The 72,089-nt window shown below is 37.7% G+C and overlaps 2 protein-coding genes across 7 annotated transcripts in view; both read left to right on the top strand.

Annotated features, from left to right (window-relative positions):
- Positions 1 to 14,028: 14,028 nt before the first annotated feature.
- ING3 (inhibitor of growth family member 3) lies at positions 14,029 to 43,019 on the top strand. Of its 3 annotated transcripts, XM_035020993.1 has the most exons (13): positions 14,029 to 14,267; positions 14,706 to 15,907; positions 16,149 to 16,220; positions 19,555 to 19,655; positions 21,456 to 21,521; positions 31,896 to 31,992; positions 33,579 to 33,650; positions 34,711 to 34,830; positions 35,108 to 35,265; positions 35,826 to 36,019; positions 37,353 to 37,545; positions 40,675 to 40,713; positions 42,467 to 43,019. In XM_035020993.1, exons 2-13 carry the CDS (start codon positions 15,880 to 15,882, stop codon positions 42,581 to 42,583), a joined length of 1,257 nt encoding a protein of 418 aa, XP_034876884.1. In that variant the 5' UTR covers positions 14,029 to 14,267; positions 14,706 to 15,879; the 3' UTR covers positions 42,584 to 43,019. The 3 variants fall into 3 exon arrangements, 2 of the variants coding, with proteins under 2 accessions (XP_034876884.1, XP_034876886.1); XR_004682083.1 differs by lacking the exons at positions 14,029 to 14,267; positions 31,896 to 31,992; positions 35,108 to 35,265; ... (2 more) ...; positions 40,675 to 40,713; positions 42,467 to 43,019 and having other exon boundaries at positions 15,752 to 15,907; positions 34,711 to 34,798; XM_035020995.1 differs by lacking the exons at positions 14,029 to 14,267; positions 31,896 to 31,992; positions 33,579 to 33,650; ... (4 more) ...; positions 40,675 to 40,713; positions 42,467 to 43,019 and adding an exon at positions 24,925 to 26,148 and having other exon boundaries at positions 15,752 to 15,907.
- Positions 43,020 to 51,610: 8,591 nt separating this feature from the next.
- The window catches only part of CPED1 (cadherin like and PC-esterase domain containing 1), a 269,600-nt gene continuing 249,121 nt past the window's right edge, over positions 51,611 to 72,089 (top strand). For 2 of the 4 annotated variants that reach the window (XR_004682084.1, XM_035020996.1), the window contains exon 1: positions 51,612 to 52,775. Coding sequence is in view for 2 of the 4 variants with exons in the window: in XM_035020996.1 (XP_034876887.1) it covers positions 52,527 to 52,775 (249 nt within the window). In the remaining 2 variants the exon portion in view is untranslated. Of the gene's footprint in view, positions 52,776 to 72,089 lie in introns of all 4 variants that reach the window. The other 2 variants (XM_035020998.1, XM_035020999.1) reach the window with 2 other exon arrangements.

A 72,089-nucleotide genomic window follows, 5' to 3' on the forward strand; every position in this document is an offset into this window, starting at 1 on the left:
CCTTTGGCAATGTTTCTAGGAAGAAGTTGCTGCAGCTGAGGTCGAAGAGGTTGCTGCCTGCGTTCTCCTCTAGGATTTTGATGGATTCCTGTCTCACATTGAGGTCTTTCATCCATTTTGAGTCTATTTTTGTGTGTGGTGTAAGGAAATGGTCCAGTTTCATTCTTCTGCATGTGGCTGTCCAATTTTCGCAACACAATTTGTTGAAGATACTCTCTTTTTCCCATTGGACGTTCTTTCCTGCTTTGTCAAAGATTAGTTGACCATAGAGTTGAGGGTTCATTTCTGGGCTCTCTATTCTGTTCCATTGATCTATGCATCTGTTTTTGTGCCAGTGCCATACTGTTTTGATGATGACAGCTTTGTAATAGAGCTTGAAGTCTGGAATTGTGATGCCACCAACTTTGCTTTTCTTTTTCAACATTCCCCTGGCTATTCGGGGTCCTTTCTGGTTCCATACAAATTTTAAGATTATTTGTTCCATTTCTTTGAAAAAAGTGGATGGTATTTTGATAGGGACTGCATTAAATGTGTAGATTGCTCTAGGTAGCATTGACATTTTCACAATATTTGTTCTTCTAATCCATGGGCATGAAAGCTTTTTCCATTTCTTTGTATCTTCCTCAATTTCTTTCATGAGTATTCTATAGTTTTCTGAGTACAGATTCTTTGTCTCTTTGGTTAGATTTATTCCTAGGTATCTCATGGTTTGGGGTGCAATTATAAATGAGATTGACTCCTTAATTTCTCTTTCTTCTGTCTTGTTGTTGGTATATAGGAACGCGACTGATTTTTGTGCATTGATTTTATATCCTCCCTCTTTACTGAATAATTGTATGAGTTCTAGCAGTTTTGGGGTGGAGTCTTTTGGGTTTTCCACATAAAGTATCATATCATCTGCAAAGAATGAGAGTTTGACTTCTTCTTTGACGATTCGGAAGCTTTTTATTTCTTTTTGTTGTCTGATTGCTGTGGCTAGGACTTCTAGTACTATGTTGAATAGCAGTGTAAAATTATAGTATTATCTTAACTCATATAAAACAATTGTAAAGATGGGTGTTCAGAGCTTCTAGTTTTTACTGCACATCCAAATAAAATGTTAAGTTGAAGTAGATTTTTAAAAAATTTACATTTGTCGGGGCGCCTGGGTGGCTCAGTCGTTGGGTGTCTGCCTTCGGCTCAGGTCATGATCCCAGGGTCCTGGGATCAAGTCCCACATAGGGCTCCCTGCTCGGCAGGAAGCCTGCTTCTCCCTCTCCCACTCCCCCTACTTGTGTTCCTGCTCTCGCTATCTCTCTCTCTGTCAAATAAATAAATAAAAATCTTTAAAAATATATAAAAAAATAAAAATTTAAAAAAATTAAAAAAAATAAAAAATTTACATTTGTCTAAGAATTAATCACTTTTAAAGATGTGAGATCTTTGTGCTAACAGGAGTAGATCATGAAGACAACACATTTTTGATAAAATGGAAATAAAATGGTTAATAGCTGCTGATGTTTTTGCAGACTGTGAGGAAACTATGACTAATTCAGCTGTAAATGAAATGAACTAAAAAGAGAAGGTGTGTATTTGTCCAAATCTGGGCTAAAAGTCAAGTTTGAAGATATACGGAAATTCCATTTTCCTGTTGATGAATCAAGTAATTAATCATCTTGATCTTGAAATAGATAAGTTACCACCCCAAATTTATTTCTTCAGTTGAAAATATACACATGGTTTAAAGTAAATTTTTTTTCCTAAAAATGACATATTCATGGCAAAGCACTATTTATTCAATATTTATCATCATCAAATTGCATTTACTGACATTGCTATCTCTAAGAGTTTACAGTGAAGATGGATAACACTCATGCTTACTATTGAGAAAAGAATGTATGATTGCATAATCCTAAAAACCAAGTTGTGTGTGAGTGTGTGTTTATCATGTAGACTGGAAAGGGAATGTGGGGGGGAGAAAGGAGTCACAGTCCCTATTAGAGGTAAGTTTATGTAAGTGGCAAGATTTAAGAGAAGTGAAGATTTTCCTAAATAATTCAATAAACCTTGACTTTAAGGCTCTGAGCTTTAAAGGAATGGGAGGAAAGATCCATTTGAGCAAATAACTCTTAAAAATAAACTAGGAATAGATAGCTCTAAAAATTAGGGACACACATAGATCATCATGAACTCCTTTTCTACCAAATCACACTACATGGTTTTAAAGTAGAAAACATTGCAAGCGAGAGAGAAAAGAAAGCAGTTTCTTCCATGCAGGAGAGTTAGTTTGGAACACTCACAAGGAACATTAGGCTTTATATGTGATGTGTCAGCAGAAAAATACCTAAAATGCTAACTCAAAAGCTAGAGCTGGGAAGCCAGGGAGATTGTACATAACTGGAGATTTGACACTAAGAAAGACTCATGGTTACTGTCTTCCTTAATGTAGAAGAGAAAGCCAGAGTTAAGTAATAATCATTGCAACTGATGGCTAGGGAGAGAACAGTTTTTCACAATTTTAATCTTTTAAATTATGTTCTAAATCATTCTTTCTTGGCAAATCATAGAAAACAAAGGAAACAATAAAAACAAAGCAATATACTATTAGAACTAGATCTCAATATATTTGTCATATTGTAAGTGTAACAGAATACATTAATCTATTAGATTGACTGTAAAATAATAACCAACCAAATGTGAGAGACTTATTTAAAATAAAGTGAGGTTGAAAGCAAAAGAGCAAACAAATACTAATCATGTTGGAAAAAGCAGGATTTGCAATATTAGTATTAGGCAATTATTAAGGCAAAGCAAAAGGCATTAAAAAATTGAACACTTTTAAACAACAAAGAATGCAATCCATAGTAAGTATCTCTCAAGGATTTTTATGCACCAAATAACAGTTTCAAAATTCAAAAAACCAAAACTGCAGAAAACACAAGTAGACATAGAAGGACAACAACAGTACGTAGCTCAGCACATGATAGGTCAAGTAGATAGAAAACCAAGTAAGGCTAGAAAGGCCCTAAATAACAATACCGTAGAACTTATAGGCAGATATTGCATTCAATATCTTCAAAACAAAAACAACTTTTCAAAAATCCCCTTTAAGCATTTACAAAAATTTACCATATATTAAGCCACAAAAATTCAATAAATTCTAAAATATGGAAACAACACAGAACACATTATCTGATCACAAGGAAGTCAAGTAAGAAGTCAACAAAAGTACAAAATGACATTAAAAAAGTCAGAGAGTTTGGGATAAGCCTTTTTTTTTAATATTCAGTGCTATTATCCTTCCCTCTGGTAATAATAATAATAATACTGTTATTAATCACATTGATAATAATAACAAAAGTCATGACAAGTAATCTAGGCAAAGACTGCTCTAAACATTGTGGACATGTGTAGATCAACATGAACTCTTTCTACCTGATGACACTACATGGCTTTGAAGTAGAAAGCATTGTGAATGGGAGAGAAAATCCTCACAGCCACCTAGAAAGCAGTTTCTTCTATGCAGAAAAGTTAGTTGGGAGCACTCATAGGGAACATTATGTCTTATATTTGCTATGTCAGCAGAAAAATATCCCAAATGCTAAATCAAAACCTAGAGCTATTGCCTAAGCCCCTTGGTCTGTGGAGCTCTATTATAACAGCCCTAGCAAACTGATATGGACAATTTTACTGTTTCTTTTCCATTTTGTATCCAATTACACTGCGTAGAACCTCTACAATAACGTCATGGTTTCTATATCTCTGGAAGTTATATTTTAAAATTTTTAGTACATCTTTGCATAAAATGTGGTGATTTTTTTTCTCAAAAAAGATACGAAATTGGGGCGCCTGGGTGGCTCAGTCGTTAAGCGTCTGCCTTCAGCTCAGGTCATGATCCCAGGGTCCTGGGATCGAGCCCCGCATCGGGCTCCCTGCTCCGCGGGAAGCCTGCTTCTCCCTCTCCCATTCCACCTGCTTGTATTCCCCCTCTCTCTGTGTCTCTCTCTGTCAAATAAATAAATAAAATCTTAAAAAAAAAGATATGAAATTATCTTCTTTGGCTTTATTCTGCTTCTATTATTACTTTTGGGGATTAGAGAAGCAGAAAAAAGAAGAAAACTATTGGAGGACCAGTCATAATATAACATAAAAATTTGTTTATCACTGCCCTCTGCTGTACAATTTTCTTAAGCCAACACTACTTGGTTAAGGGGGCAATGTCACTAACAGGTGTGGAATGCTGACCCAAGAATGTTGCCGTACTTTTCAACTACGATGTCTGTCTGCAGCAGGTGTTCTCGACCTTCGCATTATTGGGACTTTGGGCCCAATAACTTTGTTGCAGGGGTTCTGTCCTGTGTATTTCAGGATGTTTAGCAGCCACCGTGGCTTCACCCACCAGATGCCTGTAGTACTTCCTCAACTCGTGACAACTAAAAATGTCTCCAAACATTTCCAAATGTCCCTTAGGGGGGCAAAATCACTCCTAGTTGAGAACTCTAGGTTAGCAGTTATATCTGTAACGTGGTCTTATTAGGAATCAAGGCCCTAGGTATCAAATGATGAATGTTACCTGTTTCCAAGAACCCACTTAAAATCTGTGTCTGGATGACATACAGACTTACGTGTTTACCCCATTATTTCAGTCCTAAAAACACACTGAGCTAGATGAGAAAGCAACTCAAGTGATACTGTGATGCTGATGGTACTTCTCTTCTCAGTATCATCCCTTCCAGCCATCAGCACAGCGTGAACAGGTGCAGAAGCAGGACTTAAGCTATACCATTCAGAAGACTCTTTTCTCTATTATTAGTTTCAAAACATGAATTATGTTGTTTCTACTGCCTCAGCTGACCTCAACTTAGCATTTTGCATGTTTCTTGTGTTCCGGGATTTAACTTGGCAAATAATTCTCTCCTCCTTGTATTCTTGACCTCATTTCCTATTTGTGTATCTGCTTCCCCCAGATCCTGACCTTTATGTGTCTGACCCAGGGCCGGTAATGGGACTGGTAATGAGACTGGTAATGAGACTCCAAATCCTGAATGCTTCTTTTGCTTAATTACTTGGCTTGGTATTTTGAAACTTGAACACCGCTTTGATCCTGATAGCAGTATTAACTCAGCATGAGTTAACTCAGAACAAAATTGATTATTCTAAGAAGAGTTAAGAGAGATTTGTTCAGTGTTACAGAACTTGGAAAAATTTTTGGGCACAGACACAACTCACTACCTAAGTTACCAATCTGATTGCTTTCATTTCTCATCCTCTCTCTTTCTCTCCCTATATATATTTCTGATTATAAAATAATTTTAAAGCTTGGGAAAAATAGAAATTTGTAAAGAAAATATAGCCACCTATAAGCCTACTACTGCTCAGAAATAACTATTTTTAACTTTCTAATATAGAGAGGAGAGATGTTATCTGTATGTATCTACCCACATACACATTTTTTAAAGATTTTATTTATTTATTTGACAGAGAGAGAGGCAGCAAGAGAGGGAGCACAAGCAAGGGCAGTGGGAGAGGGAGAAGCAGGGAGCCCGATGTGGGACTCGATCCCAGAACCCTGGGATCATGACCTGAGCCGAAGGCAGACGCTTAACGACTGAGCCACCCAGGTGCCCCTCCACATACACATTTTTTAACAAAATACTATCATATTTCACACACTATTTGTAACCCATTTTTTTTACTTTATAATGTATCCAGGAGTGATATCTAATAATTAATACCCCAGAGCAGAGGCTGATGTTACTGGAGCAGAATCCTGGTGCCATGTGTCAACTCTATAGTAACTGCATGAGAGAGCCCCAGAGAGTCCCATAGAAAGGGCCAAGGAAGCCAGGGTGGTATGGGACTCTCTAGTTCCTCAGAGAAGCTACCATGCACCAACCAGTAGAAGTATCTCAGTTTTTTGTTTTATTTATTTTTTATCAAAACTTTATTTTTTAGAGCAGTTTTAAGTTCACAGAAAAACTGAGAGGAAGGTCAGAGATTGCCCATGAACCCATGCACAGCCTCTCACATTATCAATACCCTCTACCCACAGGGACTTTTGTCACAGTAGATGAACCCACATTGACACATCATAATCGCCCAAAGTCCATAGTTAAAATATGGTTCATTTTCGGTGTTGTACATTCTGTGGGTTTGGGCAAATACATAATGACATGTATCCACCATTATAACATCATACAGAGTATTTTCATGCTCCAAAATACCTCCAGTCCCTCTCCCTACCCCTGGCAACCACTGATCTTTTTACTGTTCCATAGTTTTGCCTTTCCCAGAATGTCATATAGTTGGAATTAACTATGCAGCCTTTTCAGATTGGCTTCTTTCACTTAGTAATAGGCATTTAAAGTTCCTCCATGTCTTTTTATGCCTTCATAGCTCATTTCTTTTTAGCACTGAATAATATTCCCCTGTCCAAAGTGGCTGTACTTTTTTGCATTACCACCAACAATGAATGAAAGTTCTTATTGCACATCCTTGTCAGCATTTGGTGTTCTCAGAGTTCCAGATTGTGGCCATTCAAATAGGCGTGTAATGGTATCGCCTTTCAATTTGCGTTTTCCTGATTACATATGATGTATAACATCTTATCTAAATGTTTTAACAACTGGTTAGAGTTATATCAGTGTAAATCAGCTGATTAGCATTCCTGAATATATTGTGTTTTAATATCTAGTTAAATAGTAATCAGAAATATGATATTTAGGGGCGCCTGGGTGGCTCAGTCAGTTAATCGTCTGCCTTCCGCTCAGGTCATGATCCCAGTCCCAGGACAGAGCCCCATGTCAGGCTTCCTGCTCAGCAGGGAATCTGTTTCTCCCTCTGACCCTCCCCTGTCTCGTGCTCTCTCCCTCTCTCTCAAATAAATAAAATCTTAGAAAAAAAAACCCTTAATATTTAATGTATTTTGTACATATTTAATTTAATCACAAAGTACTTAAATATGTGGATATTTTATTCACTGCATCTTTTTTTTTTTTTAAAGATTTTATTTATTTGAGACAGAGAGAATGAGAGAGAGCGAGCACATGAGAGGGGGGAGGGTCAGAGGGAGAAGCAGGCTCCCTGCCGAGCAGGGAGCCCGATGCGGGACTTGATCCAGGGACTCCAGGATCATGACCTGAGCCGAAGGCAGTCGCTTAACCAACTGAGCCACCCAGGCGCCCTCACTGCATCTTTATATTGGTCTCCAGCACTGTCTTTTTGTTGAATCTATATGTTCACTATTCATCAAAGAAGCCATTTCTTAATTAAATCTATATAAAGTCCTCTTAGTTCCTTCCTCAAAATTTGATTATATTATAGCACCTACCACATAGTATTTAAATGATATCCCTAACCTGCTTCTCTTATCAAGCTGTGCATCCTGCAAGAATAGGGACTGTGTCTTAATCATGTTTGTATTGGTGGTACTTGCTGTTTAATAAATGTTTACTGAAATGAACTGTAGTAATATTCTTTCTCATGTTCCCTAGGAGCCTTATTTATTGGCCTCAATTAATATCTAGGTTTCAATGGATTTTTAAAAATATAAACTATCATGAATTATCATATTACTTTCATTTTCCCTCTGCCTACTCCTCTAGGCAAGCCTAATTAAAAACCACTTTGGAAGTGAGTCTACTGTATTTGAGAATTTTTCAAAGCCTTCTGTTCAGGAAATTCTTTTCAGCATTCCAGTCTAGTTATTCAAATGACCACTGGAATCCTATTTTATTCACAGATCTCAGTAGTTAGCAATCATGATAACTTCATCTTGCCCCCTCTGATCTGAACTTGGAAACTTATGAACTTGTGCTTGATGTTCATGCATTCGTTCATTCAATAATTCATTATATCTTTATTGAACTCATATTACCTGCCAGATCTGAGGATCAACAGATAAATAAAACATAGTCTCTACCTTTGAGGAATTCCAAATTAGTCGGGGAGGAAAGTTCTATACCACAATGTAGTAAGTCTCATAAGATATTTATGCACGTGTAAAAATGCACTGTATTGTCATATTTTCACACTCTATTTCCTCAATGGGAGGAATGCCCTAACCAAATTTAGAAAAACACTTTACCCCTACTAGCAAAATAAGGCTTCCTAAGCCCTTCATTATTTGGATTTATTAAAGAAGTTTTAAATAAATTTTTTTTAAAGATTTTATTTCTTTATTTGATAGAGACACAGCAAGAGAGGGAACACAAGCAGGGGGAGAGGGAGAGGGAGAAACAGGCTTCCCGCTGAGCAGGGAGCCCGATGCGGGGCTTGATCCCAGGACCCCGGGACCATGACTTGAGCCAAAGGCAGATGCTTAACAACTGAGCCACCCAGGCGCCCCGAATAAAAATTTTTTAAAAGCTTGAATTTTCCAAACACCACTTCTTGTCAATATCACAGAACACATGACTGATAAAGGAAAAAAGAAAAAGTAGAATCTTTAAATGTTTTCCAGCATGTTAAAAATCTTCCCAGTCACTGAAATATTTTCATATCGCATCACAAAGAGAAGATGCTTGATAATTTATCTTTACATTAGCTGTCTCATGAAAAAGATAGTTTGGGAGCCTAAGTCTTCCAAAAATCAAACACAGGAAATAGTTACAGACAATGATACCATTGTGTATAAATAAACTTACACTTGCCTTCTGTGAAAAGCCTTTAATAAGCATACCTAACATATCTGACACATGGAGCAAATCATTTTCTTAATATATCTCTTTTCTTTACAAGAAAATTATTTTCAAAATAATCGTTATATGAAATAAATAATGACAATGGCCAGAAAAGAAACTCAGACAGTATAAAATTTCTTTTATTTAAATTTCATTACATAATCATGCTTGTAATGAATAATTAATTTTACAGTGAAAAGGAAAAAAATAATAGATTAATTCCTTTTAATTATATTCAAGCATTTCTTTTGAAAAGGGAACAACATATGGGCTTGTTTCACTAATAACTACATTAAAATGTAATAGCAATTAAATATCAATTAAACAAGAATAACAATTTTAAAAGAATGTATTTTTTAATTTTCAAGATACTATTTAAATTCAGTAATATGTTTCATGTATGAACTGAAATTTGCATTTGATGAGCAAAAATATTATACCTACTAGCTTATAGTCAGTTTCACTGTTTTAAATTTTAAATACAAAGAGAAACTCCAAGTGATCATACAACATTATATAATTGAAATAACTCAAGTTCTGTGTCTTTGTCTTTCTAATCACTGTTTATGAGTCACTGGTTTTCAATGTTTATTTCTCAGCCACTATTTAACAGGAATATGTAATGCCGTTTATTAAATTCAACCATGACTTCAGAGATAGTTTAGAACTTAGACCCACCAAACATTTTTTTCGGGGAGAAATATTTTATCACTGACATTATTTAGAATTGCTGGCATGTAGTAAAAATAAAAAGCAGACTGTAAAAGTTAGTTTTATTATTGTTTTTAAATTCTAAAGACAATGTTTCCCTTATTTGACTGCTCTGGGGCACACATTTCCATCGCAAGGCCCTCGGAATGGCACTTACTAGACCATTTACCTAATGATTCTGTCACTTCTACAAATAATATTGTTTCATGATTACATTTCTGCACAGGTCACTGTGCTAGGTACTCTCATACATTATTTCCTTTGAGCCTCCCCACACTCTGACAGTGCAAGTACCCTTCCTTACTCTCATTTCATGGATGAGGAAACAATCTTAGGGACTTTAGGTAACTCGGTTCAGGTCACATGAACAATAACAGAGATGGTGTTCAAGCTCAGGTCTGTCTGATTCGAAAGCCCTAATCCAGCCAACCCTGCTTCTATTTGTTCATGCAACAAGTAGGAGTTGAGTGCCTTCTGCAAGCAATTAATAAAGCAGTGCATAAGGAACAGTTCTTGTCAGCAAGGGTTCTAAGATTAGTCAAGCACCTGCTTTCCCCAGAGGTGGCCACTCTCCTGTGTCTATCAGCAAGGATTGGTTTTATCTATTCAGAAATGTCATCTCAATGCCATTGGAGACTATATAGTCTTTACTGTCTCCATTTTTTTTTTGTTGTTCTTTCTGGAACTCCTATGAATCAGGTATTGGAACTTCAATCTTGAAGACCGACCCTCCAATTTTTACATCTTTTCTATTTTCTCTCTTCTTGTTTGTTCTACTTTCTGGACTGATTTCATCAATCATGACTTCTAATAGTTGCATTTTTAGAATTCCCCTGTTTATTATATCTGCTAAGGTCTCTCAGAGTCTTGATTTCCTCAAGTGATTTGTAATATTTGAATGTGAGCTCACTTCCAACAGAAGTTCTTCTTTGTGTCCCAGCTTGAGGCACAACCCTAAAGAGTATTGTATTTGTCTCCTATAGGCCTCCCTCATGTTTCACTGGGCCAGGCCAGTGTTCACTATCTTGGTAAAGGGTCCCTGCACCTTGTGAGGAGTATGAATTTGGACTCCACACTCATGCACGGTGCAGGTCTGATGTCTAAATTCCTCTGGGCTGCCTTCTCTCCCATGATTTTAGGTGAATGGATGGCCTCTTTGATGTTTCCCCAGGCGGTTTCACAGAAGCAGTCCTTTGAGACTGCTGGCTTTTTGCAAGGTGGTTATCTTTAGTTCCCTACAAGGATATGACCTGAGGTTTGTGTTGAAAAAAGGATTAAAGAAGACAATTTAGAGGATACAAAATCTTTATTTAACACTTTGTGAAGTGGACAGTCTCCATTCAGAGAACTACAAAATGGGGCGGAAAGCAGGAAGCTTTTATAAGATAAAGAATAAAGACCAAGGAAGAAAAAAATAGAAAGTATGTGAGTAGCTGGAGCCACATAGTCAACCTCCTTTGGCATGAGAAGAAATAAGGAAATAAATATAGAGCCCAGAGTTAACTTGGCATCCGGGGATTGGCTGATTGGGAGATACTGCATTTCTGGTCAAGTGGAACATTTACAGGGACATGAAAATTATCATTTAAGTCTCAGTTTGCTAACATGGCACCCCAGCTCCATCCTGGGCCTAGGAGTCCACTTCACATTGTAGTGTCTTCACTACAGTCAGAACCCCAAGACCCACAAGTTAAGGCCTATCAACCCTCTCCTCCTTCAGCTCCAGCTCTTGTTCACTACTGCGACTTTGAGTAGACTCTTCACTTTCGGCACCTGAGGATTTCATCCTCTTAGTTTTAAGCTTTTTTTCTTATATTTTATCTAGAATTTCCCTTTGTTTTGAGGGAACGGTTTTGTAACAGCTTCATATCCATCTTTCCATCACCCTACTGCTTAGCTTCCCTCTCCCATCCACTGAACGCCCACTCTCCTCCCATTCATCCTCTGTTGCCTTCTTCCCCCTCCCTTCTTCTCCAGATTCTCCATTGCAAACACCCAGAAATGAGGTCAGGAGACTAGAACCTTCCTTAGAAGGGTCTTTGGTAGTGGGTACTTAGAGTAGAAAAAGCTGGAAGCATCCGTAGATATGTAACGTGAGGGTCATTATTCTGCTGCTTATAACTGATCCATTGAGTGACTCAACAGATTTTAAAAGATGTAAAACAGAGTCGTTCGTGTAAAGACAGACTTTTAGCTGCTTTCTTCCCATATTACAAAAGTCTTTCAGGGAGGATACACTACTTGGCACAAAGTTAAGAAAATATTTCATTTCAAGGTTTACTAGCAAGGTTTCAGGATGGTGGTTTTCTTTATAAGATAGGGAAGTAGTAGGATCTTAAGACAAAAGGCAAAGGTCCACCGGAAAACATGCTATATGAAGGATTTAAATTTTCCTTTTTCTTTGACTCCTGGTAACAGTCATATTTTGCATCCATTTTGAATCTTCTCCCTACATTCTAATTGCTTCCACTGAGCCAGTAGCCTTCAGTGTAGTCCTCTTACATAACCTTCCCCGCATCACTTCTCCTTTGAATTTCATATGACAGTGGGAGTACAACGGTTGGAGGTGAGATAATCCTGGAGTTTGAGGTGGTGTCCAGCCACAAAATAAGCAGGGGCACAAGGCAAACGTAAGAGAAGCACAAAGAAGTATCTGCAATATGAATCACTTAGGAGGGGACTTAAGGGTATTAATGATGATGGTAATAGAATCTGGCATTTATTGCATCATATCATTTACCAGGCATTAACCTAAGTGCTTTGCATAGACAATATCATTTCGATCTAACACTAGCTACTATGGCCATTTCCAGTTTACAAATCAGGGTATGGAGACAGAGTGTTAAAATCACTTTCTCAAGGTCTCTGAGGAAGTGACAGAGAACGGGGGCAAAAGGCAAGGAGAACCCTAGAGTTGCTCAGGAATCCCAAGCAGCAGGAGCTTGTGGACCGTGTATTTATTGTGCTGCAGATCTGCCACAACGCCTTCAGTCTCCAACTCTCTTCATTCCCAATTTCAAATCCCAAAAGAGTGCATCCAATAGGCCCAGCTTTGGTCTGTCCCTGGTAAATTACTGAGTGAGGATCAGAGAGCACAGTAATGTACTACAGATACGGACATCCCTGCATATGAGCCATGATGCCTAGAAATGTGGTAGTGGGGGTAAATGGGCAGCCACCCCAAGTAGCATCTCCTATACAACCTAACGATGTAAGAAACTATCATATGTGTGTACATGTGCAATTTTCTGCAGCTGATACATGGTTCAAGAATAAGAATTACATTCATTAAAATATATAGCATGTTTTATTATTTTTTGGTTTCTATAAAGTGTGTATGTATATTAAATGAACTGGTATCCATCTATTATTTCATTTTCCTTAATATAGAAATCTCCCTGAAGAAACTCAGTTTTCACTGAAATGATAAGACTTCAATTTCTGTTACTCTTATTTCTCACAGCATGCTATTTTTGCTACTCTGAATAACCACCTGCTGAAAACAATGAAAACTGCTAGGTTTAAAAAAAAATCAACTACATTGATGAACTGGTAGGAAATGAAGGAATTCTCAGAGAGGAACAAAAGAAAGAAAGGAAGCAGAATGAGAGGATCCTAAGAAATAAGTGAGGGCCAAAGTGGGATGTTGCTAAGAGATTATCTGTCAAATTCTGGACACCCACAGCTCCTGCATTGGTAGCTGTGCAGCATGCCAAGATCAGGAAAGAAAGCCAATAACCCATCCAAAAGGAGGATTCTAATAGGGGGCAAAATTTGAGGCCCCAAAAGGCCGTATTCCCAGTGTAAGGGCGAATGAGAAAGAAATTTGATGCACAAGTCAATAAAGAAACATGGCTGACTTGACCTTGGAATCTGGGAAAGGAAGAAAAAGTCTCTTCTGAGAATGTCCTCTGAAAATCAAATCCAAGCCACTTGGATCTGAGGCCAAAAGAAATCCATCTGTGCAGTCCAAACACTTTAAGTGGAAAATTTAATCTGGTCGTAGGGTTAATGGTGCCTCCATGCAACTTGCAGAAGCAAATTCTAATACTGTCTAGGAAAACTCAATTTTAACTCTGGCCTTAGAGAATCCTGACAGTTACAACCCCAGAAACTTAAGTGCAGAATCCAAAATCATAACAGCCAAGGAAACAGGCACCACGAGCAAAAGCTAGAAGAAACAACAAACAGCACAAAAGACCCATAAAACTTTCAGTTTTGGATGTAACAGACACAGAACATAGACCATTTAATGTTTACATTATGTTAATATTACATTTAATTTGTATAAGAAATTAGAAAATGGCTCAAAAAGAACTAAATAGAATTTGTAAAAATAAAGTTATTTGAAAATATTGAGATGGACCATATAAAAGGCCAAAAAAAAAAAAAGAAAAAAAGAAAGAAAAGAAAAGGAGGATAAAGTGAGAAAGTCTTAGAGATGTCCCATAGATGTTCTAAGAGATAATGGTTGAGAATTTTCTACAATTTTTTCAGGACACTAACCCTGAGATTCAGCAATCCTTTAAAATCCTAAGCATGGTTTAGACATTTTTTGAATGGTAAGAAGGAAGGAAAGAAAGAAATGACTACATACCTAGATTCACCACTGAGAAGCTGCAAAAATATCCAAGAGATCTTAAAGGCAGCCAGAAGAAAGGAAGGGAGGGAGGGAGTGTAAGAGGGAGTAAGACTGAAAGCACTAGATTTTAGATGAAAGTACAGAAAGTAAACTAGGTAATTATTAGAATTGAGGTAAGTTTCCTTTGACATTCATCAATATGACAGGTAAGTATCCTGATTAAAAGCAGTGGAAAAAATCTTGAGTGTAAGAAAATGTAACAGAGGGGGAAAGGAGGAAACTCAAATGCATAAAATGTTTCAACTCCAGAAAATGTAACAGAGGGGGAAAGGAGGAAACTCAAATGCATAAAATGTTTCAACTCCAGGGCGCCTGGGTGGCTCAGTTGGTTGAGCGACTGCCTTTGGCTCAGGTCATGATCCTGGAGTCCCAGGATTGAGTCCCACATCGGGCTCCCTGCTTGGCAGGGAGTCTGCTTCTCCCTCTGACCCTCCCCCCTCTCATGTGCTCTCTCTCATTCTCTCTCTCTCAAATAAATAAATAAAATCTGAGGGTTCTAGAGGGGAGGGGGTGTGGGGGGATGGGTTAGCCTGGTGATGGGTATTAAAGAGGGCACGTATTGAATGGAGCACTGGGTGTTATTCGCAAACAATGAATCATGGAACACTACATCAAAAACTAATGATGTAATGTATGGTGATTAACATAACATAATAAAATAAAATTTTAAAAAAATAAATAAAAATAAAAAGTTGTTAAAAAAAAAACAACAGAACATTAAATTATGAACCAAAGACAAATTTTCCCGAAAAACGAATAGAGCTAAGACAGGTGGAAAAGAATACGCAACCTTTACTGAGTGCAAATATTTTTAAGAAAAAGAAAACTGAGCAGTGAAGGGACTAAATATATCACTGGTGAGCACTTTCGGGGAGGAGTCAAAAGGTAGAAAAAGACACCGCGCAGGACTGTAGACGGCCAATACAGGCTATTAACTTAACGTAATCTAAAGTTATTGTTAGGATAGTTCATTAGATATTAAGTCTTCATCCGTTATTTCTGCTTTCTCGCTATTTCTTCTTCTTCTTCTTCTTTTTTTTTTTTCTGGGTGCAGGTTCTACGTATAGCTCAATTACATTACGATTAAAGATGAGACAGACCGCAAAATAAAATATGTAAGAGGCTGTCGAGGGCTATTTCTATATCTTTTAATATGGGAAATTCATCTTCACCCCATATTCTTAGTGACACTATTTTAGTGACAAGGAAGCCAACCAGACGTCCCATTTATATTTTTAGCAGTGGATACTAAGGATAAATTCCATCAAAGAGTTCTGTTTTAAACAATCCAAGTCGCCCGAACTTTGCTGATTATTCTAGCGTCAGAACACTTTCTATTTGCTTAGCACTACCTGAAATCTATGACTCACAAACGCCAGGGCATGGAATCCTAGCAGTAAAGAACAGGTGAAAAGTTGTTCCTAGTTGTGTTCTGCAGGCGCATACAACTCCCGTCTTTCCCTGTGCAAAAATCAACAAATAAACAGAGCCACCGCATTTCAGATTCTCTTGCGCAACGTTCGCAAGGACGACTGGTTTTTGTAGTTTCTACGTGGGTAACTGTCAAGCATATTAATCGCTGTTGGGACGGAATGAAACTACACTTCCCATAAAGGCGCGGGGGCGGCCTCCCGTCGGCCTACGTCATTGCTTCAGCCAACCAATGACAGCTCCGGGCGGCAGTGAGGCAAGCGCCGTCAGGCGCCAAAGTGGTTTTTTTTTTCTTTCTTTTTTTTTTTTTTTCCGCCGAAGCTGAGCGGGTGCTGCTAGCGGAGGCGCCATATTGGAAGGGACAAAACTCCGGCGACAGCGAGTGACACAAATAAACCCCTGGACCCCCTCGTTCCCCCAGCTCTAAGGGCCGCGATGTTGTACCTAGAGGACTATCTGGAAAGTGAGTGGGCGGCGCTGGCGGGGGCCGTCTGTGGGACCTGCGGGCGGGCAAGAGCGCGAGTGGACGGGCAGGCGGGATGGCGGGAGGGAGGGGGAGGCGGGGGATGTTTCTTTCTCACGGTAACTGGCAGCCTCGCTGTGGGCTGCCGGCTCCTTCGACCCCCCCGACGCACGCACGCAGCGACGTAAGCGCGTACTTTCGCCGTTGGCCCCGCCCCTCTGACGGACTCTCCCTTTGACAGTGATTGAGCAGCTTCCAATGGACCTGCGGGACCGCTTCACCGAGATGCGCGAGATGGACCTGCAGGTGCAGAGTAAGTCGGCGCGTTTGCCCGTCTTGGCCGCGCGCGTTCAGTGCCAGACTTACTTGCCATCGACTTCATCGCCTCTGCTATTTGACTCTCCTCCGGCTCACTGGCTAGTGCATAAGGAGTTGTAAAAAAGAAAAGGCAGTGCCGAATCTTGCCTCTTGCTTTCCACGCTGCTTTTCTCCTTGCTTTTACAAGAGAAGGAGGCACTAGGGCACGTGTATGTGTTCCTTTCTCGAATTCAAGACTCTGCAATAAAAGTTTCTGTACCTTCAGTGAGAACGTAGATATATGTCTTAATGCGCATCGGTGTAAATGTTGAGAAGATTTTGACTTGAGCCCTTACGTATGGAACATAGATTTCAGCATTTATACTTTTGTTAAAGTTCGTTCTGTTGAAAAATTTTCAAGAGCGGAAAATACAGAAGCATAGATCATATGCGATTCTTTAGTGACCCTGGTGAACTTGGAATGTCACATTTTGAAAAGTTACACATTATAGGATACATTCTCACTTGTCAACAGGATGATATTTTTTCAATCAAAATGAGTGAGGGAAATAGATTTTACTGTAAAGCTTCTTATCTGTTGTAATAAAAATTTTGACTTTTTCTTCTATCAGTGATAGCTTGGTAGTCTGGTTACTTTTTCCCAAAATTAACCTTGTTCTTTCATAGAGTGCTATTTGGTTTATCTGATCATTTTTTCTGTGAAGTCTCTAAAAAGGGGTTTATGGTTCAAAGAAAGTAAAGAGTCAGTGCCTTTGGAGATAAGAAGGTATATACTTAGAGCAAAATTACACTTAAAATGAGTACAAATATATGTCCACCATGCTCTGAAAGAACTTCATAAACCTTCCCCTTTAAGAAATGAATGTAATATATCTGTTCCAGTTATCTTGTAGAGCTACTATATTAAAAATTAAGAGTGTGAAATGAATTATACGGTACATAATTAAAATGTACAATTAGGTGTACCCTTATGGCTGGATGTTACTCTCTTTGTTTAGATGTAGGTACTCCTTAATTAAATTGTCTAAATGATAGTAATGACTGGCCTTCATGAGGTCTATCCCCAGATAATATGTTTCTTGGTCCCATTTATTCCAGCTATGTTTAGGCTATATACATGAAATGTTTCTCAAGGCGCCAGGTTTTTTTCTTAGAAAAGTAGAGGTGGAGGAAGATCTGGGTTTTGGGGTACGATTGGGAGGAAAGGGGTATCATGGAAAGACATCAGAGAACCAGCATTCCTTGAGGTGGTTAAGGACCTGTCCTTTCTCCCTCTTGCTTCTCTACCCCCCTACCCCTCCACGCACTTCCATGTCCATTGTTCATGAATATACATTTCTCAGCCTCTTGCCAGTTTCATGTGGCCATGCTTAATACAAGTTGATATGATATGGAAGCCTTCTTTTATTCAGTGGATTGTAGTGTAGAAGTCTGAATTGTGTATTTCTTTAGCTTGCTCACAAAATTCATTTTAACTTTAATGTAGTCAAAATGCTAAAGTAGGGGCGCCTGGGTGGCTCAGTCATTAAGCGTCTGCCTTCAGCTCAGGTCATGATCCCAGGGTCCTGGGATCGAGCCCCGCATCGGACTTCCTGCTCCGCGGGAAGCCTGCTTCTCCCTCTCCCACTCCCCCTGCTTGCATTCCCTCTCTCGCTGTGTCTTTCTCTGTCAAATAAATAAATAAAATCTTTAAAAAAAATGCTAAAGTAGTGTTTTCTACAGGTTTTGATGTCAGATAGATCTGAGTTTGTATTAGAGTTTTACTGACTTATTTTTTGACCTTGACCATGGTTTTCATTGTCTATAAAATGAAAATCATCTGAGGATTTAAAATAACACAGTTAAATTAGAATTTATAGTATCTGATACAAAGTAGAAATTCAATAAAGGGTAACTGTTATTTTATTCTCCTTCATTATCATTACAAATTTTAAATTCTCTTGTGATTTGTACTTAGATTATATAAATGAGAGGTTTTATAAACTTACATTTTATAATAATTAGAATTTTGTAAAGTTAATAGGTACTATGGATTAATAAAAGAGACTTCTTTGTAAAATAAGTTAGAAATTGCTTATTTAAACAAAGGAAAATTTTTTAAAAATTAACTGTAAGACTTCTTAGAGTCTTTAAAAACCTATTATATTATTGCCGTGAAAAATCTCCGAAAGGTTTTCCCTCACTTACATAGCAACAGAATCACTTTTTTTTTTTTTTAACTTTTCCTTTTATAGCAGACATGGAATGAGATGACTATTCTTGGCACACACTTAGGGAAAAACTTACCTAGAATAAATAATATAGTGTGTAAGTGAACAAATGATGTACCTTCTACTGTCAGTCATTATACGAGATGATGGGGTGCTAAATGCCATATAGTGAGAGGTTAAAATCTTTTTTTACTTATTAAAAGAAATGTGAGGATTATCTAGTAGTACTCTTTTTTTTTTTTTTACTTTTTTTTTTTAATTCTTATGTTAATCCCCATACATTACATCATTAGTTTTAGATGAAGTGTTCCATGATTCATTGTTTGTGCATAACACCCAGTGCTCCATGCAGAATGTGCTCTCCTCAATACCCACCACCAGGCTAACCCATCCTCCCACCCCCCTCCCCTTTAGAACCCTCAGTTTGTTTTTCAGAGTCCATCGTCTCTCATGGTTCATCTACCCCTCCGATTTCCCCCGCTTCATTCTTCCCCTCCCACTACCTTCTTTTTTTTTTTTTTCTTAACATATATTGCATTATTTGTTTCAGAGGTACAGATCTGAGATTCAACAGTCTTGCACAATTCACAGCGCTTACCAGAGCACATACCCTCCCCAGTGTCTATCACCCAGTCACCCCATCCCTCCCACCCCACCCCCCACTCCAGCAACCCTCAGTTTGTTTCCTGCGATTAAGAATTCCTCATATCAGTGAGGTCATATGATACATGTCTTTCTCTGTTTGACTTATTTCATCTAGTAGTACTCTTAATAAGAAATTGTGCTTTGGTACATTTGGCTGATTTAATACCATTAGCTTTTGACCCAAAGGCTGTACTATTGAAATACTATGGTATAGAACCTATATATGTTGTTGACTACTTTGACTACTGGAAAAATTTTGACATAACAACAAATATAAATTGTCAGAGAAAATTGTAACTTTTTTTTTAACTAGAGTAATTAAAGCATTTACATAATCAAAGCATGACATATTTAAGTTATTGGCCAAGTGAAAGAGTGTATGTTGTCAGATATTTTCTTTCCCCAAATCAAAGCATGTATATTTAGTGTATGAATTTGGTCATCTAAATATGAAATGTTTTTATTATGTCATAGATGCAATGGATCAACTAGAACAAAGAGTCAGTGAATTCTTTATGAATGCAAAGAAAAATAAACCGGAGTGGAGAGAAGAACAAATGGCATCCATCAAAAAAGTATGTTCAACACTCTGGATGATCTATCAGTAAATATTGGGGTCCTCTGAGAAAGATATTTTAAAATGAAATTGTTTTCTGGATATCAAAATGAGGGAAAGTTATCAGTGGCTCTTTAGGATTTAAATAATTTGTTGTGTTTTAGAGCTTCAGATGTAGGAATTTTTAATCATTTTGGTAATTTAAAATTTGTTTCAAAAATTATCAACTTTTATTAGAGAATTACAGAATCATAAAAAAAGTCCATTTTTTTCTTTTATTTTATTCTGGTTACAGCTAATTAAGGTTGCCTTGTCTTCACAGATATTACATTGTCTTCCAATTTTGGCCACAAACTGGGGTGAGAATTAGCTGACCTTGAAGCATATTTTACATATTGCTAGGTACCTAAGTTGGTAGAATCACAGAAGAACACAATCTTAAGTGTTGAAAGGATCACAAAAAGTCTTTTAGTTTAAAACTATAAATCTGTATATGAATGGAGCCTAGAAATACAGAATTCCTTGAATTTTGATTAGTCTTATAGTACTTACAGGTCTCTTCCAGATTAGAATGAGTATCAGATCTCTTCCCAAGGTTTGCTTTAAATGTATAACCTAGTGTATTTGGGATACATTGGAAGAACTACATAAAAGACCTGGGTTTGGTTGTGACTGCCATTTTTCTGTGTGACATTGGACAAGTTCTTTAATATCTCTGAGTAATAATGGCTCCCTCATCCCCAGCCTTCATAGAATTGTTCAAAAATCAGCTGAGAAAGAAATTTGAAACTCAGATTTAGAGAATTTTTTCTTTATTTTGCCACATGGGGGGAAGCACATAATTGGTCCTGGCTTGGAAGAGGCCTGGTGTATATGAGTACAGATAGCATCTCTGTGCAGGTGACCCTTGAACAACACGGGTTTGTACTCTATGGGTCCACTTACATGTGGATTTTTTTGATAAATACAGTATAGTACTATAAATGTATTTTCTCAATAACGTTTTTTTCTCTAGCTTACTTAATTGTAAGAATAAGGACATAATACACAAAATACACATTAATCTGCTGTTTATGTTATCAGTGAAGGATTCCAGTCAACAGTTGGCTGTTAGTAGTTCAGCTTTTAGTCAGAAGCTTATATATGGATTTTCAGCCACATGGGGGACACACTGTTCAAGGGTCAGCTCTGCAACCCAAAGTCAGTCTTCATTCCTTTAACCTATTAAGTTTTTGGTGTAGTACAGCTTGTCTATCTTAACAGTCTAGTTCTCCATGTAAATTGATAGAATCATGTTTTTGTTCTTAAATGATTTGCTTTATACTGAGGAGAAATCTAAAGTATAGATTGAATTGTATGAATTAATCCCTAACTTAAAATGAGAGTTCCAGAACAATTGGAAAATAAGGACATACAGGCCAGAATCTTTTCAGTAGTTATACTTTGGTTAAAAAGTTTTAAAAATGGGGAGAGCGAATGTTCTTTATAAATTAAATAAATTGTAACATTTTCTTTGAATGAAAAAGAACTATTCATGAGTTCACATAACTTTTACTAGTTTAGAGGCTAGACTTGGACTGGTATTTAATTTTGCTTATATCTTTTTTAGGAATGCTGAACATCTTCCTTTAATTCTTGGCCATTGTACATAATTTCTAATCCTACCCCATCCCCATCCTATCCTTAACTGGGTTTTTATTGCTAATGTAGGATGACTGACATTGAGTATAAGGTATGATAATAAAAATGCAGTTATATGTGCTGAATACACATTTTTAAATTATTAATTTATTCTTGAAATGAAAATGTTTTTATTCAGGATTACTATAAAGCTTTGGAAGATGCAGATGAGAAGGTACAATTGGCAAATCAGATATATGACTTGGTAAGTAAAATTAATGTGCATACTATGCCATAAGTACTTAAATTATGGATTATGTTTTAAGTTTTGTTGGCTTAAATGTTAATAGGAAGAATAGACTAAATTTGAAGTATTGCTTTCTTGATCCCATTTCATTTGAGGTTTCAGTGTCTATTTTTTGGTTTCTTTGTGGAGAAGAGTCAGAGTCCACAGTTTTAGTCAACAGTTAAAAACCTTACGTTTTAGCCAAATTTACATTGTTAGATTTTAGCTGATGTTAGACTTTTTTTTTTTTTAACAAGAATTGGTGTTTAAATTTATTTTACTAATCCTTATCTTAAGGTAGTATATTTACTTACCTGATAAATCATCTTGAGATTGTTTCTGTGGTAAAATACACATAAGATTACTGTTTTGACAAGACTTCTTGGTTGCCTAATTAAATGAAGAAGAGCATCATTTGAGTCCGTATTAAGAGATAGTACTCAACTATCTATAAAGTGATGTCAAATAGATAGCACTCACCAACTGGCTCAGGTGGCAAAAATGGGAAACACTTGATTAAACTTTAAAAAAATGTTCTTTTTTGCTGTAGTAGTACTTGAAAAAGATTGAAATCACTGTAAGACAGAGGCAGTATTTCTCAGAGTGGTATAATTATGATGCTCTCTTTTATGTAAAGGATCTTCTAAACTATATACTTTAGGAAATACTCATTTCTGGTTCTGCCTCAAAGCAAGTTAAAGCTAAAAACAAATGGACACTTATGGCCAACTTTAGCATATAGATTTCATATCTATTTTTGTAATGTTATCTGGATACAGTCTCATTACTGAACAAGTATATATAAATATAAATGTTATTGGTAAGACACAAGATAAAAGATACATACCACATATGGTGTACATTGTAAATGCTTATAGAAAACTAGAAAACATTTGTCATGTGATGCCATAGGAAATGTTTCCTTGTTCTCATATAGTGGAAATTTTTAATGGCTATAATAACCTAGGCTCTTTTGTTCATGCAGTGATTTTGAAACAATTTGATAAAAGATAAAATGCCTTTAGAAAGGCAGAGTAAACTATAGCTTGATTTACTATGGAATTGGAAAGAAAAGTTCTTAATTGTTTTGGTCTTGAATTATGTCTATAAACACAGAAAAAGACATTTATATTTGAATCCAAGAGAAATTTGTTTAGTAACATTGCTCCTCATATTTAATGAGTATATATGTCAGTCTTTATTTAGAGACTACCTGCTTTTTAAATCTTATAGCTGTTTGGCTATGCTCTTTGTTCATATTTTGTTATTTTAGTACTTTTTTATACATTTAAAAAATTTCAATGTATATCATACATTTAGAAAAATATGTATAATATAAGTATGTTCTTTCTAAATATGTGTGGATTTTTGGTATGTATCTATCCATTATTTATGAACCACACTGTTTATTCACTCTTGTGCTTTGTATAATGGAGTTTTATTTGCATATAACGGAGGAACAAAATGAAAATACTGTAAATGGCTTCTGTTCTCAAGGTGTTGGTAAATTAGTTGGGAAGACACGCCCACAAACTAAAGTGAAGAGCCTGTATAGAAACATGTAATAAAGATTAATGCAGTTAAATATTAAGTATCTGGTAAAAAACTGAACTAACTCATGTTGAGTATTGTTAATTTCTTAGAGGATATGAGATGAGTTTTGAACAGAATTTATTCAGAAGCTCTGGGGCCTGGATTAGGTGTTGTATTGAGGGGAAAGCAGTTCACTCGGAGATATGGATAAACACAGAATGAAAATAAAACTTAGTAAATTCTTTGAGGGGGATAGATTTTTTTAGGCTAGGGAGTGAGGTAGTAGAAGGTGATGTAATGAATTGAACGAAATGTAATAAAAAGCAAGTGTCCATAATGGATCCATACAGACATGAGTTCAGCCATTTCACTGCCAGCAGGACTTTGGATAAGTTACTTAATCCCAAAACCTTAGTTTTCTTATCTATTAAATAGCAATATTAATGTGTGACTTACAGGAGGATGTGTACACATGTCTATAAAATGATCTTAGCTTGTGAGAGCACCACACGGTGGATGCGCACTTCTTCCTTCAAGGTTCTCTCCATCTTCTCTAAGTGGAATTTTTCATTTTCTTAGAGCACTGCTTCACTTTCAGCTCTTCCAAGTGGCACCCAGTTTCTTCCCCATTCCCCCATTAATTTCCAGGATGGCCTTTTGTCTTTCCTCTACTCTTCCTCCTTCCTTCCTCCCTCCCTCTCCCATTCCTTCCTCTGTCCTCCCTCTCCCCTTTTTTTTTTTTTGTGACTTTTCTTTTCCTCTCCCTCCTTCTGTTCCTTCCTCTTTTAGCACTCCATATTAAATTGCTATTTCAGGTGATCATGACATCCTTAATATAAAAATCCATTCTTTTTTGAGACTTAATCGTCTATATTGTCCTCCCATCTTTGTGACCCTCTGCTTTCTCTGTGGATATCACTCATAATGAGGTTACTGTTCCTCAGGGCACTGTCTTTGACCTGCATTGTTTTTTACTGTATTCAGGTGATCTCACTCAGTGGTAACTCCCTTCCCTTCTTCTACCCAACTCCAGAGGCCAGGAAGACCAAATGCCACATGGTGAAGAACTGTTCTGTCAAATGCCAGTTTTCCCCCCTGCCCCACACACAACCCAAGCTGTGAAACATTTCTCCATTAATTATCCGGGTGTTCTCTTAGTTTTAGGAATTATACATTAATGATTCCTCAAGCTCAGGCTTCTCTTCTGAGCCTATTCATCTTAACTGAGAATTCTCAGGCCCCGGAACTCAGTGTATTAATATTAAGATTTAACTCTTAGTCTCCTCCTTTCCTTCTCTCACAGGAACCACTGATCTTCCAGTGATTCACATTGGGATATTGAAAGTCATCCTCGTCTCCTCCTTGTCCCTAGCCTCCCCACATTTAGTTAATCAACACATCTTGTTCATTTTATCTTCTAAATATCTCTCATTACCCCTTCCTCTTCACTTCTGCAGTGTGCCACAGTTCAAGAACTTTTTTAAAAAACCTGACTGACATGCTTTTCCTTCAGTCTTTGCTTGGGAAACTTTCTTCATTTTTCATAATCCTGCATGTGCAGTCTCTTTACTAAAATCACCTTAATAATCTTGATATTCATGTCATTTATATCTAGGAGAAGAGATTTGATCACTTAGAAAAGTCACACAAGAATGATTTACAATGGGTGATCCTAATGTGGACTCCGATATTATGAAAAAAAAAAAAAAAAGAATGATTTAAACAAAGGATTTATTTTCCTCTCATATAAAGTATCTGTTGGAGGAGGTAGATCAGGGCTCGTATGACAACCCTGACATCATCAGTGTCCCGGGCTGCTTCTAATCTGCTCCTCCTCTTTTTTGAACAGGTAGAAGAAGAATTGCAGTAAGGGATTACTCAAATGGCATATTTTGCAGTTCCTTTAAAGAGTCTTTCTGGAAATCTTACCTACTGACTTCTGCTTAGGCTTGGCTCCCTGCAGCTGCTTCTTGAAATGTTGCTTAACAGGGCACATTGCCACCCCAGGGGTGTGGGGGTCTGTCAGTAACGAAGGAGGCTATTGAGTAGGTACTTAGCACTTAGTGCCTTACCCTACCCCTCAACAGAATCATACCAGCTTCCAAATTGTTGTTATCTCCATGATTTTATTATTATTTGAATTAAATGGTAATTATTTATTTACCTTTTGCTTATATGTTTGTCTCCCCTACTATAAATGTCAAGAACTATTTTTTTTTTTTTTTTTTTAGATTTTAGTGTCTTCAGACTCTATGGTAGTTATTTCTCAGTAAATATTTGTTCAACAAAATCGCCTGAATAGGTTAGTAGAAAAGAAAAGGCATTACATGATTCCCAAGTTATGAGTCTTAGGGATAGTTTAGTGGTGTCCTTCTTTATGTGAGATATTGTAGTTGAGTGACATTTTCTCAAAAGATTAAATAGAGTCACATTTTAGTATGCTAAGATTGACTTGGTTTTGATGGACAAACAAGGGTAGGCTACAGTGCAAATAGCCCCTTCTCTTCAAGGTATGACTTTAAACCAAGAGAAGTGAAAGTAATGTAATTCAAATTAGTTTAGTTTCCTTTAGAATCACTTTAGGAGACCAAACAATCCTATAATCTATGTCTTTGCTCAGATCTTTTCAGTATCCCTCTCTTTAAATTGTTCTCCATTTTTTTAGTTTCTTCAGTTTAGATAGATTTCTTTCTTTGATACATAAGCTCATTTTGGAAGTTCTAAAACAGGCTGTATAGATGTGCCTTCAGCAAAAGGGGCATTTTTTAAAATATTAAGACTTATTGTGAGGCACATGTTTTATTTAAATACCTTTTTTATTTAAATACTTTGCACTTTATAATTACAAAATATTTTTTGGCTATTTTCAGTTCCTTTGCTTTTAAAGAGATTCCTTTTAAATTATGAAAACATTTAGTAAACACTATTAGACCTTACTATCCAAAGTAATAACCGTATTATTTTCATAAAATAAAAAATATTAGATTTCCTAACCAGGGCCCTTGAGGGTATGTGAGATTCTTAATCATTCTGTACACTTAGAGCCTGGCCCAATAGATAGTTGAGCAGTGAACAGAAGGACAAAAAAGACTTTCGAGGTGATCCAGTCCAGTGTTTCCCAGACCTTAATACTTACATCCCACCTTCAAGGTTTTTAGATTATCCATATCATCTGTACATCTATTTACTAAGTAAACTTTTAAATGAAATTTATTTAAGAGGAAAATTTATTTATTAATCTGATGCTATTAACATAAATGAAAAACTGGTATTACTTATCACAAATAAGTAATTATAAAATGTTAAAAAACAACGTACAGCCTCCATGGAATGCTTGTGCTTTGTGCGCTGCACCACATTGCAGGGTGGCTTGTGGTATTTGAACACTTTATGCTGAAGGGTAAGAAATTTACTTTCGCAAGTAATTGCAGTTGAGCATAAGGGAATTAATTGCCTTGTTCATAGGGAGGTTACTAAATGGATTTACCATCTCATATTAGTTATATTCCCCAAAATATCAACAGTAAATATCCAAGTGAAAGTCTTTATAAATAGGAAAGAGGAATTAAATTCCTATAACATTTAACTTTTGAGAGCTTAGAAAGCTAAGTGCTTCAAAAGTGAGTGGGTGCGAAGTAGTGTAAATGTATAACTACGGTAATTTTTAATCATAGATAATTTATCCAATAGACAGTGGTACTTCTATTTATATACTTCTACATAGTGGGAGAGTGTAACTTTTCATTCATTCAGCAAATATTCTAGAGCTCCAGCAATAGCAGTCTCTGCTGCTAAGTGGGCAGTAATGACACAGAGAAGCAATGAATATAAGCAACTATTAAGTAAAGATTTGTTTAGATTTTGATAAGTGCTATGAAGAAAAGAAATGTTGCGGAGAGAGGGATAAAGAAGGAATTACTAGGGGAGGCTGTTAAGAATGTAGTCAGCAGGAGTGGTGTAGTCTCAGGAGGTGACATTTGAGGAGGTACTTGGAAAATGAGAAAGAGCCCGCCATGGGAAGAGAGCATCAGGAAGAACATTTCAGGAAGATGATGGACCAAGTGCCACGTCTGAGGTGGAAGAGTGCTTGGAGGGTTGAAGCAGAGAAGAGGCCAGTGTGGTTGGTGTATAGTAAGGAAGGAGAAAGGTGGTGCTGAGAAGGAGCCAGGCAGGAACCACCACATGCAGGGTCTTCTAAGCCCATGGAAACAGTGTTTTTTCTTCTGAAAGGAGTAGGAGGCCATCTTAAACAGAGGAGTGAGGTATACCTTAGAGGAAATTGTCTGTATGCCTTTGCTTAAACATTGTGTTGTTACGGTAATTTCAAGTAAGCATGTATTATTTTTACAGATTTTTTTTTTTTAAAGATTTTATTTATTTATTTGAGAGAGAGACTGAGAGAGAGAGCATGAGAGGGGGGAGGGTCGAGAGGGTCAGAGGGAGAAGCAGACTCCCTGCCGAGCAGGGAGCCCGATGCGGGACTCGATCCAGGGACTCCAGGATCATGACCTGAGCCGAAGGCAGTCGCTTAACCAACTGAGCCACCCAGGCGCCCTATTTTTACAGATTTCAATGTACAGTAATTTAGTATATAATTATGTTTGATTTTGCCCCTCAGTGTTTTACATAGCGTGGTATTTCATTGTATTATTTTTATTGAAATACTTTACTTTTAAAATCAGTCGTACACTTTTTATACCTATGACTAGTATGGTACAGATTACTTCATTTATTAAGGAAAGAAACCAGACTGCATAAATATCCACAAATGAAGAGATTGTGGTGGAATTACGGGTTCAGTAGAACAAACTGAAAATTTATTTCAGTAGTTGTTTTAGTGGAAATGAGCAACAAAAAAAAGGCTATCCTGTTAAAATAATTTCCTTCTAGAATCCTGATACTCATAGTCATTAAACACTTATTTGTGTTTCTCAGCCAGATGTCACTGTCATCAGGCTGTATTAGATTACAATACCTAATAAAGTTGATTTATGTATACTCTGATAAAATTTGAGCTTTTAGTTAATGCTTGAATGATTTTAGCAGTCTCTTACACTGCTTAGTACCCTTGAACTTGCTTCTTTTTTATATCCTGGCCTATACCTGAGATGATTATATTTCAGGTATACATTTTACCTATAAATTTGAGAATTCTTCATCTGATACTCTGATTAAAGAAATATATTATGTAAGTTTGACCTTTTGACTTGTCTCCTATCCTTATTGTCTTTTAGGAAGATTAGATGTAGTTTATATGCTAAGGCCTCAAATGTTTGATTCAGCCTAAAGGTGGATCAAATTTTCACCTATTATAATTCAGAGATGTGAAGAATCATTTTCATGATTTATCAGAGAAATAATTTGCCATCATGGTTGCTTTTTCTTCTCCAGTTTACCCTCTTTATTCACTATTACCAGATCTTTTCACAGTTAGAAATTTATCTCTCATTGCCATTGATTTCACCTTAGAACTTTATAAAATAACTTGTGCTCATTCTGAAAGGGCAAGCTAGACATTTAAATTTTAGAATTTGATGGTATTGGAAGCCATCAATCATGTAGAAACTTTCCGAAAAGCTGTATTTAGTTCAGTTTGGGTCCACCAGTGTGACACATGTTAAAATTTGAAAATTGGAGACCAGAAGTCAAAAGGGAAAGAATAAAGGATTACAACTCTATGCTAAAATGTTAAAATATGAGGATTTTTTTGTTTCATGCGGAGGACGCATGAAGTGTGACTTACTTATCTTTGTGATCATCAAGATGTTAACAAATAATGTTGACAGAATTTCCTTTGGCTCTGAAGAGGTCAGAAAAAAAGAGAATTGATTTAGAATTAAAGCAGTTATATTTGGGGTTATGAGATATGATTTGGGTCTGTAGAATAAGGAAGCTTTTGTGGTTGGTATTTATTGACATTAAGTGGGGAACAAATCAATAATTAGACTCTGTGGTCAGCCTTGTGCTAGGAATCTGTGGTTAATGGAAAATCTCTCTCAATTGGAGTAGTACCCTCTCTACGACGATAAATCAGTCTCACGAGGTGTGTGTGGAGGAGTAGGGCAATGTAGGTTTTTGCTCTGCCTGATACCTGCGGGGCCATTATGGCAATCTGCCAGAATAGGTGCTTCCCCCATTCAGAATCCTGGGGGCGGAGGAGGTGCGCTCTGCGGGTTTCAGGCAAGTCCAGCTGAGCTCTTGCTATGGCTGTTTAATACTGTTGAAGTACTCTGCTGCTTCATAGCTTGAGTTAAAACATGTGGTCAGCTTTCTAAGTTCTGATTTGAGTCAGTACAGTAGCAGTGACTCTAAGAAAAACAGTTCTCATCGCCTAATAATTGCTTCTAATATTCATCAGTTCGTCATCTTTTTTTTGCCTATCCAGAGGTAAGAATGACTAGAAGCTGTCTTACAAAGCTGCCTACCACAGTGTGGTTTAGGCTTTTTTTGTTTATTTTAATTATGTATTTGTTTTTAGAACTATTAAGTCTTTGGATTCCATTCCTTTTTCTGAGCTGCTAGTGTTGGAAATTCCATTATTATTTTCCATGCTCTCATGTGTAATAACCCTTATCGGTACTGCCTTTAATATACTGAAGCAGTTCTTCAGTGCAGGGGTGGAAGGAGTTAGGGGAGGGTACTGATGTCTTCATCTCACTCTGACTCCATCCTCCTGACCAAGATTCTAACACTCTGCCTGTCTATACTGTATATAACTGTTACAGGCCACACCATACTTTGCTTTTTCTTTTTTCTCTGGGAATCTTGTTTGTCTTCCTGTCTCTATTCATTCTTTAATTGTTATTTTTTCTTTCCATATATTTGAAAACAATACATTCTTCACCCTCTACCTCATTTACCTCCTTTGTGTCTGCCACAGCCCATGGTTATATATGTATTTTTTTATGTACTACTTCTAACTCTTTTCCAACTGTTGCTTATTTGCTATGTCTAGGGTATATATATTTAAAAACATTTATTATGTTAAAAAGCTCACATAAATCTTAATTTGTCAGCCAAATTGTAATCCTATGAAAGCAGGGATCCTCCCTCATTTTTCATGTATTTTCCATTTAACCCAATGCCAAGCACAACTCTCAATATTGCAGGTAATAAAGGTGGTGGAATGTTTTCATTGCATTAAGGGGTCTTGGAATTTAAATATGAGTATTTTTTCTGACTTCCCTTGAGATTAAATTTTGACAACGTAAGAGATATTCTTGAATAACTGAGGTCTGTGTTCACACTTTATTATTGGAAGGGAGGTTCCATTAAAGGATGCTCAATTACCTGCATGTTCTTTGAATAGGAGCATTTGTCCATAATACGTGCCTCTATAGGATTTTAAATATTGTAATACGCACTCTGCCAAGCTCTGAAAAATAAGTTGTGTGTGAAGATGGACAGAAAATTGGGTTTTAAATTATTGAAAAATCACTAACCAGTACCCCACTGGGTGCTGTTAATATACAAAATATAAATAACAAGAAAACATTCTTACTTTTCTATTTGAATTATATTATTCTGAGCTAAAAACCAGGTGGCTGCTGCATGAAGTTAGAGGGCAATGTTAGGTATAAATGGTGAAGAACAATTTCTTACAACTAGATCAGATTTAAATCCCTTTTCCATAATGCATTAGCTATTGCCTTTGGGCATATTACTTAACCCTTCTGAGCCTTAGTTTCTTCACTTATGAAATGGAGACAGTAATAACCTATATCAAAAGATTAGAGCAAGGGCTAGAAAAGATAGAAGAGCATCTAATGCACCAAGCACATTATATGGCATCTAACACACACAAATTGCCGTTTGCTACTTTTTTCTTTAGGTACTACTTCTCTCCTTCAATTTAGGTACACATTATTTCATTCTTACTTAATTTTTTTTTGCTTTCATGATGTATCATAGACACTTTGATATTTGTAAGAAAGTCCCTCTTAATTATTTAACAATGATCCACTGGGAATCTAGAGTTTGAAAAAAGATGTCAATAATATAGCAATATTTTTCAAAAAAATTGTTTTCTTTGTTTCACTTCGAAGTGGTAAATTTGAAAAAGTATTGAAAAAATATTTACTATAAACCTTAAAAAATTAAGACTTGTTGCTAGTTTGAGGTATTATATAATTTTCTGAAATCAGTCAAGAGATCTCTAGTTGAATGAGAAAATAAAATTTACCACCTTCAGCAGGGCGGTAGTATTAGCAATAAAACCATTTAAACCAGGCTCTTTGGGGAATGGAGTTTTCCAGCTAAAAACCGCTTTTGTTTCAACCCTCTACATAAATGTTTACAAGTATAATGGTTTACTTTTCTGCCTTAGAGAAATTTATGTATAGAATATAGTAGCCTCTTTGTTTATAGACTAAGGATCTTTCATTCTTCATTCTAAGTAACAGTTACAGTATGGCAGTGTGGTGGATAGCCTTATTATAAGTAGGAGGAGATTAGGTTGAAAGTAATCCCAGGGTATACTATAAAAAGTTACCAACCCTCCTGCACTTCCTCCCCCCCCCCCCCCCCCCCGCAGTTCCCAAGTATCAGTTTTGTTTAGTTTCACATCTCACTTCTTCTGAATGTTTTCTAACAAATTGTGATTCTGGTTTCTTAAAACTTCAAATTTATTAAGGGAGACTTGAGAGATTATTTCATCTAGCACCCTCATTTCATAGATTAAAATACTGAGGTGTAGGTTAATTGACTTGCTCAAGGATACTAAGCAGAGGCACTAAAAGAAATATTTAGTTTTCCTCATTAAACTGACACTTTAATAGTGTCCCAAATTTTGGTGGTTATCTTTGATCTTCTTTGAAACAGGTAGATCGACACTTGAGAAAGCTGGATCAGGAACTGGCTAAGTTTAAAATGGAGCTGGAAGCTGATAATGCTGGAATTACAGAAATATTAGAGAGGCGTAAGTAAAATTTACAGTTTTCCATCAATGTTGGACAGTCCATGTGCAAATCACGGAGGAGACGCTTGTCCCACGGAGACTTCTCAGATCCTGCGCTTCTGTGGATGGTGGCAACTGGGTCGGACAGCGTGGACTCTAGCAGCTAGAACTGTCTGGGTTATGGATACGGAGAGAGATGATACGGGATATCGTACACTCACTCTTTATTAAAATCACATGTTAAGTCATTCCATTTTTTCATATGTGTATATGTTAGTAAGATGAGTGGTGAGAACGAAGACTGAAAGAAATATAACCATCTAGAAACAAGTTAACCATCTGTCACTAAATGTATTGACTTTGCACTGCCTGCTGGATGCACTTAAACTCTGAGCAAGGCTGTTATTTTTTCTTCCTAAGAACTGCCTTAAGGCTTTTCCTCAACTGTGTTAATAAGAAAGCTTTTAGTTGATTCCAAAGCATTTCCTCTTTTTCTCAAAGAAGTAAACTTTTTCTTATCAGTAAGAAGCCATTTTAATATTTCTTTGTAAGGTTCTACTTGATCTCCTGCTATAATTTACCTTTATTCTTTTTTTTTTTTCCTTGATGCATTTCTTCAGCAAGAACATGTACTTGTTTCTACATACTGATGAAAAATTTCTTTATGGCGTTAGATTATGTGTATATTTACACACTCCCTAGGATAGGGGAACAACCTAGTCATGAATCCATCTTGGTTGGTATCCACAGTTGCATTTTTGTATTCAAAAGTAGATCTATCACTTCAGATGATAATCTAATTTATTTGTGATACTTTTATTCCAAGGAAACCCTATCTGAGATTAGTAAGTATTTTGAAACAAAATGTTCTATAGCTACTCTAATTTTTTTTTGAAATGCTAATAATAACTGTGAATAACATAATTCATGCCTATTCAGTACTGCAGGAAGGTTAATGAAGCATCCTCTGTAAGGACACAGACACACAAAACTAAATGAAATCAAGTTATAAAATCTGCTCCACCCTATGCCCTGCCATAATTTCATCTCAAGGGATCAAGATAAACCCAGAAAACTTCTTCAAAAGTATTTTAATGCTTGGCGGTAGAGATTCTGTGCCTAACTTCTTTTAGGAAGTCTTTACTATCATATATTATTTTAATGATCAAAGAATTTTCTTTCATAAAGTGATGTCCCATCCACCTGATACTTTAGGATCTCACATAGAAAGATCTTCAACCCAGTATAACTAGTTTGAGTTTTTCAGATCTTATCGGTAATGGACTTATAATATCCATTCATCCACTTATGTGGTACCCGCTGTCCTGAATTCCCCAAATAGACATTGACATGCCTTGAGCTGTTTTGTACTTAAGGTGAACAGTAAGGAGTGGATTACATATTATTTAGAGAGAGGATGAAATTGGCTCAGGGTGAAATTGGCAGTGGTGATTCTCTAACGTGTTTGACTAGAATGATACAGGCGTATGCATTAGGGCTTGCCAGTCCTCTGCTAGGTGAGGGTACAGAGTGCCTGTACTTGATTGACCTGTAAAGTTCTGCGTTGACATTGAATGGAGATGTATCTCTGTGCATTTCTTTTTTAGGGTCTTTGGAATTAGATACTCCTTCACAGCCAGTGAACAATCATCATGCTCATTCACATACTCCAGTGGAAAGTAAGTTTGGTTTAGGGCAGCTAAAATTTTCAGTACAATTAAAAATTCATTATATTACCTGTATATTCTTTTTAATTAGCTCCATACAACCAACTGAGGAAAAAAAAATATCCTTCCCTTCCTTTTATTTTGTGAGATCTACTTTTTCCTTACAGTTCCTGGTAAATTTACCTTCATCATTTGGGAAAAGTGTATTTGATTTGGGAGTAGAGTGTTTGCTTTTCCTGGAATACATTGAGGACAAATGTATGGTATTAATAGCAGCATATACTTCCTACATACAGACACCTGATTCTCTCTAGAGAGTGTTATAACTCAAGCCAAATGATAAACTACATGATGGTGGGCTCTTTGTTTTTTATCTCCTTGCTTTTCCTGTGCTTAGCCTACTGTTTGGCATGTAAGAAGGCCTCAGATGGTTGGTAGGTTGGTGAGTAAATGAATGCTTGGTTGGGTGTTAGCCAGCTAGAAGACTGTATCAGTGTAATTTGTGACAGATCACTTTGATATGAAAGAAGGGTTGATTGAAAACTATTCAAAATTGTAGATAATGTTTTGAAAACAAAATTCTTCTCATGTTATATGTGAAATCATGGTGCATCATGGGTTATCTGTAGTACTTTGCTACTGAAGTTTTTTTTTTAATGTGTGGGAAGGCTCCTCTTTTTTTTTTTTTTTTTAAAGATTTTATTTATTTATTTGAGAGAGAGAAAGAGAGAGAGAGAGCACATGAGAGGGGGGAGGGTCAGAGGGAGAAGCAGACCCCCTGCTGAGCAAGGAGCCCGATATGGGACTCGATCCCGGGACTCCAGGATCATGACCTGAGCCGAAGGCAGTCGCTTAACCAACTGAGCCACCCAGGCGCCCGGGAAGGCTCCTCTTAACAAAACAGGTGACACGGAGAGTTCTGCTTGTCCTGTCCTCCAGGAAAACATACTGTTCTGTATTCCATGAAGAACTCAGAACATAACTGTACTTGTTTATAACTGAATGGAAGTATTATATCTTGTCCATAGTCCTCTAAAGTTTAAAAACACAAAAATTCTTTATTTATATTCAGAAAGGAAATATAATCCGACTTCTCACCATACAACAACAGATCATATTCCTGAAAAGAAGTTTAAATCTGAAGCTCTTCTATCTACGCTTACATCAGATGCCTCTAAGGAAAATACACTAGGTAAGTTTATTATCTTAAATAGGAGTGTTTGCTTTTTGTTTGTGTTAAAGAAAGGGCAAATGAAAGTGTTCAGGATTAACGAATCATACAGATTTTTTACTTGGTTAAAGTCCACATGTGGGGAAAGAAAAAAAGGAAAAATGGGACATGAAAATTTTATAGTCACATGAAAATGTTAAATTTAATGATTATATCTGTACTGGGAAATAATGTATTTTAAGCTCACTAACATTATGTTCTCTCCAACCATTTTTATGTCTTCTTTAATTCTACATAGGATGTCGAAATAATAATTCTACAGCCTCTTCCAACAATGCTTACAATGTGAATTCCTCCCAACCTCTGGCATCCTACAATATCGGCTCGTTATCTTCAGGAACTGGTGCAGGGGCCATTACCATGGCCGCCGCTCAAGCAGTTCAAGCCACAGCTCAGGTAAGAAGGAAAAGGTTTGGAAATAGCAGGTACATTTTGTCTGAATTGTGGGCAAACTCCAGTAGAAACAGGAGTTCTTTTACACTGTATAGTTTCATTTTTAAATCATGGTTTTATGATATCTGACATTTTCTTTGATGGAACTTATGTGCATTCGTTTGCCTGATTGATCATGAAAAGTAACAAATGGATTCGTGCAAGCTCACGCAGATCCCCTCACACAGTGATGGCTCGTGATGTGCATGGTGTTGACAGTGAGCCACACACCTGCGAGGACAGTACTTCGTCCTCCCTCCTGGTGCCTCACAACTCACTCCACCCTACGTTTGTTCACTGCTGTACAGTTTATATTCCAAATTAAGTTACCAATTCTGTAGCTCCTCCCTGTGTAAAAACTGATTTCAAATCTTTACATAAAACAGCTTAAATTACAGTGATGAAATTAATGGTTTAAACAAAATAATATTGGGTAAACCAACATAATACCGTAACTAGTAGGACTGAATAAGAAAAGCTGCATATATACGCCTATTAATATTATCCATGAATGTCTGTTGAAGATGAAAGAGGGACGAAGAACATCAAGTCTGAAAGCCAGTTATGAAGCGTTTAAGAATAATGACTTTCAGCTGGGAAAAGAATTTTCAATGCCCAGAGAAGCGGCTGGCTATTCATCATCTTCAGCACTCATGACTACATTAACACAGAACGCCAGTTCATCAGCAGCCGACTCACGCAGTGGGAGAAAGAGCAAGTAAGTTGCATTGGTACAGTAGCCCCGTACTTTTACTAAGTATGCCCTGTACCAGTCTACTTGGCATCCAGCTGGGCTTGGATATACGAAACAGGTAGGTATAATGGATCAGGGTGAACTTTGGGGAGGCAGGAAGGCATGACATTTTCATTCACACTGCCATACTTTGGAGGAGTAACATCTTTAAAAGGTGTTAAAAGTCTTTAATCTTTCTAGAGTCTTAAATTGGGTATAAATGACTTCTGTTTACTTTCTTTTGTTCATTAAGATAAGCCATTTTATGGAGCTTTTTTCCTTTATAACCTCTTATTTGTCATGTGGTTCAATGTAAATTAATGTATAAAATACAAATTTTATCCTGGGAAATTTTTTTTTAAATAAAACTCTTCATTTTTATTAAAAGTAAATTGTCTTAATTCTTGGTATTATGCCCCAAAAATTGAAATTATGAAACTACCCCTAGATTTTGTATATGAGACTCTTAGGATGATTGTCTGCATTATCTTAAATATGAAAATTTAACAGCATCTAGTACCATCTATTTCAGGTATCTGCATTTGCTAGATATTCAGACACAATAAAAGCTCAAATGGTAGACCAGAATAGATTACCTAATAATTGCATCATAATTTATTTTTAAATGTATTGTATTTCCTGTGAGTAAATCTCTTAAGGAATGATCAATCTAGAATTATCACAAAAGTGCTAGATATCTTAAAAAGTAATTCCTCTTAGTGACCCAAATTTATTATAACTGCTGATAATAAATTTCCCTATTTTTAAAATATAATTAGCATATAAATATTAGTAAATTACTTGTGAATTTTAACACTGTTTCCTGTCTTACACAGGTAAGTATTCACATGTTGATTGATGGTCATGATCATTTTCATCAACTTCTCTTGTGTATTTGTATTTTAGATTTTGATGAAGAGTATTCAGTTTGCTTAGAAATACAAAGAATGTCTGGCAGGAAGCCATAACCAGTACTAATTCTTAAAACTATTACCTGTAACTTAAGTCAATGTTAAGTAGTAACAGTTTAAAAAATTATCGTTAAAACATAGTTTGAAAGAAACTTTTTGAATATCTTTATTCTCCAGAAAACAAATAAACAAAACTCTCAAACAAAAATAAACTGTTATGAAAAAAGTTGCTCTTTGTTGCTCTTAAGAGTTGTGCCTTTAAATCTGTGTATCAGGTTATTTTAACTTCATGTTAAACGTTAATTTACACGTTTAATGTCATTTCATTTCATACCACTAATTTAGTAGTTACTCTCCCGTAACTTCTTCTGGATGCTGAGCAAATAAAACTGATGCTGTTTTTTCAGAAACAACAACAAATCTTCAAGTCAGCAGTCATCATCTTCGTCCTCCTCCTCTTCCTTGTCATCATGTTCTTCTTCATCAACCGTCGTACAAGAAATCTCTCAACAAACAACAGTAGTACCAGAGTCTGATTCAAACAGTCAGGTCGATTGGACTTATGACCCAAATGAACCACGATACTGCATTTGCAATCAGGTAAAAGTCTGATATGTCTATACAAGCATAGTCTGAATAAAATAGAAAACAGAGAGTGATTTCATTTTTTAACGTGCTCTTTTTTCTCCAGTTAAAATTCTTTTGCTTTCTTCTATAATTTTCTTCTGCTTCTTATAAAATCACATTTGCTGAAAATACAAAGAGTATAAAGGAATGTGTAAATCACCCATAATCTCAACCCTCGGAAATAACCTATAATTAGACATTTTGATTTATCACTACTGTATACCCCACATGCATGTTGTCTTAGTCTGCTCAGGCTGCCATGACAAAATACCACAGACTAGGTGGTTCAAACAGCAGAACTCTATTTTCTCACAGTTCTGGAGGCTAGGCAGTCCAGTATGAAAGTGCTGACTGATCCATTCCTGGTGAGGACTCTTTTCCTTGCTGGCAGAGGGCCCCCTTCATGCTGTGTCCTCACATGGTGAAGAGAGCTCTGGTGTCTCTTCTTATAAAGGCACCGACCCTATTGAAAGAAGATTCCACCTCTGTGGCCTCATTTAGCCTTTATCATCTCACAGACCCTATCTCCAAATATAGTCACAGTGGGGGGTAGGGCTACAACACAGAAATTTGGGGGAGAGGTGCAAACATTCAGTCTCTTACACCTGTGTACACACAGATGCACACGTGTGTGTGTGTATGTATGTGTGTGAATTTGATGAGTTGGATCACAGTATATGTAACACGTTTTCACAAAGTCATGTGTACTGAACATCATTTTTCTTAATTTTTTTAAATCTTCTCACAGTTGTGTGTTATACTGTGTGTAACTTTTTAAACCAATATTTAGCTATAGGTTTTTTTAGTGGTTTTAATTTTTTTGAGATTACAAATAACATTATGGTAGGCGTTTTTTATGTAACCCATTTTATACATCTAATTTCTAAGATAATCTTTTAGAAATAAAATTAAGTTAAAATATTTGTTGCAGACTACCAAATTACCTTCTGAAGTTCATTAGCAAAATCTGATGAGCATGCCTGTTTCCTAAACCCTGTCCAGCACTGGATACTATTTTGTCTTGAAAACCCTATACCAATCTGATAGTTTTATATCACACAATCATTTCAGTTTATGTTAGTAGTAAAATTGGATGCTTTTTTGGCTATTTTTATTTTTTCTTTTATGAATTAACTCATTGGTGTTGGCCAATTTTTCAATCATTTTTGTCAGGTACATTATAAATACTTTGCTTGGTTTAGGTTTTTTTGTTTTGTTTTTAATTCTGAAATTCCAGTTTTATGGAGTAATGACTGTCAGTCTTTTTCTTTATGAAGTCAGCTGTGGGGTATATGCTTACCTCCTTGCCTTTTCCCCATATAAATGCATCTTGCATTTTTTTCCCATTTGCAAATGGCTTTGTCTAGCTCTTGATATACTTCAGTTTCTTCACGTTTAAATCTTTAATCCATCTGCAAAAAAAAAAAAAAACAACTTAATCCATCTGCAGTTTATTGTGTTTAATGGTGTAAGTTGGCAATGGAATTTTTGAGAATTTGCCATTTATTTTTTTTAATTTTATTTTATTACGTTATGTTAATCACTGTACAATACTTTATTAGTTTTTGATGTGGTGATCCACGATTCATTGTTTTCGTGTAACACCCAGTGCTCCATGCAGTACCTGCCCTCCTTAATAACCATCACCAGGCTAACCCATCCCCCCACCCCGCTCCCCTCTAAAACCCTGTTTGTTTCTCAGGGTCCACAGTCTCTCATGGTTCATCTCTCCCTCTGATTTCCCCCGCTTCATTTTTCCCTTCCTTCTCCTAATGTCCTCCATGCTATTCCTTATGTTCCACAAATAAGTGAAACCATATGATAATTGACTTTCTCTGCTTGACTTATTTCACTTAGCATAATCTCCTCCAGGCCCATCCTTGTTCCTGTAAAAGTTGGGTATTCATCCTTTCTGATGGCTGAGTAATATTCCATTGTATATATAGACCACATCTTTAGCCATTCATCTGTTGAAGGGCATCTTGGCTCTTTCTTCAGTTTGGCTATTGTGGACATTGCTGCTAAGAATTTGCCATTTAAAAGTTTGTTAGGTTTTCTCCTGTCACCTGACAAACATTTTTTTTTTAAAGATTTTATTCATCCATTTGACAGAGAGACACAGAGAGAGGGAACACAAGCAGGGGGAGTGGGAGAGGGAGAGGCAGGCTTCCTGCTGAGCAGAGAGCTGGACGCGGGGCTCGATCCCAGGACCCTGGGATCATGACCTGAGCTGAAGGCAGACGCTTAATGACTGAGCCACCCAGGTGCCCCTGACAAACATTTTTTAATATTAGTTATTAAGAAAGTTCTATAAAGATTCTGGCAGTAAAAGTAGATTACCTACAAAAGAACAAAATCAGATTCACCCTAGGTTTCCCATCTATAACACCAAAAACTAGCTGATGAAATACATCTGTAGAGCTTTGAGGGAAAAATCTGAGTGCCCCGCCCCCCAAATTTTTAACCACAGAAGTTGTTCGTGTGTATAGAACCATATACAGATAATGCTCACTCATGCAGAGAATCAGGTAGTATACTATCTAGTTATAATTCTGACTGAAACATTTCTCAGTCCATTGAGAACTTAAATTAATTCAGGGATTACAAAGTTGTATTATAAAGTGCTGGTGATGAACAGCAAAAAGAAAAATGAGAAAGGGCAGGTAGTAAATTGATTATAAGTTTAGAAGTTTCAACTGTTGACTGCAAAAATATAAATGACCCAACATGACCCAAGAAATGTCATGTACATTATAAATACTTTGCTTGTAAAGCAAAGTAAAAGAAAAAGTAAAAACCTTAAGTACCCAAAAAAGAAACTTAAAGTCTTTACAAAAGAAACCACCCACAAAGGTAATTTGTCAAGGTTCTTTCAGATTTTCAAAGGGCGCATAATTTCTGTGTATTTGCCTCGGTGCCCCTGCCCAAAAATATCTTTTAGTAAAAAGCTATAAATCTTTATAAACTATTAAAAAACTATGTACCTTATTTCTTAATGCAATTGTATATTCACCTCTGTTTTCTAACAGTATCATCAACAATTTGGATTTAGGTGCTTATCGTATAGTCATAATAAAAAATATTTACTTTTATTTTAACTAGGTATCCTATGGCGAGATGGTGGGCTGTGATAACCAAGATGTAAGTATTAAATTTTTCTATTTAGGAATGAAAAAAATCACAGATTATTATTACTTGAACATTCTTCTTATTTACGGTGTCTCTCAGTCTAAGAAAATAGGTCTGCAGTTACATTAACTATATTATATTAATGCTAGAATATTTCTCTCCAAAACAGGGTAGTGTCACTTCATGTGTTCCCAGTTTAACTCTCTTAAAGCTAGTTTTATGGTTTCATGTGCACATTATAAATCTCAAAAGGTGTTATGTTGTATGAAAATTAGAAACATCCTCCACCTTCTTTGCTAAATAATACTGTGTTTACTAGAATCCAGTTCACTTGTCACGGTGAAAAACCAGCATTTTTTTTTTTTTTTAAAGATTTTATTTATTTATTTGACAGAGAGGGACACAGTGAGAGAGGGAACACAAGCAGGGGGAGCAGGAGAGGGAGAAGCAGGCTTCCCGCGGAGCAGGGAGCCTGACTTGGGGCTCGATCCCAGGACCCTGGGACCATGACCTGAGCCGAAGGCAGAGGCTTAATGACTGAGCCACCCAGGTGCCCTGAAAAACCAGCATTTTAAGACAGTACATTCTGTCAGGAAGCCTGCCGCTAGCGGGCGTGGGGAGGGGTATAATATGAGGTTATTTTCCTCCTATCAGTGTAGTGTCTTCTATTGTCCTCTGCAGCTGTCAGCTGATAAGAGCCCCTTCTGATATAAAAAGTAAAGGAGGCTTGAAAGAAAAGAACTACTTTTTTTTTTTTTTTTTTAGGAAGCTTAATTTTGGTTAGAGATATATTTTTATTGGATGCTGAGAATCTTTTTTCTAGTAATTTCACTTCCTCCTCACCTTCACAAACTTCCAGCCCCCTTTGTTCATCTTTTCCTGCAGAGGAATTCTAAAGAAGAATCCATAATGTCAGAATCCTAAGGTTAAAATAGCAGTTTAGAATTTTTTAAACCAATCTGAAGATTGAGCAGGGTTGGCTTGGTACATTAAAGTTTGTGCTCTCCTGACCTGACAGGGTCCCGACAATGTGTTCATGTAGATAGAGAAAGACTGTCCTTCTACTTCCCCCTTTAGAATCACTTGTGGGCTGATTATTGTATAACAGTATTGCCCAATCATTCCAAGACCACTACTGTAACCTCCCGGGCAGTTAGTGAAAATGATGCATTTCTGTGAATACCCCATCATACTCTCTGATCCCTCTCATTCCCACTTACGCTCTTCGGAGTGCTAAGATTTTCCGTGGAAGTGTAGAACTGCTTAATATGTTATAGAGTAGAATCCCTTATCTCTGCATATCTCGGAATAGATCTACCCAGAGAGGAAATCCAGGGCATCCCTTTGTTTTTCATTGCAGCCAGGTTATTCTACTTTATGAGGAAGTGAATAAGGCTGAATATTAAATAAAATCTGTAAAATGTATTTACCTTCTTTGTGAGAGACCCATCTCATTTCTTGTCCTTGAAAGTTGGTATCAGCTTACTCTGGCTTAACGAGAATAAGTGAACTTTTGTTCATTGCTTGGGATCATGGAAATAGATGACATGAACCTCTGAGTTAACAGAGATGCATACTTTTTCTGTGCTTCCATTTCCTTATCTTTGAAACCTATCAGCTGGATTCAATGATCTGTAAATCAGCTCCTAGATCTAAAAGTTCTGTTTCCATGAATCATATTACTAATATTCAGTCTAGTGGGCATATTATACTCTGTAGTCTTTGGAGGTATTAAAAACTATTTCTCTGCCATTTTGCTTTCCAGTGCCCAATCGAATGGTTCCATTATGGATGTGTTGGGTTGACAGAAGCACCAAAAGGAAAATGGTACTGTCCACAGTGCACTGCTGCAATGAAGAGAAGAGGCAGTCGGCACAAATAAAGGTGGTCGTTTCATTTGAGGAAGAAAAAACTTCAACTAAACATTTTATATAGGACTTGAAGAAAGAAGAAAAGAGAAAGAAGACACAATGCATTTCCAGGCAACCACTTCAAGGATTTACATAGACAATCCTGTAAGATCTTGAACTTGAATTTTATGGGTTGTATTTTAATAATGTAAGTAAATTATTTATGCACTCCTGGTGTGCTATGAATATTATTCCAGTTAGCCTTGGATTATTTCAGTGGCCAACATATGCAGACATTTGTACTCCTCAACCATTTTCTCAAAGTAATGGGCATTCTATAATTTAGACTTCAGAGAATTCCAACGATGAAGATTTTAAGAAAAGTATTTTATATTCAACAGGTATGTTCTGCTGCATGTACTGTACTCCAGAGCTGTTATGTAACACTGTATATAAATGGTTGCAAAACAAAAAAAAAGTCAGTGCTTCTAAAAAGAATTTAAGATAATGGTTTTTCAAATGCCTTTATAATAAGCTTTGTTTCTTTGTGAAACTAAATTCAGCAGGCTGAAGGAAATGGTTCATGTGATAAAGTGGGCTGGTGTCCTCTAGAGTACCTGGGTACATAAACAGAAACTCCTGTAGGTAAAAATGAATCTGTGCCATTAGTCTTTATATGTTTCTGCATCCAGATAGAGTGCAGTTCATGGGGGGGGGGAGGGGGGGACATGGGAGGGGCTGAAGGGGAAAGGGTGTTAAAGTGATACATTTTTATACCAAATGTGTTTATTTTTTTGTGCAAGTAATCCTTAAAATTGGAATTGTATTAGGTGTTAAAATAAAGTTTTTAAAAAACTACTTGTATTTATACTTTACACACTTAATAAGGAAAATTTCTTAATTCCAATTAACTTCCAGTTTTCATAATCTAAAAAGGACAGAGTCCCAGGACACAGAATGCTGTGTAATCTGTGATTTCTTTTAACAGTGCTTGGCATTTGTGACGTGAAAATAAGGGAAAGACATTTTTAATGTAAATTTGAAATGCAAATGTATTTTTCTAGAACATCTCTCTGGCTTTTCCTTCAGTCTAAGAGACATGAAAGAAGTCTAATTACGGTAGATAAAATGAAAATAATGGTAATAGATGTTTTGACTTGAGGCAGTGTGGCCAATTTAAGTAAAGAGACCTCCTGGATTGGAGCTTAAAATTCAGTTCTATTTTGGATACTACCACATACTGGTGTGATAGTTAATTCAAATTTTGAATCACTCTGGGCCTTATTAAACCAGGGTGATGTTGGCTGCAGGATGTCTGTAAGCACTCTTAAGGTTTTGTTCTATAGGTGCTATTTAAATTATAAATTTTGCATAGTGGAGGTTTTATTTCAGGTATACTATCAAGTCAGGTTGGTAGAAAAATCCTTGAAACTTTAGAAATACTTATTACATCATTTCTTTTATGTTGAAACTTACTGGGTCCATTAGATTTCTGCTTTAATCAAAACCACTTATGAGCCTCTTAGAACTTATTCAGAAGACTATAAAATCTATGCAATGCTACCCAAAGGGTATGGATTAGATAGGGGATTTCTTTTAGCTTCACGAATCCTCAATTCTGAGCTGTTGCAGACTGATTTTATAGCTGGACAGCCCATAAAACAAAGTTGGTTTGTTTGTGGGTATTCACGCTTTCACAGTATCATGAGTATCATGATTCCGTAACACTCAGTATTTTCATGGAGATTTTTTAAACCTTTAAGAAATAATATATAACGTAGCATTCACTTAGCTTTAATGCACGTTGCCTGGAGATGCTCTGTGGTATTGTTTAGTCTTCTAATTATATATAATGACTTTTCCAAATTCACTCATTTTCTAGGAATTGGTCAAAGGAAAAAGCCTTATGTACAGCCTTATTTTAAGAGAAAGTTCCTTGTCTGAGTCAGGAACATCCCTATTTCCAGCTGCTACAGCCCCTTCCCGTGTGAATTCCACTGCTTACCAAATCACTTAGGAAACATTTGACCAAATTTAACCTCAAACATTGACTATTTTATGAAGCCTCTGTAAAGAAGCAAACCAAAATTTTGTTCACTTATTTAGTAATTGGTAGAACTTGTTAGTATCTGAGATATATATATATATAAATGGGCAAAACATGGAACTACCTCCTCAAAAAAAAAAAAAAAAATGTGGCCAACTATTAATATTCTTTGAGACATTTACACCAAGGGGTGGGATAAGCATTTTTTGCTATTACAAAATACCAATAAATCTTTGTTCTGTAAAACTCATGTAACAATTGGTGACACAAAAAAAGTCCAAATGTGGGTTCACAATTTATAGGTGGTGAAAATTGAGGCCTTACTGCTGTGGAGTGTACATTAAAATGTTCATGGTGACACATTTGAAGCAATAAATGGCTTAATTAAATGCCTAAATGAAGCTGAGTGTTTGATAAACATACAGTCATTCTTTTTAAGGGCAGTTCATTTTTTTGCTCTTTTCTCCTTTAAAGCGGATTCCACATACTTCAGATTTTTAACCGTATTTGGTTTGTGCAGTCTTAGTGCCCTTTGTCCTTCGATCTCAGAAATGGGCTTGTTGATCTAATTAATTATATTAATCTTGGAAAAAACAAAAGTCTGATACACTTGGGTTGTGAGAGGTGAAATATCTGTGTAGACATTGCAGTGTTTTCCTTCAACTCATATTTTTAAAAGAAATCTTTAATGAATGGGTTTTAAGAGAAAACGAATACCGTCAGAAGCATTTATTTTTATAATTTTACAAACATTGAGCACCTAGCTGTTGAACCTGCAGAGGAAGGTATTTGGGTGTGGGTGTGGGAAGGACAAGCGTGTTAAGTAATTGCGGCACTTGGAAGGGTGCTGTGATAGGCAGATGCACAAAGCACTGTGAGGACACTGGGAGACTTCACAGAGGAGGTTTCCTTTGAACTGATTCCTTAAAGACACACGAAGTAGGGAAGGTTTTTCAAGGCAAGAGACTGTGCAAGGGCCACGTACACTCTGGTAACTTACAAGTACTCTGGCATGAGTGGACGTCCAGTAGGGAGACGGAAGTTCAGAGCATAAAGCCAGAAAACTGAGCAAGAGTCTAAACACGAGCAATTTACACTGTGTCATAGAATTACTTGTTAAGGAGAGTGGTGGTGGCATTTAATATATTGTTGGCTAAATACATTCTGATTATTTTTACAGTTTAATGAAACTATAGCACTTTTATTATTTTAATGTAGGGATGACAAAACTAGTCTATAACTTGGAAATTGCTAAAAAAAAAATTCTAAATTTAAGGTGAATCTTCTAGTTTTCGAAACTACAAATTAGAATTGCTAGTGAAGATTTTTGTTTTCCTTATTTAGATGATAAAATCTACATTACGCAGACTGTAATTTCTAACCCAGGGTCTTAATATTCATGATTTGATTCTGCTACAGAAAAATAAAGTTTAAAGTGATATAAACATGAACTGACTTCAGAATTGTTTTGTTTTTTGATTGAAATTTGACATAAAGAAGAGGTATACTCCTTTCTGGCCATTTCCATTTTAAAGTAGTAAGTATATATACTTTGTAAGTCAGTATTTAACTAATAAATTATTAGGCATTATTAAAATGTTTATTTGAAAAAAATTTAACAATTTCTTAATAAATTCTTCAGGACCATATAATCCAGTTTTTGGTTAACCCAGAGCCACCTTTTACTTTCTTTGCTCCTGGCAGAAGAGACCATAAAAGAATATTACAATCATTCATTTCTCCCCTGCTAATTATTAAAAACTCAGAAGCCAATGTGGGAAATGAGGGTAGGGAATATATAGGCTTCTGTATATGTTGCTTCTTCCCATCCCCTATTCCCGCTTACCTATGTTAATGAATAAGAGTAGTTTTTCTTAGAAAAGCGTATAACTGCTAGTCTTTAATGGTGAGCTAGTTTAAAACATTCACAAGTTTAACATCAGTGGTAAGGAAAAAAACGGTGGTCATATTTGAATTTTTTTTGCATTGTAGAATCTAATCCAGTAGAGGGACCCTCTATGCTAATACATTAAAATAAGAACAATTGTAATAGGTACTAAGTTACTTTAAAAAGCTGCCTAGGTTAAATGTAATACAGGAGGCCAGCCAGAAATATTTATGAATAACCCTGAATATAAATATGAGTTAGTTGTTTAGAATTTTGCTAATATTTTACTAATTTTGCTAATATCATAATATCTAGCTAGCAGAAAGTTTTGGTATGACCTCTCCCCACTATTCCTCATTAGAACTTTTAAAAATTTATGTTCATATCGTTGAAGCACTTACATATTTATCTTTACTATGACAAATGACTGTTTTCTTGAATGGGTTTTGCAAATGTGCCAAAAGATGTTTTTACTTTACCAGTCTTATCGTTTATAAATATTTGAAGAAGAGTCCAGTTACCTGTTGAAAACAAACAAACAAAAATAAGCTTATATATTAGAGATCATATGGTTTAGATACAGGAGTAATCTTTTGAATTTAAGTGGTATATATGTGACCAAAGAGCCATACTGTATCAATGAATGTGTCTTTACCCAGATTAGCTCAATGATTACCAGCCTTCCTTGGAGTGATAAGATGAAACCTACCTCCCTTCCATCCCCCATTAAACAACATCAGTCTTTTAGGTAGTAAATTTGATGCTGTAAAAATTTCAAAATACCTTTCACTTTCTGAAAATAAGAATGGATGATTGAATTGTAATTACATTTAAAAAAAGAAACCAGGGCGCCTGGGTGGCTCAGTTGGTTAAGCGACTGCCTTCGGCTCAGGTCATGATCCTGGAGTCCTGGGATCGAGTCCCGCATCGGGCTCCCTGCTCAGCAGGGAGTCTGCTTCTCCCTCTGACCCTCCCCCCTCTCATGTGCTCTCTCTCTCTCATTCTCTCTCTCAAATAAATAAAATCTTTAAAAAAAAATAAAAATAAAAATAAATAAAAAAAGAAACCAAATTATGTGACTATCTTGCAACAATTTTTTGAATGTATTATGGTTTCCATGGAATATATTATTGCAGGTTTACAGAGAAGATATGAGATTTCTAATTTAAAGAACATAATTTGAGACTATGTTATAACAAATGAAAGCTAAATTTGGTCATGTTTTATAGAATGATAGATAAAAACAGGAATTCTGGCTCCATGCCAAGGTATAAATTTGTGCCCTAAAAAAAGTAAAACAAATAGTGTAATTCATTGTATTAAATGTTTGCCAGCCACCTTGTGCTCACTGATTGAAGTGATTCTTTTCTTTCTTTCTTTTTCTTTCTTTCTTTTCATTCTTTCTTTCTTTCTTTTCTTTCCCTTCCTCCCTCCCTCCCCCACTCTCCCTCCCTCTTTCTTTCTTTCTTTTCTTTCTTTTTCTTTCTTTCTTTCTCTCTCTCTTTCTCCCTTTCCTTCCCTCCCTCCCCCTCCTTTCCTCCCTCCCTCCCTTCCCCCCTTCCTTCCTTTAGAATGTGCACATTAATATGGATATATATATGTGTGTGTGTGTGTGTGTGTGTGTATACATATATCTCCATATATATTTTAGAGGGTGCAAATCTTAAAGCAAATCTGAGAGGCTCAAAGGGAATTATATGGGTAAAGTTGCATTTATTTGAAGGAGTGGTATAATGACACATTCAGGAAGTGGTTAAAATCCCAATGTCAGTACCACAAGCTGCACAGGTACACACTATTCTAACTTAAGTAACGACAATCAGGCAGCCACATATAAAAATTACGCAGTAACTATTCTTTGATTAAATTTCAGTTTTCCAACCTCAGTGCTTTGACATTTCGTACCGGATGATGCTTGGTTGTGGAGGGCTGCCCTGTGCCTCGAGGGCTGTTCAGCAGCATCACTGGCATCTACATCCGAGATACCAGGAGCATCCCGCTGGGCCTGCAAGTTGTGACAACTAAAAATGTCTTTAGACTTTGCCACATGTCTCCGGGGGACAACATTGCCCCTGCTGCGTTTCATGTTACCAAGATGTGAAATATTTCCCGTGGGAAAAATGGAAATAGTATGGAAAATATTTAAATCTATTATGTATAAACCTCCACAAATAGGAATTTTTAAATCACTTGCCAGGAGACACTACTAGATGCTGTAAGGATATGGTGATGAGTAAAATAGTTTGTTACAAAGCAGTTTATACCATAAAAAGACCCAAGTAAACTAGTCACTAGAATACAGTAAAGAATATGATAAAAGTCATCTTGGTTCTAGTGCAAGCAAATTCCAAGTGCTTATACAGAAAGGAAATTGTGAAAAATAAGTAAAGCAACCAGTTGAGAATTATGGAGAGCTAGAGACATATGTCCCATTTAAAAAAGGCACCACCAAGTGTCCTATGGAATCTCCAGGTGATCTGCATGCTCAGAAATGCTGGTCTAGTGGACAATTTAAAATGAAAAGCATCTAGTTTACAGGATTTGGTCTATCTGGACTGTTGATTCATCTAGAAACTTGAGTCCAGTGTGAAAAATAAAATACATTTTAAAAATACCTGCTTCAACAATCACTAAATTCACCCTCTCCTTTCACCCCGTACTCCATACCAAAAACCCAAAATGGAACATACATGTGATGGGAGAGTATATTTTGTGTTGGAGAGGCTTGAGGGGGAAGATTGTTCTGTTTTGTCCACCCTTGAAATGATAGAACTCTAAAAGGTCTGTCACTCTATTGTCCCAGGTTGATGCTGCTTAAATACAGACCCTTGAATACTGAAATGATCGAGTAGAAGGGGTACTTTATGAAATTACATGCACAAAAACAGTCTGAAACACTGCCAGAACCCATAGATGCGTAGTCTTACAGCATGTCACCCTCCCACTCCCCTCGCTGAAGCAGCTTACTCTCTCTCATTGTTCCCTGTTCTGACGCCTTCGGACTCTAACACATGCTCCTACTTAGCCTTCCATCACAACTGGGCCATGAATACCCACTACTTGTTGTCTCCACCTACTGCTCACGCTCATCCCACTCTTGCTCTCATTCTCCCAAACCAGCATCTGCCACCAACCTCCATCTCACAGAGTAGAGGAAAGAGAACATACTAAGTGCTCATGTTTGCTTTGGGGGCTTCTGGGTTCCAAGAGGTCCATTATTTGATAGTTATCTGTTTGTGTGTCTGACACCACTCCAGCCTGAGCTCGGCCTCAGCATCCAAAACATAACAGACATGCATTCAGCATGCATTCTTCCAACACGTGTACACAGAATGCTTAGGTGTTTTCCATACATTATATTATCTGGCATGCCAACAACACTTCAAAGAAGGCATAAGTATCCTCATTTCACAGATCACTTGTTTAAAAGACAGTTAAGACGCAGCATCATGCTACTACCCAGACTGGGTTAACTCTAATATTTATTTATTTATCTATTGCCATCCTCTCCCACACCCTCAGACTCAGTGGTTGGAACAGGGAATTGGGTTTTTCAAGCCACCGGTGTCATTTCTAGAACATTAATTTTCCACTTTCTTTCTGATTCCTGTTACTTAAAGTCTAGCTATAAAATTATCTATGCTGTTGTCTTTCATGTTTCCCAGCCCAAAGACACTATGTCAACAATTTAATGATATATAAAAATGACCCTCCAGATTCCTCAAACTCTGTTTTTCACACTTTTTGCCTTAATAGAAATGCATGTCCATTCCTTTTCTCCTAGTAAAGAACTTTATCTCACTCAATCTCATCAACTCAGGAACACTTGCAATTTAAAGATCTCATAATTCCTAGTATCTCTCAAATCACATTGCATCCACTAAAACTATACCTTCCAACATTATTGTTCAGCCATTTCTCTTAAAGCTCTCTTGGCTTCTTAAAGTCAAATGCCACTTCATTTTTTTTTTTTATACTTCTTCATTTGTCATGGGATTGAGGACTCTAAATCTATAAGTCAAATAATATTAAACACACCAGAGGGGATATATGCAAGAATTGGGGTAAATCTAGCTTTAGTGTGAATACTTATTCTGTAAAGCTTTAATTAATCTGTTTTATGAAGTAGTTTCTTTCAAGTAAGGAACCATAGATGCCCATTTCCCTGGATCTATAATAGCAGGGCACCCCTAGGGGGCGCTCCGTCTCACAAAATATAAGTGACTGACCCGAGCATGACAGACGGAAGGGATCATTTCAGGGGTGTGGGCTCACAGAAGAACCTCAGCCCACAAGAAGGAGTTTGCGTTAGAAAAGCCACTTAGGTTCAGAGCTTTTGAAGAATGTCTGCTATGATTATAATAAGCCAGTCCTGGGTATCCAGAGTTGGCAAAGCAAGCGCGGAAAGAGGTGAGCAATAGGCACTGGACAGATTGCGTTTCTCCTTGGCTGTCCCTCCGCTGACTCAGCAAAAGTAGATGGAGTTTGCAGAATTGCCCTACAGAATTGTCCTTGTGGCGGTGTGTATAGCGTTAGGTTGAGTTGAATTGTGGACAAAGCCTGCTCTTTATCTTTTTATCCCTTTCCGCAAAGCAAAATTACCTGCTACTATCCACTTATTATAGGAGCAAAAAGTATCAGGCAACCAGCCCTTGAAAGACTCAGCCATTAGCCCAGGAAAGGAGCAGTAAGTGATAGGAGTTAGGTACCAAAGCAGAAAGATGACTTCGGTTATCCTGGTACATACTCAGGCTTTCAAGTTCTGCGGTCCAGGCAATACCTGGGACCCTTTTATCCCCCATAAGGGTGACCACACTTCCCTCGAGTAAAGATCCTTCCAATTCACGCCCGGAGTTCGCTTTCCTCTCATCCTTGACCTTTGCCATCATCTGACGAAGGGCTATTTGTTTTTCCACCGCAGTATTAAGGAAAAGAGATGACACCAGGCGCCAAAGATCAAATGTGTATTTAAAACTCTGCAGCTCCGGGGAGGCAGGCACATTTCCAGGGCGGGGAGAGGCGCGCTTCCCAGGCTGGGGAAGCCCACCACTTCTCTGCGCGGGAGCGGGCCGCGCGCGGCCGTGGCCCCGCCCCTCCCCGCCCCTCCCCGCCGGCGCGTGCGGCCGCAGTCCCGGCCCAGCTCCCGGCCGGGAGAGCCACGGCGCGCGGGGGGCGGCGTGCCTGCGGCCGGGCGGCCGCGCGGGGGAGCTGAGTTGGAGTCACACGACTGGCTGTTTCCTTCCGAGGGCTTTGGGCCAGCAGTCCATTAGGCGGGGGATCGTGACAACTTTTTTTTTCTGGCTAAAAGGATGAAAACTGAGTAAGTGCATAGAACGTTGAACTTGACGCGGAATGAAACCAGTACAAGCAGAACCCGAACAGTCACCATGTCCATTCACGCCGGGCATCCCCTTTTTATGCTAAAAGCCGTGAACGCTTACGGGACAGCGGCAATTTAAAACTGGAGGAAGGGAAGCAGCGAAGAAACACGCAAGGCTGAGAGCAGGACTGCTCAGAACTCGGAGGAGAAATGAGGAACCGCTGAGGCGAGCTGGCCTGCATCCCGCGGGGCAACAGGCGCTTTTGGTTTTAGCCTGTTGCGCTCTTCAGTGCTGTTTCCAGGCTCCAGATCGACTTTGCGGTTGTTTTCTTTTTTCCTGTGAAGTCTTTGCTGTGAGTTTAAGGATGTTGTGGCAATAAGGCATTACCGGAAGCAACAGTCTGGCAGCCTGGGGTACGCTCAGGTTATTAGTTACAACTATTATTATTTGGATGTCTTTTTTTTTTTTTTTTTTTTTTTTTAACCCAGGCCAGCCACTTTTCACTGTCATCCATGGAAGAGATCTTATTAACCGCCTCAGACTTTGGGACCTATGATTCTTTGGCGTGAACCCTTCGGAAAGCTCTTCAGCGGGGATGGAGCAATCTTGATTTCAGTTGTGGATAAAGAAGGCTGATCTGTATTTTTCATGCTGACAAAAAATAGCTGCTATGACTTTTCCGGCAACGCGGACAGGGGCCAAGTGAAGCTGAACTGGTCATGGTCTGTCGTCCGGTGTTCCCTTGTCGTCGGCGACTTTGTCCCCGGCCCTTCCTGGTGGGCTTGGTGGTGGCAATCTGTCTCTTCTACCAGACCCTGACACTCCGAGGGTCGAGGAAGCTCACAGCCGCTGTCCCTGGGGCTGCCCCGAACACACCCCCCGAAACCCAGGCAAGCAGATGCGAGAAGGGATTCTCCCCGGACAAACCGTGCTTCCTTCCCTCCGGTAATGCACAGGAAATCAGAAAGGTAAGATGGTCACGAGCTTAACCTTGACATTTTCCGTAAAGGTAGCAGTCTGCCTCTCTCTGTCCTTTCTGTAAAACTAAAATTAGCTTCCATGAGGTCTGAAAGGGATCCAGAGTATACAACGGCCCAGAGGGTGACCTTATGACAGTGAGACACATGTTAGCTTCAGCTTCTTCTATTTACTTCCAGAAAGTCCTGGCCTTTATCTCCTCTCTTAGAGTTTCACTTCTTTTCAGCTGAATGAAATAGACAATTTGGAGTTGGTGGGAGTGATGTGAATTCTTTCTAAAGTATTAGGATTCTGAGAGATCTGAAGATTTCCAGCTCAGGAACATAAACCATAGATTCATAAAATTTGATCAACATTGAGTGTTTCCACAAGGTAGTCAGCATGAGTGCCCAGACCATTCCAGACTCAAAGATATTCCAGAATGCCATTTTATAATTGATTAAATCGATTTTTCATTGGTGAAGATATTTCTAAAGCAACGTATTTATTTCTGAACCATTTAAAGGAATAGTATAATACGTTCCCTCAAAAGAATTGATACCTGCATTTTATTGTTTATAGAATTTGGGAAATATTGATTATTCTATACTTACTATTACTAATATTACTATACTATTACTAATATTACTATTCTAATTAACTTTACTAATTTTGTGAAGTGTTGGAAAAAACACAAAACACACAAAAAACTCCACAGGATTTCTATTTTAATATACCACTCTGTTCATGCCTATCAATGAGATGATGACCTTTAAAATAATCCAGCCTGAAAAAGAAAAAGGAAAAAGAAAAACACACATGCAAAAATTCATGGCAGCAAAGCCACTGACTTCTGTGCTCCAGCAAAAAGTATAGCAAGATAATTTAGGAAGCTATAAGTACTATCTTATATATGCAGTAAATTTAGGTAGATCCTAGGATTGTGGTTATTGTTTGGAGCAGAATTTCCTGTTGAAATTCTAACGCCTCCAGCATGGCTACCATCTTGTTTCAAGAACTCCTTTATGTATTTCCTTTAGACTCATAACCCTGTGAGATAGGTAAGGTGGGCATGCTTGCCATCAATGCACAGGTAAGATGGCCGCTGCTCAGAGGTGTGTAGGCAGACCACAGGGCTAGCAGGATGACCTGATACACCCACCTGGTTCCTACCACAGCACTGATGCTGAAATCAAAGTAAGTTCAAGGCTCTGATAACAATTGGTGAAACCACAACTGTAAGAAATAGAATAGGTTAGAACAAAAAAAAATTTAAAACCTTGTAAGTGAGTGACTTAGTTTATCAACAGTGTCAAGACACATGACAAAGAATAGCAGATAATATAACTAGAAACACTTCCAGATGAAACTCCAACTGCAAGTGCGAGTCAGTGATTAAATGTTCTAACATCACTGAAGAATCTGTGTTTTTTCTTCAATTGTACTAGCATTAATTTTTATTTGCATTTTTTAATACATCAAATTTTTATTTATTTATTTATTTGAGAGAGAGAGAATGAGAGAGAGCACATGAGAGGGGGGAGGGTCAGAGGGAGAAGCAGACTCCCTGCCGAGCAGGGAGCCCGATGCGGGACTCGATCCCGGGACTCCAGGATCATGACCTGAGCCGAAGGCAGTCGCTTAACCAACTGAGCCACCCGGGCACCCAATACATCAAATTTCTAATGGGTGTAAGCTGTGACTTGGAAAGTCACTTCTTGTTTTTTTTTTTTTTCCCCAATATTAATAAATACAGTTTCTTTAAAAGTAGTTGAAATGGTTTTGCTCCTTTTTTTTTTTTTTTTGGAGCTAGCTTTGCTTTTTAAGTACGGAGTAAAAATTGGTGCTAAAAATTTTGGACAAAAAGGTTTTTTATTCATTAACTTACAGCTCTTCATACTCCCTGCTTGACTTTATGTGACTCCTGCTTTTGCCTGTAACACAGGCATATGTTAACTGTTATTTGTAGGTTGTCACAGAAAATTCCATTTCAGCTTTGGATCTCCTGCTACTTATAAACCATCTGAAACTTATTGGCTGCTTGTGTAAAACATTCACTCTAGAATTTTCTTCACAAAAAAAAAAAAATGGCAATCACATGATTTTTCCCCCAAATTATTCACAATCTTAATATTTTAATCATAAACAAGATTCTAAATTCACAATTATAATTCAAAAGCCCATGGATATAAGAAGTCAATTTCCAAACATTTGCCATGTATTTCTATTTTTAACTAATTTGTGTCAGCCATTGGTTTAGAGCCAGTTTTTATTAGAGATAGAAAGGAAACTAGAAAGAATCATGTGGAAGTTAGTTAAAACAAGATATAACTTAGTTCTCCTTGTAATACATGTTCCAAGAAAAAAGAATCAAATAATAATCCAGTTTTAAGGATTAAATATTCTGTAAGATAGTTAAAGTGAAAAAACAAATGTCTTTGGGATCAGTGTATATGGATCATTCTCAAAATGAGCTACCTTATGAAGTTCATTAAAAAAATCACTGATGAAGAAGATAGCAGGAGGGGAAGAATGAAGGGGGGAAATCGGAGTTGGAGACGAACCATGAGAGACTATGGACTCTGAAAAACAAACTGAGGGTTCTAGAGGGGAGTCGGGGGGGATGGGTTAGCCTGGTGGTGGGTATTAAAGAGGGCACGTACTGAATGGAGCACTGGGTGTTATATGCAAACAATCATAGAACACTACATCAAAAACTAATGGTGTAATCTATGGTGATTAACATAACATAAAAAAAAATCACTGAGGAGATGCTTGTGTAGATTTTCCTCAAGACCTAAAATTAGCTTTTATAGAAGAAGCATTGTTTCTGTCTAGAAATTTTAGGTTTTGGTATTACTTTTATTTACAAACCAAAATGTTCATTTTTCTAGGGCTTTCCCTTACTGATATCCATCCATTTTAAAGTGACTTTTAAAGTTACTTAAAATAACTGATTTTGACCTAAGGTTCATGGACTCCAGGAAGTATTTGGATTTATAAGATGACTACCAAACACAGACATTTCACACAAAATATTGTGTATATGAGTGTACACATTTGTCTGGGAAAAATCCTGATCCCCTGCAGATATTCAGACCTAAAGAAATACTAAGAACAAACAAAATGATTAAGAAGCAATGCATTTAAACTTTAATTGCTCCTCCAGGAAGTATAAGTTGGGCTTGGATTTATAAATCTGTAAAAGGAAAACAAAATCTTAATGAAAGAATCCATGTGATGACACTTGGAAAAGAGTTTCCATGAATGCTGTAGGGATAAACATTCAGAAACTAAAATACACTCACAGAGTCTTTCTCGAATCATAGTTTTCATACTTTCGTGAATGAGCAGTAACTATTCCCCAGTCTCTTTGGTTGCAATTCTTTCCAAGAGAAGACCTTTTGTACTTCATCAGCCTAGCGACAGAGGGTTCTGTAGTAGCAGATATTTAAAGGTGGGTGACTGACTATGCCCTTAATACCTTTACAGCTGGGACTTGGTTCACTGTCTAAAACTGTTTTCAATACAGATTGAGATCATGGTCTAGTATATGCCAACGTTCCGTGGTGAGGGAGTACTCTCCCTCTTCTGGCCAAATTTTAATTCTTTTTTCCGTTTGAACTTTCCAAAGGACCTTGCTAAGCAGCTGTACTTTTGTCATTTCTTCCGGGTTTTCTCCCAACTTTAGTTGTTTAAATTTTGGCTACTAATCTGCCATGTCTTAAAATCATTTCAATTTAATGTGTAAGCTGAAGACAATTCCATTTGTCTTCACTGAAGTAGATCACTCAGTAGATTTATTTGTTTTCCTGGAATCTAACACTTTAATATTTCACAACAGAGGAAGCACATTAAATGATAAACAGACACAATGGAAGAAAATATGCTTAATATACATCCTTAGTATATGTTCCTTTCATGGAAACTTTACTATTTGGAGAATACATTTATACTCACTGTAGCCATGTGTTACTGATTATCTCCTCTTGATACTCCGCAAGGAGAATTAGTAGTTCTTTGTTGCTTGACTATTCATTTCTCCATTTCTTCTGGACGCTCCATTCTCCTTAAGTGACTGCTCTCTACAACTACTCTTCCTGGTATACAACCATAATCCAATGCAAATAATTGAATGTTTTCATACAAATATGCTCTATTTAACTTAGTTTGTGTCTCCAATAATGCATAATATATTTAACATTTGAAAATTTCTAAAAATTGCTTGTTTAGGCCAGGTTTTCTATAGACAGAACCTGAGGCAAGCACTTACATGCTAAACTTCATTAGATGCTGCAATCTCAGGGATGCAAGAGTAGGGGGGAAAGGGAACAAGGACAGCAAAGACAAATGGGTGCATTTATGAGAGACATAACCAGAGAGGCTGTATTACATTCTACATCTCAGAACAAGCATGGTGGGGAAGGGGCAGGAGGGACAAGTGATTTATCACTTGGCTTTTCCTTTCTTCTGTCTTCCATTGGTTAGAGTTGTCCCGTGCTACTTCCACGTAGTGTTACCTGGACTCTCAGGGTGGCCACTGGGCAACCAGGGCCTCAGTGGGTGCAGTCCTGTCAGGGCAAAGGTGGTTCCTCCTTCTCAATCAGTATGGCGCATAGGAACTCCCAGGTCTGTGGTGGCCATGGTGGTAAAAATGGTGTCCATGGCTTACCACAAACATGCCGCAAGTAATGTCCACTGGAGGGGTATGTGATACAGTAGTTATGCTAATGTTGCTTTCTAAAAGCCACAGAATATGTCAAAATGTGCTCTTACTCTTGGGAAATGGCGTCACTCCCTTTAAGTGAAATGTTTGTAATTATCTCACTGAGAGTTCTCCAAATTAAAAAAAAACAGTTCTCACTTCATCTTTACCCTTTGTCTTCCTAATTCAGTTCATTCTTTCATTTTCTTCATTCCTTCAGTGACTATCTGGTGAGCAGTTTGTGCCAGACACTGTTCCAGGCACGGGTGGCACAGAAATAAAGGGCATTGTGAGACAGATCAGGAGTTAAATCAGTGCTGGGGAATCCAGATCTTTAATAGAGCATTTTGAAAGGTGAGCAGGAGTTAGAAAGGGTGGGGAAAGAGAAATGTATTACAAGCAGAAAACACCACATATGCAAAGAAGAAATTAAATGATAGATTTGGAGGATGCAGGGTATTCTCTGTGTGTGTGTGTGTGTGTGTGTGTGTGTGTGTGTGTGATGTGTTGGGGGGAGCAGAGCAGGAAGGCAAGGAAATCAGGTAGAAAATTCAGCAGGGTCTAGATGTGGAAATGTGGGCATGATAGAGAGTCTGGATTCTATCCTGTAGGCAACAGGGAACGCCTGAAGAGTGGTAAGCAAAAAGTGGCATAAATAGATTTATGTTGTAGAGAACATTCCAGAACACATATTGCAGAATGGACTGGAGGGAATAGAATTGAAGGTAGGGCATCCAGTTGCAAGGCTGTTTCCCAATGCTTCTTCTTTGCCAAATCTTACTTTCCTCTTGTGTTCTTGAACACCTTTCCACGTTTTCTAGAACTGGTTCCAGAGTTATTCTCTCTTCGTTACAATATTGCTATTTCAGACCTTTCCTTTGGACCATACCTTCTGCCAGTAAACATACTCATAACTGATAACAATAAGTTTTCTTTGTACCTGGCAATCCGCTTAACCCAGTGTGTTCCCCTCTCTTGTTTTCCTCAGAGAAGCTGTGGCTGGTTCTCTTTGGATTCACTTCCTGGCCACCCCTACCCATCCCTTCTCCTTTTCATTTGGGCTTTTCTACCAAAACTTGTCTTCAGTGACCCCTTGGCTATCAGATGGAATGATTTATTTTCAATCCACATCCTTCTTCTCTGAAGCATCTTACACTATTAGACAACAACTCTTTCTTGAAACTTTGAATTCCGTGACACAATGGGATTATTTTCTGATCTCTATGGATAACTGGTGGTCTCCTTTCAGGGTGCATTTCCTCTGATGCTAAAATTAGACATTGCCAAATTTAGTGTATTGGGCCTTCAGTTGTCTTGTTTTATACTTTCCCTTGGTGATTGTATTGACTTTGTACACTGTTAATTTTCAACCTGTACAGATAACCTATCAGGTATATTTCTAGCTTGGATCTCACTCTTCAAGCCCCGGTGTGCATCTCCAGTTTCTTGCTATCTTTTATAGAGGAGTGATAAGAACTATGAAAACTCAAATGTTTTTCTTTCAAAATTTTCATGCCCAAATTAATGGCTCCTCTTGACCTCTATGTTTCCGTGAATAGGACTCCCCCATCCCCCATTCTCCTGAATGAATAGGTTTTAAACCTTTAAACCTAGAATTACAGTTGATACTACTTGCTCTTTCTCTCCACCTTGCCCCCACCTAATCCACCTGGCCTGGCTCCTTACTAAATCTGTAGGCCTGTCACTGATCCATATGGCCAGCTCTAAATTAGAAAGGCCAAACCTTTTTCAGGTTTCTCTTTTTCTCTCTTTGTTACCTTTTTAAAAAATTTTAATTGTGGTAACAAACACCAAATATAAAATTCACCCTCTTCATCATTTTTACATGTACAATTCAGCAGTACTAACTATATTTATGTTTATAATGTTATGTAAAGGCCACAACATTCTTGCCTTGTTCACAACCCTTATTCAGAACCATTTGTTTCAACCCAACTCAACTTGTATATTGCTTCCCAGTGTGTTCTCCATTTCCCTGGCTTCTGGCCTATTCCTAGATGTCCTCTTTGTGGTTTATATAGTGCCTTTAGACATGCTGTTCCTTTTCTAGCTCTGCCTTCTGATTTCTCTCTGAGACCACGATGCACATTTGGCCCTTTATTATACTAAGTAATTTTAGTTAGTATCACCTTAGAACAAGCCTGTATGACTGGTATAAAGTGGGTTTTTCCCAAGTCCCCCAAATGAACCCAGATAATAACTAATTAATATTCCAAATATTTAGAGTTTATCTTCACAATCTTAAAGCTGTGTCCTCATTGCCACTAACCTAGACTATTTTCAGTAGCCTGACTAGTTCCCCTTCAATCTACTGCACATTCAAAGCCATCTATGTATAACTCCTATAGCATCTCTCCTAAATAGCCTTAAGTAGTTGTCATACTAAACCTGCTAAATTGAGTAGAATCCATCCTTTTCATGCCTAGTATGTTCCAACATACTCTTCTGGTCTTATGTCCCACTCTGCATTTGTCTGTAATCCATAAGCAAGCCATACCGTTGTTCCCAAATGCCACCATCTCTGCCTTTGCCTGGAGGCACCTCCAGCAAGTGTGTGCTAATCGATACCTCTAGAAATCTTCACAAACATTCTTAAAGCATTCTGGAAACTGGAATTTCACCTCCTCTTGGTGGCAGACCTTATCTCCATGACTTGATGTGTGCTTGAGCATCCCTAATAAAACCTATTTTTCATTATAATTATTTAGAAATGAAGAAACATGAGAATGTAAAACTGGAAACAAGTTGGAGATCATTAGGTTCAAGATCTTTATTTTATAAGTGAGAAAAATGAAGCTCACGGAAAGGAAGTGCCTCTCAGAGTAACAAATGGAGTTGATAATGATGATAAGATTAGACTAAGACCTGTGGTTTTCTAGCTGTCTCCATTCTATTTCCCATACTATCTCCATTCTATTTCCGTATATTCCATTCTATTTCCAAATACTCTCCATTCTATTTCTATATAATATCTCCATTCTATTTCTGTATATATCTCCATTCTATTTCCATATACTCTCCATTCTATTTATGTATACTATCTCCATTCTATTTCCATATACTCTCCATTCTATTTCTGTATAATATCTCCATTCTATTTCCATTTACTATATCCATTCTATTTCCATTTACTATATCCATTCTATTTCTGTATACTATGTCCATTCTATTTTCATATACTATCCATTCTATTTCCATATACTCTCTCCATTCATTGGCATTATGGGTTGAATTATGTTCCCCTCAAAAAAGATATGTTGAAATCCTAACTCCAGAACCTCAGAATGTGACCTTCTTCAGAAATATGGTTGTCGTAGATATAATTAGTCAGTATGAGATCACACTGGAGTATCATGGGCCCCTAATCCAATATGATTGGTATTGTAAGAAGACAGTCAAACGAAGATAGAGACACATAGGAAGCACATGAAGAAAGAGATTGGAGTATGTAGCTGCAAGTCAAGGAACCCCAAAGATTGCTGACAAATCACCAGAAGCTAGAAAGAGGCAAGGAAGACATCCCCTACCATTTTCAGAGGGAGCCCGGCACTGCTGGCACCTTGTGTTCAGGTATCTAGCCTCCAGAATTGTGAGACAATACATTTCTGTTATTTTAAGCCACTCTTTTGTGGTACTTTGTTATGGCAGCCCAAGGAAACTAATAAAATTGGGGAGGCAGAGTAGTTCAGCACATGAGCTCTGGAGTCAAATTAATAGCACTTGTTACCTTGCTACCTTGGGCACATTTCTTGATCTCTTCGGGATTTCATTTTCTCACCTCAAAATGGATATATTATCACCTACCTTACAAGGCTAACCTGAGCCTTAAATGAGATAAATCTTGTGAAGCACTTAAAGTGGCTGACACATAGAAAGTGCTCAATAAATATTAACTATTATATAATTTCCTTGAGGATTTACTCATCCTCGTAGTCCCTACAAACCCTAACATTTGGCCTTCACAAAGTAGGCGAGCAATAAATAATTGCTTCAGTGAACATGAGTACCTGGGTAAGGAGCATCTGAGTGGAAATTCTTGTTGAGTTTCTCCCCCTTTCCTCCTGTGTCTCCACTGTTGTCTTTTTACTAAAATGAGCCTTTAGAATCAAGACAAAACTTGGGGAAGCTGTTATGTCAGTCAGAGTCAGGCCTGCTTATCTGTAGGCAAGGTTTGGGCTGAATCTTTTTAAATTTTTATTTATTTTTTAAGTTTAAGATGCTGGGGTTAACGATATGCTGTAGTTGAGGATGTGGAGAGATGAACTGGATGGGGAGTAGAGGAAAGAGGTTAAGATTTTGGACTCTGCACAAATATACATATATTTTGTTTGTTTGTTTGTTTGTTTGTTTATTGTTTTTCTCCCGACATACAATATAAGCTCCTTAAGAGCAAGTATTTGATTTAACTTGTTTACTGTTTCTGGCTCCAGTACCAAAACAGTCTCTGACACGTTAGTGAGCCCTGAATAAATACCTAGTCAATGAATAAATGAATGAATGAATCATGACTCTGGGGATCAGAGAAAGCCTACTTTAAAGCAGAGATGAAAAAATGAGAGGAAGTCTTCCTTCCTTCTCTTTTTTATTTTTGTTGAGCTCTCTGATCTTCCACCCCATCTTTATCTTGTACCAGTATCCCTTGAACCCTTTCCTGTACCATCTCTTCTCATACTTGTGGCTAATGTTAATTGTCTGCCATTTTGCTACATTGAATCTGCTTCAATTATCATCCATTTCTCCTGTTCTCTTCAGCTTTTTTGTCTCATTGGGATCTTTATCCTATAAGAGATCTCAAGTATCTACCATATTTAAAAAAGAAGAAGGAGGGGGTGCCTGGGTAAGTGACCAACTCTTGATTTCAGCTCAGGTCATGATCTCAGGATCATGGGATCGCGCCCCATGTTGGGCTCTGGGCTCAGTGTGGAGTCAGCTTGTCCCTCTCACTCTGCTCATGTGCATGCTCTCTCTCTCTCTCTCTCAAATAAATAAAATAAAATCTTAAAAAAAAAAAAAAGAAGAAGAAGAAAGAGGAGGAAGGGGAGGAGAAGGAGAAGATCCTTTCCCAACCAATGTGGCTTTCTAATTACTTCCCATCTCTCTTGGCTTCTTGGTCACCATCATCTAACCTCTCTTCCTATGAAGCAATTCCCATTTTTTAACAGGTTAATTCTACTAAAAATTGAGCTTTTCCTTTTATGTGTTTTTATATTTTAACCATATTTGGAGGTAAATATTTTAAAAGTATGCTGATGGGACTCTAAATACAGGGGACTATGCACAGGAGGCTCTCAGGAGATGATGTCAGCATACTAACAGGTATGTGACTTTCATAGAATCGGTTGGGCTGCCTGATGAGCATTTAATGCCTGTGGATTTCTTTGAGATAGTTGATCCGAGCTGTGTTAGATTTTTAAAATGAAATATCACATGGGTGAAAAATTGTTCATACTGAGAGTATTTTAAACAAATTCAAATTTGCTTACATTAGATAAATTTTAATGAAGACTTGATGAGGCCCATATTTAAGCAGGTTATGTTAAATTTCCTATGAATCAAAGAATTAATCAGTTTATGGGTGTCATTCTCTCTCATTTTTTTTCAAGAGAGTGGCAATAGCTTCTGGTTCTTTCTCCCTCTAAGCAATTCTGTTTCTCATTTTAATGGAATTGGAAACTCACATAAACCCTCTGAAATGGAAACCGCTAGATAACACTCACATTATAAAAAGTGCTTCCTGTTATCAACTTCGAGTCTGTGGCCTTTTGGGGTGAAAGAAATGTTTGGTTTCATTTTTCCCTTTGGTTTCCTTTGGATATTTTTTCTAAGGAGCCATTCTCACTAAAAGGATGAGCTCATGTACTAAAACAGGATTTATGTTCTCTAACAGAAACTATACCAAAGTTGGAAATTGACATGGTAAATAGTACTTTGTCAATGTTTGCGCTTTGTTCAAAATGTAAAACTAAACATCTAGATTTATGTACAGGGTTAAAAAGGAATATAATAATAAACTATAAATTGAGTCTTTGCCATATATAAGCATATTAGTGAAAAAAAGTTATTGAACTTTCAATTAAATTCACTTATGACCCAAAATAATAGATGAAACAAAATAATTATTAAGAGGAGCACCTGGACTTGGAAGGGCAGAATGGGCCCAATCATGTGTTCTGAAATATTACTACATTTGGTATCTCTAATCCTTACTTGGGGACTCTTGATGGAACCCTGCCAATTTGCCTATAGTGCATCCCAATTGGGCACCTTCCGGGGGGGGCGGAGCTCCAAGACTCTACATATTGGGAATAGACCTAACTCTCTCCATCAAGGCTTCTGACCTCCAACCTTTTAAGTATATTGGATAAGAAGTCTAAGAGAGCATAGGTATGTTGTGGAACAAACATGGCTTTTGGTGCACAATGGTTCAAAATCTGTGTCATTTACTAGTTTAGGTCATAGGCAGATTTTACCTAGATTTCTAAACTCTGAATTATCTCACTGGAAAAATGAAGTTAACTAAGCCTGATGTGTGAGAATTGATTATGTGTCTGAAAACACCAAGCATGGTGGCTGACCAGGGTTTGTGTTCAGTAAATGTTGGTGTTTTTCCTGCCCACAGAAGCTGGATTTAAGTTTTGACCTCAAAAACAAGCACTATAAAGGGCTTATATTATATATTTTTTTCAAGAATGCACATATGTAGTTCCTATTTTTGATCATCAGCCTGCATGCTTTCTTCATTATATTCTGCTTAGGCAAATGTTTCAGGTAGCATGTTCTATGCTAGCAGTCTTCAAATTTTCTCTCTGACACCTCTCAGTAAGTCAAATGCCAGCTTTCCACTGGTTTTTCCCAGATGCATGATACTTCTTTCCCCTCCTGCTCGAGAAAGTGTTCAGCCACAAGTAGTAGGAATGTACCACATCTTCCCTGATTTATAAAGTGCAAATCATTCACCAATTTTGGTATTTTAATTCTTTTCATAGCCAATTTCTTATAACACACCTCAGAGCTAATTTTGACAAATCAAAGCTCATATCTGCTGTCCTAAGTATATTCAGACTATGCGTAAGAGAGGGATCTGGGAAAAGTGACCAGTCTGGGAGAGTTAGGCAAGGGAAAAGCCTCATAATAGTAAATAATCTATGGGGAGAAAAGAGAGTTTATTAAATAGTAATATTGGTCCTGGGTCCTGGTGTTTCTTCCTGGTTTTGACATGAGGAAAAGTGTTGGGGTCGTGGTACACCTGTTAAAGGTCAGTGTATCTGAGGCAGATCCTGCTGTGCCCCGCTCACTCTCTGAAAAAGAGTAAAAAAAAAGAGAAAAAAGAACTAATGGGTGTTAAGGAGGGTACTTGTTGTGATGAGCACTGGGTGTTGTATGTAAGTGATGAATCACTAAAGTCTACTCCTGAAACCAATATTACTTTATATGTTAACTAACTAGAATTTTAAAAAAAAAACTTGAAAGAAAAAAGAACTAATGGGGGCCCAGTTCCAATTCTGAAGAGTTAAGTAGCCATGGACAAGTGACTTATTTAGTTTCTTTTTGTAGACTACGGCGTAAGGATGGAAATATATGTTGCAGAGATGTCATGGGGTCAAGGTAGACACTGTTGCTCAGAATGTTTTGGAAAGCATTGAGATTATAAAAGGTGAGGGAGTCAACATTATCACATCTGTTAAAAGATAAACCAAAGCATATTGGAAAATTTAAGAGTTTATTTGAGCAAAAATCGATTCTAGTCAGGCAGCACCAAACTGGAAGTGGTTAAGAGTGTCTCCCCATCAGGAGCTCAGGGAGAGACTTTAATAGAGAAAAGGCACAGGCAAGGTAAGGCAATTATTGATTGGCTAAAGCTTAAAGCCTGGTTGGCTGTTTTTGATTGGTTGTCCTTAGGTTTTGATTTGCTAAGCTTGAGGCATTTACAGGCTTAGATTTTGGTTTGCTTTCCTAGACCACCTCACATTATAGCCACTTCAGTCTAATAACCTCAGTGTTCAATTAATTTAATACATCCCAAAGGATAACGTCATGAAAATATTCTCACTGCACTTGGCATCTCTTGAGGGAAAAGAATGCATATAGGCAACATAAATGTGAGTACGGGGAATACTCCTTCTTTCATTAAAAAGTTATAGTATAATGTGCTACACAAATGTCAAGTTATGCAGTTATGTTTCAGAATGTTACTAGGAGTCCAAAATTGCACTGTCACAGTTGAGTTTCCTCTTGATGTTTCACTGTTTCTTTAACAAGCAATAGAAAGTATAATAGTATTCCAATAGTTTCAGCCCTAAGCCTAGTTCTTCCCTGGTGGAAAATCTAGCATTAATTTAGCCAAGTGCACAAATGCTTCAGGAAAAATGGAACAGGAAATTAACTTTTTTGTAGCAGTGCAGGAACTATCTGACCTTAGCAAAGTATCAACCAGAAAGTCGACTTTCATATTGAGCAGTAAACTTTCCCTATTAGACACACCCAGAGGGCAGAAGTGATTTCAAGTGGGTTTTCCCTTACTCCTCTCTTTATTATTAACTCTCTCTCTCTCTTTTGAGTAAACACTGAAAACATTAATAACCCATCTGAAGCTTCCTACACACAAGCTAAACCTACTTGTCCAAATATTTCAGGGCTACATAAGCTATTTTAAAAAGTGGATGGTTTGGGGCAGAGTTAATTTTCTTTTTTGTGGAGGAGAAGATAAAAATGAGGGAAAAGCAGGTAAGCTGATTATTTTTCTTTTAAAGAGACAATAGTTAAAGTAATATGTCTGCTTTAAACAAACTTGTTTGCTGGAGAACAGATAAAATGTATTTGTGAAAATATATTCTGTCAGAAATATAAACTTTAGGAAGCTAGAACTGTCTCCTGTCTTTAATATAAAATAATGACATTTTAAAAGGAAGCCCCTTTTCTGTGTTATAAATGGGAGAATGTCTCATCCCCCAATGATGTACACATGATACTAAGCACAATTCTTAGGAAAACCCTGAAAAAGTGACCAAGAATTTTTAATAATGTAACTACTTCCTGTGAAGTCTAGCATTTATTTTTTTAAGATTTATTTATTTACTTGAGAGAGAGAGAGAGAAAAAAAAAAGGAGAGAGAGAGAGAGAGCATGGGGTGGGGGGCAGAAGGAGAGCGAGAATCCTCAAGCAGACTCCCCACTGACTGTGGAACTTGACATGGGACTTGGGGCTCAAACCCAGGACCTCGAGATCATGACCTGAGTTGAAATCAAGAGTCAGATGCCTAACTGACTGAGCTACCCAGGTGCCCCAGTGAAGGCTAGCATTTAAACAAAACCTTCTAATAAATTACTGGCAGCTGGATCAAGGTGGGGAATCAAGTTGAGACAATGCCTGGCACATGAGTTGAATGAATGGATGAATGCAATCTATAAAATTCATGCTGTGTGTCCAGTGTAGGGCTTCCCATGGTGGCCTGTGGTCCTTAAATTTTTCTTTTGTACTTTCAGTTGATTTTTAAACTCTGGTCTCCCCTGACAACCCATCCAGGTCTTCTTCAATCTATAAGATGTCCTCACTTTCCTGAAAAGACCAAAGCAATTTGTTACACAAGACGAGATGGTTTCTTCTTTAGGTCTGGCCTATAAGATCTTGTGCTGAACCATTTAACATGAGTGGGACCAGGGGAGACTAGGTGGAGGCTTCTAGAGGGGAAGCATGGAAAAAAGGGTTCTTAGTTCTCCATGGGACTGGGAAAGTATTACCCAGGGTAGTCCCCAAGGAGAGCCAAGGCTGTATGTTAGAACTGGCTAGTGGGCTGAAGGGATAAGATGAGGAGATTATGGAGCACGAACAGCCACAAGGGTGTTCAGAGCAAGCAAGAAAACAGAATGAGAGCCAAGGCATAAATGTATGCTTTACGGAAACTTCATGTACAAACTTGGTTTAAAGCAGGATGTTTTTTCATGTGGAGTGTGGTGCCTGAATATTTAACACTTGTTCCTCTATTCATCTTAACACTTTGTCCCCCACGTGGGTAGGATGAGGCAGGATTTCTCTGCGTTCGTGAGGTATGTGCCTCTATCCTGTGGCCTTTCATTTTAACAAGAACTACAGCTGACCCTTGCTGTCCTGGAGATGCAGGGGCACCTGCAGGGCGTATGTTCGTTTTCCATCCTTCCCCATCTGTGCAGTTCATGGGGACCCTGGATTTCTGGGGAGAATCTGCAAAAATTGGTTGCTACAGGGATGTGAGTGCTGAGGGGGAAAGACAGGAGCCAGAGATTCTATCTGCATGGGATTAACAATATTAGATACTTATCTGAAGTGGGTTTAGGCACCTGTCCTCCTCTCCTGGGAGGTTTGAATGTGGTGGCTGGGTAGACAGTGGATGGAGAATCTTCATCCCCAACTCAGTGCCTGAACTCTGCCCTTACATCTGGCAGATATTTTTTTAAGGCTGGACTCTCTGTGCCGAGTGGGGCATGTTCCCTCTGGTGCTGAAAGAGATTCTAGGTTGGCCAGCACATGTCGTCTTGTGATTGCCTGCTGCGGAAGCCTGGGGCCCGTATGTGTGCTGTGTTGAAATGCAGCGAGGACTGCAGGGCTAGGAGGACTGTCGAGATCATAAACTGGGCTCTGGAGGGTGCTGGGCGGGTTAGCAGCAAGCCTTGTAGCAGGGAGGGGGGCGGGGCGGGGAGAATGAAGAAGGAAATGAAGAATGCAAATGAGGAGCTCAGGAATTTAATAGGTGAATGCTAGGGAAGATCCTAAAACTAGACAATGGCGACCATTATCTTCTAAGCCATAAAGAGGGAATGTAACGGGCTAAAGAACTTTTTATATCCTTATTGTGAATTTATTTATAGAGTGTTCTAACAAAGTATAAAATTAAATCATATTTAGTTATACAATTAACATTACTGCCTAATTTTTATCTAGCACCCAAATCTAAAAAGTATGTCCATTTTATATATGGCATCAATGGCTGTATTTTTTAATGATACATTTGCTCTAACATTCTGTTTTTGTAAAAGAATAGTAGAAATGATGATCGATTATTTTTAAATGTGTTAATGCCCCTAATATATAAGCACCACCTTATCCTATTCCACTTGTAATTTGACAGAACCCCTGTGAAATCACATGATTGGAATGTTTAAGGTTTTTTTTTGTTAAATTCATTACACAAAGAGGCCCTAAGACTGATGTAGCTCTGACGCCCTGGCGACCTAAGCCTGTAAATGCCTCAAGCTTAGGAACTCAAAATGCTAACGACAACCAGTCACAAAAAAACAAGCTGTAGCCAATCAAATAATTTCCATTCTTTGCTTCCACACTTTCTCTGTATAAGTCTTCCCCCTGGCTCCTATGGGCGGAGCACACCTAACCACTTCGGGTTTGGCGTTGCCAGATTGGAATGGATTTTTGCTCAAATGAACTCAAAATGTTAAATATGCCTCAGTTTATCTTTTAACAATTTAAAATATTTTAATTTGTCAAGAGGTTCTTTTATGCAATAACTTCTTTAAGAGATATTTAATGCATCTTACTTTATGGGGGCTATATATTTTCAACTGCTTTTTATCTTCACCGAATCTCCTTTGATCCTTACACTAGCATGAGAAGATGGAAGGCGGGCGCCTGGGTGGCTCAGTTGGTTAAGCGACTGCCTTCGGCTCAGGTCATGATCCTGGAGTCCCGGGATCGAGTCCCGCATCGGGCTCCCTGCTCGGCAGGGAGCCTGCTTCTCCCTCTGACCCTCCCCCCTCTCATGTGCTCTCTCTCAAATAAATAAAATCTTAAAAAAAAAAAAAAAGAGAAGATGGAAGGCTGGTGCTTATTTGCAGATGAGGAAATTGAAGTACATCAAGTAGAGCTTACGTGGCATCAGCAGATAATGAATGGAGGGTGGGAAGTAGAGGGTAAATCAAGGATTTAGAAGGCCTTGGGGAGTTGGCTGGCAAAGACTCAAACTGAGATTCAGAGTCTCTGGCATCTATAAAAATGTTTGGTAGATTATATGATGCTTAGGTATCTGTACTGCTGTAATGACCCCAGTGCTCCTTCCTGTCTGTTACGTTGCTTTTGTAGGAACTTGCTATTTTAAGACTGAATTGCTGAATTAACTCGTTGTTTGGGCACGGGGGTGGGGGGGGGAGAGAGATTTGCTGTTATTTTAACATTTTTCAAAAGAACAAGGTCTCCCGTTGTTTTCTGCTTGGTGTTTCACAATTGTGGATTGTCGATTTTATATTTTCTTCATTACGGATGTCCTTCAACTGCTGCTGACACCGTGGTAAGATTCAGGGGGCTAGAGAATATTTACTCTAAAACCTGCAGACATGATCAGGGCTTGAGGGTTGGGAAGAAAGTAACTTCCTTCTCTTAAACTCTATGTGCTTGTCTGATTAAGGGGAGACTGAGAAGTGGGAAGAGTATAGAGACAGGAAAGCAGAAGGAAGGAGAAGAGACAAAGGAAGAACAGTTGGGAGTGGTTTTTATTTGATCCAAAATAGGAAGCAAAATCGAATGTGCCCAAAGAAAAAGCAACCTTCGTTCTCTCCAGATCTCATTTAAAGCTTTATCTTATGCTTAAAGATATCTCCAAGGACGCTATCCTGAGCACCATCTCCCGGCCATCTCTGTGTTTTTGTAACCTCAGCTGGGTCTTTGTTATGTCTGTAAAGTTACAGCAAACAGTAAACTGAAGACCCACAGCTGTGCATCGTGGGTGGCGCCTCCACCAAGGGGGAGCCTTGAATTAGTTGGAGGAAAAGCCTCCAGAGGGGGCTGAAAAAGATGCTTCTTATGACTTCCAAAACAGATAAGAAAGAGAAAAAAGAGAAAGTGGGAGGAGCAGAAAGGGGACTCAGAGTTCCTCCACGTTGCCTGAAATGGCTGAGCCGTCAGTGGGGGAGAATTTGCTAGCCAACTACAGCTGCAAGGCATGAAGGGGAAACATCTCGGGAGGAGACACTGGACACGGGCTCGAGGAGACATCACTGTTCTTGTCTTCTTGGTTTCATTTCTAATTTCACTCTGTCTCCAAGATTCCTGCTACATGTGAGGGTCAGCCTGGGGAAGGAGTGAGCGGCAAACTCACTTCCAGCCGCAGCCGGCATGCCTGTGCATTCTCTGGAGTCTGAAGAGCGAGAAGCTCTTCAGTCTGCCTTCTCTCTTCTGTCTTTCCACTTGCCCTCCACTAGTTTCTCCTCCTGCCCCCAACCACACAAGCTCTACACTGTGTGCCCCGTTTAGAAAGGCACGGTGTTGTTCCAGGTTGTGAGTGAGGAGACTGGGCGTCAAACATTCAGACAACCTAGGAATTCTCAGGGTCAACCTTCAGATTTTAGAGATGTGGTGGGAAGTCTTTACTGATCAACAAAAATCATTATATATATCCCTGAAGTCTCAGTATTGCAGATGTTCCAGTGGATTAAGGCAATATGATGTTATTTATCATTCAGTATTTTCTAGCTTAGGATGGTCAGATCAGGGTCTGTCCTGCTCTTCTCTTCCATTTTCCTCTTTTGTTCCCACTCTTCTTCTAATATGTCAGGCTTATAGCCTCTCTCTCTGCTTACTTAACACCTTCATGGCAAATCCTTTCTTCTGGAAGGTATCTCACCTCTCTCTTAGTAACACACATTGTGATTTGACTGTGCTCTTGCTGCTTCTCCTTGCTCTTTCTACCCCAAACCAGGCTCCACAGTGCAGTACTTACTGTCCCTTTCCTCCCAGTGCACTTCTGATGCTCCCCTGATGTGATTAGCTGTCTTCTTAGGACAGGTCTCTTGTCTCTCTTACAGCGTGATTGCCCAGGTCATGGAGTACTTCCATTTTTTAAAAAACTTTTCTGTATTATGGGAGTGATGGCCTATAGTTCTTAGGAAATCTTGTGATTTAGGAAGTAAAAGTCTGGCCTTCTAGACTTCTCTCAGGATGCCCATCCATCCAGAAAACAAAATAAAACAAGAAAACACCCTCCCAGTTTTCCTCCTTTGTCTCTCCCCTGCTATGGCTTTTAGTAAAAGGAATTGAAGTTCATTGAGGTTGTCCCTAGGTAGAAAGCCCAGCATAAAATTGTCAACTTTTAAATTCTCTACTACTCATGAGGTTTTGGTTTCCAACTAGCTACTTAAAAAGATAATGAGTAATGTTGTATTACCTTCACTTTTCTCCTCATTGCCAGTTATTTCTTATTGCGTCCGTGAGCATATTTACCATTCACAGTAGAAAGTACCTATGGTGCTGACCTTCAAGAACTTCCTCTTTTAATTTCTCTGCCCACCTTTTCCCTCCCTCTAAGAATGTTCTCTCTTCTCTCATTTTCTTTCACAAGCAACGTTCATAACACATACAAGTAACAGCATCTAAAAGAGCTCCAGGGTTGTTCTTTAACACTTTACCCACACCAGAGATTTTATCTCTGCAGGGACTTACCTTGCATTAGATTTCATTCACTGTTTATTGCTCCGCCCACTAAAAAGTGAGCTCAGTGAGGGATAGAGCTTTGTCAGGTTCTTCACTGTTACATTGCTCAGAGCCTAGCACCATGCCTGTCATATAGAAAGTGTTCAAAAATATTAAAGAGGTAAGTGAGTGAATGAATAAATATTGCGAA

This window comes from Mirounga leonina, unplaced genomic scaffold, assembly GCF_011800145.1.
Source record: "Mirounga leonina isolate KUSES-001 unplaced genomic scaffold, KU_Mleo_1.0 Mir_174, whole genome shotgun sequence".
Lineage (NCBI taxonomy): Eukaryota > Metazoa > Chordata > Mammalia > Carnivora > Phocidae > Mirounga > Mirounga leonina.

Bases quoted from the DNA above. Each gene is read 5' to 3' on its own strand.
- ING3 (XM_035020993.1), top strand. From the start codon at position 15,880: ATGTTGTACCTAGAGGACTATCTGGAAA. The intron at 21,522-31,895 runs GTAAGTAAAATT...TCTTTGAAACAG, and splicing joins CAAATCAGATATATGACTTG to GTAGATCGACACTTGAGAAA. The intron at 37,546-40,674 runs GTAAAAGTCTGA...TATTTTAACTAG, and splicing joins GATACTGCATTTGCAATCAG to GTATCCTATGGCGAGATGGT.